The following is a 72,089-nucleotide window of genomic DNA, read 5'->3' as shown; positions in this document are numbered from 1 at the left end:
AAAACCCAGGAACACATCAGCACCACTTACACTGTTTGCCAGGATTTCTGCATCTCTTCTGCTGAACTTGCATAAGATTGTAAGTCCACCCCTATAAAATTACATTTCAAAAATGCTTAATTTTATATATTACCTTTACACGCATATCTTTTATTTGTACCAGTTACTGATACAAAAATCTATAGATTTGTGGCTAAAGCACCAATAACTTCCCAATTAATGTACTTTTAAAATGATCTTCTTGATCGTGTTTGTCGATGATGTCATATTAATGATATTATTTAAATATTTCTTTGTCACTCATATCTAACTTTTATTATATTATTGTACAGTAAAGATTCAACATCCACTTTGTTAGATTCAACGTTAAATGTAATGTGACCATGGTCCCTTTAAGGGCCCCAGCTGAAAACATTTAATTGGGCTGGGTAACGCGCTGGGTGGGTTTAATAGGCCCCATTAAGTTAAGCTCATTTTCAGCAGCGGAATGGAGCCAGCAGCGGGTTCGTGACCTGGCACGGACACTGCCCGCACCGGACCCGTCCAGGTAGGCAAAATACCGGCCATTGTCACCTTCACGCTTAATCAACATGGCCGATGTCTGGGATCTGGGATTATTTGTGTTCCGTACTCAAAAGAATATGGGCCCACTCTAGCTGACTGAAATCCTTGTCAACTGTCTCAAAACTGATGGAGGCCACTCCAAACGATTAGAAGGCAATTCACAGTTCTCTGTATTCAACTTTTAATTCAGTTGAATTACCAGTGCACTCTACGGGACTGATAACATTTCCCCCGCTATCTAATTATGGCCACTGGGAATTTTCTTGTACACAGTTTACTCCTGTTAATTCAGTCATTTTTTGCACAAAATTGTTTTGAATTATCCAATAATTTGAATTAAGCGATGTAAATAACACAGCAAAGTGGGAACTCAGTGCTGGAAAATTAATGATAAGATAATTTAAATCAAGTGACTCTGAATTAAGAGGACTACACTGTACAAAGCAATGAGCTGACAGCACAGAGTCCTCTATTTCAGACGAACTGGGGGGAGCTCTATGGGCTCTGTGTTGAGTTTGCTTGCTCTCGCAGTTACTCAACCTGGTGCAAGAAGTTAAATGAGGGAAACGTTTGCGTGTTATGGTTTCTGAATACATGAAATTATAGCACAAATTGTTCCTTGCTTTTCAAGAATGGGTACTAAATTATTGTTTGTTTCAAGGCTGATTCTTTTATCAGAAATACAGAAGAGCATCTCATTGACTGCCTTATCTGATTATGAATCTATGTCTTAAAAGCAAGCACTGTTTAACAAAATGTAATTAAAGTGAGGCTGAGTTGTACAGTGGGCTGGATACTGGCCTTTCACTTTTATGGTAGCGGTCTTGGCACAGACGTACTCACCTCTGAGTCAGCAGGTCAGGGAATCAAGTCCCACTCGAGAGACTTGAGCCCATAATCCAGATTGACTCTTCAGTGCAGTTGGAGGTGCCGTCTTTCCGATGAAACGTTAAACCTTGGCCGGGTCTGCCTTCTCAGGTGGATGTCCAAGATCCCACGATGCGGTTTGAGGAACAGGGGAGGTGAAAGCAGCTGCAGTTTGTCATGCAGAGTGAGTCGAGTGAGATAGAAAGAGGAATAAAGAGGAAAGGTGTGAAGAAACCCTGCACGACATCTCCTCCAGCATTGTCACTCGCCATGGGCATAGCTCTGCCCCTGCCCGTGATGGCCAACACATTTTCTTCCACGGGGCAGAGGGTGTGGAGGCAGCCTTGGCCTCCTCTGCTGGCAGCCTCTCATCTGGAATTCTGGGCAAACTTCTCCCGCAAGAAAGAGTTAGTGACAGAATTGTGTGGTGTTTAGAGAAAGTGTTGGTATGCAGTGTGAAAGATGTGAGGTGTGGGGAAGTGAGGATTGCAATAGTGGTGTGTGAGTATGGGGATCAGGAGGTTGATTGAAGTGTGGTGCAGTGATTGTCGTAGAGTGAGGCAAAGCGGGGGAGGCAAGTATTGATTAGTGAGGCTGGAGGTGTGAGCAGTGAGTAAGAGAGCAGTATTCTTACCTTGACAACTATTTTCTATTGAACTTTTTTCTACATTGCAGCCATGTCCTGGGAGCTAACTAGTGGGAGGGCAGAAGACTGGGAAGCTTTTAAAAGCTAGCAAGAATGACTAAAAAAATGATTAAGAAAGGAAAGATAGACGAAAGTAAGCTAGCATGAAATATAACAACAGATAGCAAGGGTCTCTATAGGTATATAAAAAGGAAAAGAGTGGCTAAAGTAATTGTTAGTCCCTTAGAGGACGAGACCGGGGAATTAGTAATGGGGAAAATGGAGATGGCAGAAACTCTGAACAAATATTTTGTATCAGTCTTTACGGTAGAGGACACTAAAAATATCCCAACAGTGGTATAGGGGGGGAGGAACTTAACACAATCACAATCACTAAGGAGGTGGTACTCAGTAAGATAATGGGACTAAAAGCGGATAAATCCCTTGGAACTGATGGCTTGCATCCTAGGCTCTTAAGAGAAGTAGCAGCAGGGATAGTGGATGCATTGGTTGTAATTTACCAAAATTCCCTAGATTCTGGGGAGGTCCCAGCAGATTGGAAAACTGCAAATGTAACGCCCCTATTTTAAAAAAGAGGTAGACAAAAAGCAGGAAATTATAGTCCAGTTAGCCTAACATCTGTGGTTGGGAAAATGTTGGAGTCCATTATTAAAGAAGCAGCAGCAGGATATTTGGAAAAACATAATTCAGTCAGGCAGAGTCAGCATGGATTTATGAAGGGAAAGTCATGTTTGACAAAATTGCTGGAATTCTTTGAGGATGTAACGAACAGGGTGGATAAAGGGGAACCAGCGAATGTGGTTTATTTGGACTTCCAGGAGGCATTTGACAAGGTGCTACATGAAAGGTTACTGCACAAGATAAAAGTTCACGGGGTTGGGGGTAATATATTAGCATGGATAGAGGATTGGCTAACTAGCAGAAAACAGAGAGTTGGGATAAATGGTTCATTCTCGGGTTGGCAATCAGTAACTAGTGGGGTGCAACAGGGATCAGTGTTGGGACCTCAACTATTTACAATCTATATTAGTGACTTGGAAGAAGAGATCGAGTGCAACATAACCAAATTTGCTGACAGTGCAAAGATGGGAGGAAAAGCAATGTATGAGGAGGACACAAAAAATCTGCAAAAGGACATAGACAGACTAAATGAATGAGCAAAAATTTGGCAGATGGAGTGCACTTTGGCAGAAAAAAATCAAAGAGCAAGTTATTATTTATATGGAGAAAAATTGCAAAGTGCTGCAGTACAGCGGGACCTGGGGGTACTTGTGCATGAAACACAAAAGGTTAGTATGCAGGTACAGCAAGTGATCAGGAAGGCCAATGGAATCTTAGCCTTTATTGCAAAGGGGATGGAGTATAAAAGCAGGGAAGTGTTGCTACAGTTATACAGGGTATTGGAAAGGCCACACCTGGAATACTGCGTAGTTTTGGTTTCCATATTTAAGAAAGGATATACAGTACTTGCTTTGGAGGCAGTTCATGATTCTGGAGATGTGGGGGTTGACTTATGAGGAAAGGTTGAGTAGGTTGGGCCTCTACTCATTGGAATTGAGAAGAATGAGAGGTGATTTTATCGAAACGTATAAGATTATGAGGGGGCTTGACAAGGTGGATGCAGAGAGGATGTTTCCACTGATGGGGGAGACTAGAACTAGAGGGCACAATCTTAGAATAAGGGGCTGCCCATTTAAAACTGAGATGAGGAGGAATTTCTTTTCTCTGAGGGTTGTAAATCTGTGGAATTCGTTGCCTCAGAGAGCTGTGGAAGCTGGGGCACTGCATAAATTTAAGACAGAGATAGACAGTTTCTTAACCAATAAGGGAATAAGGGGTTATGGGGAGTGGACAGGGAAGTGGACCTGAGTCCATGATCGAATCAACCATGATCGTATTTATTACACTCATAATAAACTGATACAACGGAGTACTGTATGCAATGAGTAAGTGCGACCTTAGCTCCTTTAATTAAACTCCAGAGTGTTGGTACAACGTGGGAGGCCTGCTTATATACAGTGCTCCCAAGGGATGCTGGATTAGGTGAGTGGGCAAATGCATGGCAGATACAGTATAATGTGGATAAATGTGACCCTATCCACTTTGGTGGCAAAATCACGAAGGCAGAATATTATCTGAATGCGGCAGATTAGGAAAAGGGGATGTGCAATGAGACCTGGGTGTCACGGTACATCAGTCATTGAAGATTGGCATGCAGGTGCAGCAGGCGGTGAAGAAGGCAAATGGCATGTTGGCCTTCATAGCTAGGAAATTTGAGCATAGGAGCAGGGAGGTCTTGCTGCAGCTGTACAGGGCTTGGTGAGGCCTCACCTGGAACATTGTATTCAGTTTTGGTCTCCTAATCTGAGGAAGGACGTTCTTGCTATTGAGGGAGTGCAGAGAAGGTTCACCAGACTGATTCCTGGGATGGCAGGACTGACATATGAGGAGAGACTAGATCGACTGGGCCTGTATTCACTGGAGTTTAGAAGAATGAGAGGGGATCTCATAGAAACATATAAAATTCTGATGGGACTGGACAGGTTAGATGCAGGAAGAATGTTCCCGATGCTGGGGGAATCCAGAACCAGAGGTCACACTCTAAGGATAAGGGGTAAGCCATTTAGGACCGAGATGAGGAGAAACTTCTTCACTCAGAGAGTTGTTAACCTGTGGAATTCTCTACCGCAGAGAATTGTTGATGCCAGTTCATTAGATATATTCAAGAGGGAGTTGGATATGGCTCTTATGGCTAAAGGGATCAAGGGGTATGGAGAGAAAGCAGGAAAGGGGGATGGAAGTGAATGATCAGCCATGATCTTATTGAATGGTGGTGAAGGCTTGAAGGGCTGAATGGTCTACTCCTGCACCTATTTTCTATGTTTCTATGATCCCTTGGGACTTCAACAGGTAGGCCCCCTGGTGGTGGTGTGATACAGGTTGCCAAGGGTTACATACATAACATCACTCCCTCCCAAAGTCAATAGTACACTTATTTACAGGGTGAGATGATCTGGGGCTTTTCGCTCCCTTGTCGATCATCTCAGTGGCTTGAGGAGTGGTGCACAAGGGAGGGATTCAAATTCCTGGGACATAGGAACCGGTTCTGGGGGAGATGGGACCAGTACAAACCGGACGGTCTGCACCTGGGCAGAAATGGAACCAATGTCCCAGGGGGAGTGGATGCTAGTGCTGTTGGGGACAATTTAAACTAATAAGGCAGGGGAATGGGAACCTATGCAAGGAGACAGAGGGAAGTAGAATGGGGGCAGAAGCAAAAGATAGAAAGAAGAAAAGTAAAAGTGGAGGGCAGAGAAACCTAAGGCAAAAAGCAAAAAGGGCCACATAACAGCAAAATTCTAAAGGGGCAAAGTGTGTTTTAAAAAAACAAGCCTGAAGGCTCTGTGCCTCAATGCGAGGAGTATCGTAATAAGGTGGACGAATTAACTCTGCAGATAGGAGTTAACGGGTATGATGTAATTGGCAGCACGGAGACATGGCTCCAGGGTGACCAAGGCTGGGAACTCAACATCCAGAGGTATTCAACATTTAGAAAGGATAGACAGAAAGGAAAATGAGGTGGGGTGGCATTGCTGGTTAAAGAGGAAATTAATGCAATAGTAAGACAAGACATTAGCTTGGATGATGTGGAATTGGTATGGGTGGAGCTACGGAATACCAAGGGGCAGAAAACGCTAGTGGGAGTTGTGTACAGACTACCAAACAGTAGTAGTAAGGTTGGGGACAGCATCAAACAAGAAATTAGGGATGTATGCAATAAAGGTACAGCAGTTATCATGGGTGACTTTACTCTACATATTGATTGAGCTAACCAAACTGGTAGCAATATGGTGGAGGAGGATTTCCTGGAGTGTACTAGGGATGGTTTTCTAGATCAATATGTCGAGGAACCAACTAGGGAGCTGGCCATCCTAGACTGGATGATGTGTAATGAGAAAGGACTAATTAGCAATCTTGTTGTGCGAGGCCCCTTGAGCAAGAGTGACCATAACATGGTAGAATTCTTTATTAAGATGGAGAGTGACACAGTTAATTCAGAAACTAGGGTCCTGAACTTAAGGAAAGGTAACTTAGAAACATAGAAACATAGAAAATAGGTGCAGGAGTAGGCCATTCGGCCCTTCTAGCCTGCACCGCCATTCAATGAGTTCATGGCTGAACATGCAACTTCAGTACCCCATTCCTACTTTCTCACCATACCCCTTGATTCCCCTAGTAGTAAGGACTTCATCTAACTCCTTTTTGAATATATTTAGTGAATTCGCCTCAACAACTTTCTGTGGTAGAGAATTCCACAGGTTCACCACTCTCTGGGTGAAGAAATTCCTCCTCATCTCGGTCCTAAATGGCTTCCCCCTTATCCTTAGACTGTGTCCCCTGGTTCTGGACTTCCCCAACATTGGGAACATTCTTCCTGCATCTAACCTGTCTAACCCCGTCAGAATTCTAAACGTTTCTATGAGGTCCCCTCTCATTCTTCTGAACTCCAGTGAATACAAGCCCAGTTGATCCAGTCTTTCTTGATAGGTCAGTCCCGCCATCCCGGGAATCAGTCTGGTGAACCTTCGCTGCACTCCCTCAATAGCAAGAATGTCCTTCCTCAGGTTAGGAGACCAAAACTGTACACAATACTCCAGGTGTGGCCTCACCAAGGCCCTGTACAATTGTAGCAACACCTCCCTGCCCCTGTACTCAAATCCCCTCGCTATGAAGGCCAACATGCCATTTGCTTTCTTAACCGCCTGCTGTACCTGCATGCCAACCTTCAATGACTGATGTACCATGACACCCAGATCTCTTTGCACCTCCCCTTTTCCTAATCTGTCACCATTTAGATAATAGTCTGTCTCTCTGTTTTTACCATCAAAGTGGATAACCTCACATTTATCCACATTATACTTCATCTGCCATGCATTTGCCCACTCACCTAACCTATCCAAGTCGCTCTGCAGCCTCATAGAATCCTCCTTGCAGCTCACACTGCCACCCAACTTAGTGTCATCCGCAAATTTGGAGATACTACATTTAATCCCCTCGTCTAAATCATTAATGTACAGTGTAAACAGCTGGGGCCCCAGCACAGAACCTTGCGGTACCCCACTAGTCACTGCCTGCCATTCTGAAAAGTCCCCATTTACTCCTACTCTTTGCTTCCTGTCTGACAACCAGTTCTCAATCCATGTCAGCACACTACCCCCAATCCCATGTGCTTTAACTTTGCACATTAATCTCTTGTGTGGGACCTTGTCGAAAGCCTTCTGAAAGTCCAAATATACCACATCAACTGGTTCTCCCTTGTCCACTCTACTGGAAACATTCTCAAAAAATTCCAGAAGATTTGTCAAGCATGATTTCCCTTTCACAAATCCATGCTGACTTGGACCTATCATATTACCTCTTTCCAAATGCACTGCTATGACATCCTTAATAATTGATTCCATCATTTTACCCACTACCGATGTCAGGCTGACCGGTCTATAATTCCCTGTTTTCTCTCTCCCTCCTTTTTTAAAAAGTGGGGTTACATTGGCTACCCTCCACTCCATAGGAACTGATCCAGAGTCAATGGAATGTTGGAAAATGACTGTCAATGCATCCACTATTTCCAAGGCCACCTCCTTAAGTACTCTGGGATGCAGTCCATCAGGCCCTGGGGATTTATCGGCCTTCAATCCCATCAATTTCCCCAACACAATTTCCCGACTAATAAGGATTTCCCTCAGTTCCTCCTCCTTACTAGACCCTTCGACCCCTTTTATATCGGAAGGTTGTTTGTGTCCTCCTCAGTGAATATCGAACCAAAGTACTTGTTCAATTGGTCCGCCATTTCTTTGTTCCCCGTTATGACTTCCTCTGATTCTGACTGCAGGGGACCTACGTTTGTCTTTACTAACCTTTTTCTCTTTACATATCTATAGAAACTTTTGCAATCCGTCTTAATGTTCCCTGCAAGCTTCTTCTCGTACTCCATTTTCCCTGCCCTCATCAAACCCTTTGTCCTCCTCTGCTGAGTTCTAAATTTCTCCCAGTCCCCGGGTTCGCTGCTATTTCTGGCCAATTTGTATGCCACTTCCTTGGCTTTAATGCTATCCCTGATTTCCCTTGATAGCCACGGTTGAGCCACCTTCCCTTTTTTATTTTTACGCCAGACAGGAATGTACAATTGTTGTAGTTCATCCATGCGGTCTCGAAATGTCTGCCATTGCCCATCCACAGTCAACCCCTTCAGTATCATTCGCCAATCTATCCTAGCCAATTCACGCCTCATACCTTCAAAGTTACCCTTCTTTAAGTTCTGGTTTGAGGCGTGAATTGGCTAGAATTGACTGGCAAATGATACTTAAAGGGTTGACGGTGGATAGGCAATGGCAAACATTTAAAGATCACATGGATGAACTTCAGCAATTGTACATCCCTGTCTGGAGTAAAAATAAAACGGGGAAGGTGGCTCAACCGTGGCTAACAAGGGAAATTAAGGATAGTGTTAAATCCAAGGAAGAGGCATATAAATTGGCCAGAAAAAGCAACAAACCTGAGGACTGGGAGAAATTTAGAATTCAGCAGAGGAGGACAAAGCGTTTAATTAAGAGTGGGAAAATCGAGTACGAGAAGAAGCTTGCTGGGAACATAAAAACTGACTGCAAAAGCTTCTATAGATATATGAAGAGAAAACAATTAGTGAAGACAAATGTAGGTCCCTTGTAGTCGGATTCAGGTGAATTTATAATGAGCAACAAAGAAATGGCAGACCAATTGAATAAATACTTTAGTTCTGTCTTCATGAAGGAAGACACAAATAACCTTCCAGAAATACTGGAGGACCGAGGGTCTAGTGAGAAGGAGGGACTGAAGGATATCCATATTAGGCAGGAAATTGTGTTAGGGAAATTGATGGGGTTGAAGGCCGATAAATCCCCGGGGCCTGATAGTCTGAATCCCAGAGTACTTAAGGAAGTGGCCCTAGAAATAGTGGATGCGATGATGATCATTTTCCAACAGGCTATCGACTCTGGATCAGTTCCTATGGACTGGAGGGTAGCTAATGTAACACCACTTTTTAAAAAGGAAGGGAGAGAGAAAGCAGGCAATTAGAGACCGGTTAGCCTGACATCAGCAGTGGGTGTCATGGTACATCAGTCATTGAAAGTTGGCATACAGGTACAGCAGATGGTGAAGAAGGCAAATGGTATGTTGGCTTTCATAGCTAGGGGATTTGAGTATAGGAACAGGGAGGTCTTACCGTAGTTGTACAGGGCCTTGGTGAGGCCTCACCTGGAATATTGTGTTCAGTTTGGTCTCCTAAGCTGAGGAAGGACGTTCTTGCTATTGAGAGAGTGCAGCGAATGTTCACCAGACTGATTCCCGGGATGGCAGGACTGACATATGAGGAGGGCCTTTATACATTGGAGTTTAGAAGGATGAGAGGGGATCTCATAGAAACATATAAGATTCTGACGGGACAGGACAACTTAGATGCGGGTAGAATGTTCCCGATGTTGGGGAAGTCCAGAACCAGGGGACACAGTCTTAGGATAAGGTGTAGGCCATTTAGGACTGAGATGAGGAGAAACTTCTTCGCTCAGCGAGTTGTTAACCTGTGGAATTTCCTGCCGCAGAGAGTTGTTGATGCCAGTTCATTGGATATATTCAAGAGAGAGTTAGATATGGCCCTTATGGCTAAGGGGATCAAGGTGTATGGAGAGAAAACAGGAAAGGGGTACTGAGGGAATGATCAGCCATGATCTTATTGAATGGTGGTGTAGGCTCGAAGGGTCGAATGGCCTACTCCTGCACCTATTTTCTTTGTTTCTATGTTTCAGTACAAATTCAGGTGTGGGTGAGTTAGTTGGTTCTTCGCTGGGCTGCTGGGCAGCTGGCTTTGCTGGGCTGCTGGGGATGGTGAGTTCAGCTTCGTGGTGAACCGTGATGTCGGTTGCCACTTGTGTGTGTATGGGAGGGTCGAAGTTGGTGGTGTCCTCTTCAGGTTGCTCCTGGCTCTTTGTAAACCGCAATTTGGTTTGGGCCAAATGCTTTCTGCACGTTAGTCCATTGGCCAATTTGTCCTGAAACACCCTATTCCTTTCTTGGGCTATGACCGTGCCAGCAAGTCATTTGGGACCATGTCCATAATTGAGTACAAATACAGGGTCATTGACTTCAATATCGCGTGACAAATTTGCGCGATCATGGTACATGCTTTATTGATGCCGCCTGCCCTCGACGTGATCATGGAGATCAGAGTGGACAAGTTTTGAGCGCCCTTTTCATGAGCTCAGCTGGGGCAACCCTGGTGAGCGAGTAGGGTCTGGTGTGGTAGTTGACCAGGACTCGGGACAGGCAGGTCTGCAGGGAGCCTTCCGTCACACGTTTTAAGCTTTGTTTGATGGTTTGAACTGCCCGTTTAGCCTGGCCGTTGGATGCGGGCTTGAACAGGGCAGATATGATGTGCTTGATCCCATTGCGCATCATGAATTCCTTGAATTCAGCGCTGGTGAAACATGGCCCATTGTCGCTGACAAGGACATCCAGCAAGCCGTGTGTGGCAAACATGACTCGTAGACTTTCGATGGTGGCAATGGACGTGCTTACAGACATTATTACACATTCAATCTATTTTGAATAAGCATCCACAACAACCAAGAACATTTTGCCTTGAAATGGGCCCGCAAAGTCAACGTGGATCTTAGACCACGGTTTGGAGGGCCATGACCACAAACTTAGCGGTGCCTCTCTGGGTGCATTGCTCATTTGAGAGCAAGTGTTGCATTGGCACACGCATGACTCTAAGTGTGAGTCGATGCCGGGCCACCACACATGGGATCTGGCTATGGCTTTCACCATTACTATGCCTGGGTGGGCACTGTGTAGGTCATGTCTGAACGTTTCCCTGCCTTTCTTTGGCAAAACCACGCGATTACCCCACAAAAGACAGTCCGCCTATGTGGACATTTCGTGTTTGCGCCTCTGGAACGGCTTGATCTCTTCCTGCATCTCCGCTGGGACGCTGAACCAGCTCCCATGGAGGACACAGTTTTTTTTAACCAGGGACAGTAAAGGATCCTGGCTGATCCAGGTCCTGATCTGGAGGGCCGTAACGGGTGATTTTTCGTTTTCGAATGCATCCATCACCAAGAGCAAGTCTGCACGGCTGAGAGTATCAGCGCAGTTCTCTGTGCCTGGTCTGTGGCAGATTACATAGTTGTATGCTGACAACTTTGGATGTGGGCAGAGGCATTGGTGTTAATCCCTTTACTCTCTGAGAATAGCAATATGAGCGACTTATGGTCAGTTTCCAGCTCAAACTTGAGACCAAACGGATACCGGTGCATTTTCTTCACCCGTAATCGCACGCCAGAGCTTCTTTTTCAATCATGCTGTAAACCCTTTCGTCCTTGGACAAACTCCTGGATGCATAGGTGACCGGTTGCAATATTCTCGATTCATTAGACTGTTGTAACACACACCCGACCCCGTATGACGACGCATCGCAAACTAGCACTAATCATTTACATGGGTTATATAGAACAAGCAGTTTGTTGGAACATAATAGATTTCTGGCTTTCTCAAAAGCAGCCTCTTGTGATTTCCCCCATACCCAGTCATCTCCCTTGTGCAGTAGCACATGTAGGGGTTCTAGCAAGGTGCTTAACCCGGGTAGGAAATTACTAAAATAGTTGAGGAGTCCCAGGAACGACCGCAGCTCCGCCACATTCTGTGGTCTCGGCGCATTCTTGATGGCCTCTGTCTTGGCGTCGGTGGGTCCGATGCCGTCTGCCGCGATTCTTCGTCCTAAGGACTCGACTTCTGGTGCCAGGAAAACACACTTCAAGCATTTCAACCTGAGTCCCACGCGATCTAGCTGACTTAGAACCTTTTCCAGACTCTTCAAGTGTTCGATGGTGTCCCGACCTGTGATCAAAATGTTGTCCTGGAAAACCACGGTGCATGGAATTGATTTTAGCAAGCTCTTCATGTTCCGGTGGAAAATAGCTGCAGCCGAATGAATCCCAAAAGGGCTTCTGTTGTAGGTGAACAGATGTTTGTGCGTGTTGATGCACGTGAGGCTTTTCGAAGATTCCTCCAGCTCCTGCGTCATGTAAGCCGAGGTCAGGTCCAACTTGGTGAACGTCTTTCCTCCAGCCAGGGTCACAAATAGGTCGTCTGCCTTGGGTAGCGGGTACTGGTCCTGTAGCGAAAAACGGTTAATCGTTACTTTATAGTCTGCACAAATTCTGACCGTGCCGTCACCTTTGAGAACCGGAACAATCGGACTGGCCCACTCGTTAAACTCCACCGGTGCGATGATGTCTTCTCGCTGCAGCCTGTCCAGCTCAATTTCTACTTTCTCTCGCATCATATAGGGTACCACCCGTGCCTTGTGGTGGATGGGCCGTGTACCGGGAACTAAGTGGATCTGCACCTCCGCTCCTGAGAATCTTCCAATGCCTGGCTCAAACAACGATGGGAATCTGCTCAGAAACTGGCAGATGAGGCGTCGTCGACAGACGAAAGTGCTCGGATGTCGTCCCAGTTCCAGCGGATTTTTCCCAGCCAGCTTCTGCTGAACAGTGTGGGGCCATCCCCTGGCACAATCCATAGTGGGAGTTCGTGCACTGCTCCAGCATAAAGGACATTTACTGCTGCGCTGCCAATAACAGGGATCAGCTCTTTTGTGTAAGTTTTTAGCTTGGTGTGAGTGGGGCTAAGCTTGGGATTGTGTGCCTTGTTGCTCCACAGCCTGTCGAAGGCCTTTTTGCTCATGATAGACTGACTCGCACCCGTGTCCAATTCCATGGATACTGGAATTCCGTTCAGTTCAACTTTTAACATGATCGGTGGACATTTCATGGTGAAGGTGTGTACCCCATACACTTCTGCCTCCTCGGTTCAAGTCTCTAGGTCAGCCTGATCCACCATGGATCGATCTTCCTCTGCAATGTGGTGGTTGCAGCTCATCTGCACATTTGCTGGAGGTGTCCCATTGTTCTACAGCCTTTGCACGCAATGGGCTAGATTTTCCACTTTCAGGCTAAGGCCGAAAAAAATGGGCCTTGTTCCAGCGATGCGGGACCTATCGCCCGTGCTGATCACCGGCTCAAGGCCCATTTATTTTTTTGCGATTTTCCACTCGGCCTTAGCCCAGCGATGTCAAATGGGCGATGTCATTTCTCGGCGAGCTCCTGATCGCCCAAAGAAAACGGAAGTGAATGAAAAAAAAAGCTTCCCTAGTAACACATTACTGCACATGCGAAGGTTGATTTTTTTTTTCAGGTTGATGCTTCTTCCCACATTTTGAGAGGTTAAGGGTCTTCACACATGCTCAGAAGCTCTGGGTGGGTCTGGGAGATAGAGAGAGAGAGAGAGAGAGAGGAGAAAGGAAGCAGGTCAGAAAGTCTTATCCAAATTACAGATAAATTTAAAGAATGAAGGGAGGTGCAGGAAAGTGAAGGGCCAAACCCTTCAGCGAAGAGGCAAATGAGGCTGTAAGGTTCTGCAAAACCAACCATGGAGACATGTGGCAGGGAGAATGGGAAGATGCCATGTTTAAAATGACCAACTGCAGCCAACAGCCTGTAAACCGCGGAGGATGATGGGACTCTGGCCACCCTGTACAGTAACAGACAGTGTTACAGGGGCACGGAACCAGACTGGGAATGAGCCAGCTACCATAAGGGGGAAGAGTGTACATTCGGTTCTTCCAGGAAAATGGATACAAGGCAACTTTATATTTTAAAAGGGCATTTCTCCAGCTTTTCATGTAAAACCCTTACAGAAGAGGCAACATGTCCAGGCAAAATCTCCCCAGTAATACACAAGGCAACACAAAGGGTGTCAGTTTGAATAATTAAACAAAGGCCCACAGGTCTGATGCAATCATTTTGGCCAGCCCAGACAGAGTGGCACCTCTGTCGAGATAGTGAACAATTCAACCCATCAGCGAGCGACAGGATACAGGAGGTGTGGCTAATCTCCCATTCCAGACAGATCGATACACATCGAACTGCCATTCACACCCCATTTTATTCAAGGAAGACCCAAGACAATGGCATGCAGTTTTGGCACGAAGATGAACGGACTATAAGAAAAAGTTGCAAAAACACACAAGGGTGTTGGAAGTTGGAGGGGTTAAAGGTTGGAGTTTGGAGGTTGGAGGTTGGAGTCAGCTTTTGCATTGAGTTGTAGAGTTGAGTTAAGAAGGTGGGAGTCAGTTTTCGTTGTGGTTGAGTTGAGTTAAAGGGGAGTTGAGTCAGCTCTTCACAGGGCCCTCGCTCTGGGAAAGGTGTGCTTAACCCCACCAGCTTTTTATTTAGGAGCCAAACGAGAGGCAAATAGAAGAAACCGACGCAACATCGAGGAGGAAAACCGAACCGACCAACAACGTAAAACCCACCCCAGAGGGACCCCGAGCTGAAATAAGTGCCCCCAGAACCCCGGAGTTGATAGGATTGTAAGTATAGCCCAAACCCCCTCACAGACTCAATTTAGGATAGGAATTGGTAAGAAGGGTGGAAGTGGGAGGTGGGGTTGTGTGAGGATGGAATGTTTCAACCTCTTATCTTCCCCTTTCCTGTTGCGAGAATTTTTCGTGTTGTTGAGTGAGATTGTGCCATTACTGCTATTTACGACCTCTTCCTATGCCCTCTATCTTTGTGTTTGCTATTTTAAATAAACAACATTAGCCATTTTGCACTCTTACCCACTGTGTCTGGTGCCTCGTTACTCATCCATCCTCATAAACCGCACGTACAGAACCTCAGGGGAGTGTGGATTCGAACCCACACCCCAAGCTCCCCTTGCAAGGCCCTCGTGAATGCTGTCAGCTCCAGGTGGGAGGATCTGACACGGGGTGGGCAGGGGAAACCTCCATCCCGTGCATATCGCAGGAATTGGTCCGAAATAGCCGACGTAGTCACATCGGCCTCCAATGAAACGCACACACCGGACCAGTGCCACAAACGGTGAAACAACCTACTGGCAGCTGCAAGAGTAGTTGAAATTTATATTTATGTATTATTTAATGATCTAAATAGTAACTAGAACCTGCAATGTTATTGGGTTACATTTAAACATAACTAAATTTTACGCAACCCAGCATAAAGTTAAATGTTCACTTGTTCACTTGTTATCATTACTTAACTGTTCCCTTTCCATTCTTTCTGAAATGGTCACTTGTTGTCATGACTGAAATGGTCACTTGTTAGCGTGACTGAAATGGTCACTTGTTAGCGTGACTGAAATGGTCACTTGCTGGCGTGAAGCGTGACTGAAATGGTCACTTGTTAGCGTGACTGAAATGATCACTTGTTATCATCACTGTAATGGTCACTTGTTGCCATCACTGAAATGGTCAATTGTTATCATAACTGAAATGGTCACTTGTTAGCGTGACTGAAATGGTCACTTGTTATCATCACTGAAATGGTCACTTGTTGTCAGCACTGAGATGGTCACTTGTTGTCATGACTGAAATGGTCACTTGTTGTTATGATTGAAATGGTCAATTGTTATCATAACTGAAATGGTCTCTTGTTAGCGTGACTGAAATGGTCACTTGTTATCATTATTTAAATGGCCACTTGTTCTGTAAAATGTTAATTTCTTCTTCTTGTAATGTTTTGGGGATTTTGAGGGAAGGGTGGGTTGGTGCGGGGGGTGGGGGTTTGGAGGGAGGGTGTTGTTCATTAGTTCTTTGTTAATAATAAAAAAAATGTTCTACAACTTTTGAACCTTCTCTCTTACTTAAGTTTTACAACGTACAGTTCTTCATGCAGATTTGTTTGTTTATTCTGTTTTCCCACAGAATATCATTAAATAACTTCACTATGTAAAAGCTATTTAATAAATAATTCCAATATATGCATAAAAAAGGTGATAATACCTATTTATATTCCCTGTCCCAAATTTCTGAGTGCAATTTGTATCAATTTTACTCTCTAAATAACTCAGAACAATTCTCCACCCTTCCTCAGAGGCTAAAAATGATGTCTGTAGTGCCCATTTCCCTCTCTAAGGCCTGAAAAAGCAACTATTTTTGAGCACTCTTTTCGGCCTTGCATCGGCCCAGCGAAGTGCATGCTAAGTGCTGAAACTTGGGATGGGCCTTGTGTGGGCGATCATTTGGGCGATCATCTCAGCGATCAAAGTGGAAACTTGGGGGCCTATTTTTCCGGCGATATTTTAGGCCTAGTTTCCACTTTTTGCTCAAAATGGGCGATAGAGGTCCATTTTGGGCCATAGATGGGTGATGTGAAGTGGAAAGTCTAGTCCTTAGTGTTTGAAGTGGCACTGATAGGCCCGATGATCACCTCCACAGCGCCAACAAGGTGTTAACTGCCTCGCATTAACGATTGATGGCGGACTCTAGGTCATCTGAGGTCGTGCAGCTGCTGGCGTTTACGTTCTGCTATATGCATTCCTGCTTGAAAACGACGTTACTTTGTGTACAGTACTAGCCGAAACCTCTTTATGCTGCAAAATTTGTTTGGTGTTATTGCTGGTGGATATAAATGCCAGGGCGCTCGTTATGGCTTTGCTCAGATTCGAGGTATCAACAGTCAATAGTTTGCAAAGGATAACCTCATGGCCATTGCCAAGCACAAAAAAGTCTCTTAGCATTTGTTCAAGGAATCCATTGAATTCGCAATGTCCTGCAAGGCAACTTAGTTCGGTGACGTAGCTCGCCACTTCTTGGCCTTCCGACCGTTGATATGTGTAGAACCAACACGGTCATGTATTCAACCAGCATTGTAACCCATGTATAATCTGACCTAAGTTGTACACTGTGAGAACAATGACCACTAGGTGGTGAACTTGTGGGAGACACTCCCAACCTGGACCTTCAGGTATAAAAGGGGAAGCTCCACCCACTTCCATCACTTGAGTGCTAAGGAATAAAGGACAGGTCACAGACTGACCTTCTCTCAAGCATGGGCCTCGTGTGCATTTATACTGTGTAGTAAGGACGTATCAATGGCGACAAGAAACTGGGATTTAAACCACGCGAGCATGGCCACTAGCAGAACAGACAAGATGTACTGTGTTAAGGAATGGTTGGGACAGAGATTCAACATTGTTAAAGCAGCACACAGTTCTCCAGGCAGACATGGGCAATCGGGCATGCCCCAACATGTAGTCTAACCCAGAGGGGGAGTTCGACAGAGACAATGGCAAGCTGAACGGCGATTCACGCCATTGCAAGGGATAATGCGGCCAGTAACACCTGTTAATGGCGCACTCAAGGATAGTCACAGGGGCAGTCAGGGACGATCGACTGGCAAGGGACCTTTTGTTTCCAACAACAGCTCATGTTGGAGGCGTGGAGGCACACACTCAGCCGGAGTTTGCAGAGATGAGCAAAATTGCAGAAATGAACGCTGGGGGAAATCGCTGGAAGCTGAAGTTCAGCGAGTTCATGTGGAGCACGTATACAGTTCATACACCAGAACGCCACCGATAATGATGAAAGTGCTCCTCAATGGCATCCCAGTATCAATGGAGCTAGACACGGGGGCCAGCCAGTTCCTGATGGGTATCAAACAGTTTGAAAATTTGTGGGTGTCCAAGGCCAGGAGGCCTAAATTATCGCCGGTTGACGCACAGCTATGGACATACACAAAGGAGATCATTCCGGTGCTAGGCAGCGCCACGATAGTCATGACCCACAAAGATTCGGAGAACAGGTTGCCACTCTGGGTCCCGCATTACTGGGGAGGAGTTGGCTTGCTGTCATGAACTGGAAATGGGGCAATGTCAATGCAATTTCTTCTGTGGAGCGAGTATCATGCTTACAGATCCTGGACAAATTTGACTCATTATTTCAACCCGGCATTGGCACTTTCATGGGGGCCAAGGTTGTAATTCACATAAACCCGGATGCCAAGCCAGTACACCACAAGGCCAGAGCGGTGCCGTACGTGATGCGGGAAAAGATAGAATGCAAATTGGACCGCCTGCTGAAGGAAGGCATCATCTCGCCAGTCGAATTCAGTGACTGGGCGAGCCCGATTGTGCCGGTGCTCAAGGCGGATGGGTCGGTCAGGATATGTGGTGATTACAAGGCCACCATCAATCGGGTGTCACTCCAAGACCAGTACCCGCTACCGAGAGCAGAGGACCTCTTTGCGACGCTATCCGGTAGCAAACTTTTTTCAAAATTGGACCTGACCTCAGCTTATATGACCCAGGAGCTGGCAAGTGAGTCGAAGAAGCTGACCACCATCACGACACACAAGAGGTTGTTGGAGTACAACAGATGTCCGTTCGGGATTCGCTCGGCCGCCACGATCTTCCAACGAAATATGGAAAGCCTCCTCAAGTCGATTCCAGGGACGGTGATTTTTCAGAACGACATCCTCATCATGGGTTATGATACTGAAGAACACCTCCACAACCTGGAGGAGGTGCTACGCAGACTGGACCGGGTAGGGCTGCGACTGAAAAAGGCGAAGTGCGTCTTCCAAGCTCCAGAGGTAGAATTCCTGGGGATGAGGGTAGCAGCAGACGGGATCAGACCTACTGCGTCCAAGACGGAAGCGATCCAGAGAGCACCCAGACCCCGTAACACAATGGAGCTGCGTTCGTTCCTGGGGTTCCTGAACTATTTTGGTAACTTTCTTCCCAAATTGAGCACGCTGCTTGAGCTGCTACACGTGCTCCTACGCAAAGGTTGCGAATGGGTCTGGGGGGACAGCCAGGAAAGGGCTTTTAATAAAGCACGCAATTTGTTATGTTCCAACAATCTGTTAACGCTGTATGACCCATGTAAGAAACTTGTGTTAACGTGCGATGTGTCGTCCTATGGTGTCGTGTGTGTGTTGCAACATGTCAATGCCAAGGTTCAGTTACAGCCGGTAGCTTATGCCTCAAGAAGTCTGTCCCAGGCAGAAAGGGGCTCCGGGATAGTAGAAAAGGAGGCGTTCGCATGTGTATATGCGGTAAAGAAAATGCACCAGTACCTGTTTGGCAGGAAATTTGAGCTGGAGACAGATCACAAACCCCTAACGTCCCTTTTGGCCGACAACAAGGCCATAAATGCAAACGCATCGGCCCGCATAGAGAGGTGGGCACTCACGTTAACCGTCTATGACTATACAATTTGGCACAGACCGGGCACCGAAAACTGTGCTGATGCACTCAGCAGGCTCCCACTAGCCACCACTGAGGGCGCTACCGAGCATGCTGCTGAGATGGTCATGGCTGTTGAAGCTTTCGGAAGCGAACGCTCACCCGTGATGGCCCGTTAGATTAAAGTCTGGACAAATAGAGACCCACTATTGTCTCTAGTCAAGAAACGTGTCCTGAATGGGGACTGGGCAGCCACACACAGGGCATGCCCTGAGGAATTTAAACCATTTCACAGGTGCAGGGATGAACTCTCGATTCAGGCCGATTGCCTACTGTGGGGAAACCGCGTAGTCATGCCCCAGATGGGCAGAGAGGTGTTCATCAGAGAACTCCACAATGAGCTCCCGGGCATTGTCATGATGAAGGCAATTGCCAGGTCACACGTTTGGTGGCCAGGGATAGACGCAGATCTGGAACTTTGTGTTCGCAGGTGCAACACATGTGCCCAGCTGGGCAATGCGCCCAGGGAAGCCCCCCTTAGCCCCTGCCCATGGCCCGCCAAGCCTTGGTCACGCATCCATGTGGACTACGCAGGTCCTTTCATGAGAAAAATGTTTTTGGTTGTAGTAGACGCCTACTCCAAATGGATCGAGTGTGACATTTTAAATTCAAGCACATCCTCTGCCACAGTAGAAAGTCTACGGGCAATGTTCGCTGCCCACGGTCTACCAGACATCTTGGTCAGCGACAATGGCCCATGTTTCACAAGCACTGAATTCCAGGACTTCATGGCAGGCAATGGAATTATCCATGTCAGAACGGCACCGCTCAAGCCGGCCACAAACGGCCAGGCAGAACGAGCAGTGCAGATAATCAAACAGGGGATGCTCAGAATCCAAGGGGGTTCCCTACAAAGGCGCTTATCACGCCTCCTGTTGGCCTATAGATCCCGACCACACTCGCTCACAGGGGTTCCACCTGCAGAGCTGCTAATGAAAAGGGCGCTCAAAACCCAGTTATCCCTTATACACCCCACCATGAAAGAAATTGTCGAGAGCAGGCGCCAGTCACAATATGACTACCATAACAGGAATGCGAGGGTGCAATGTATTGATGTAAATGACCCTGTTTTTGTCCTCAACTACGCTGCAGGGCCCAAATGGCTCGCACGCACTGTGATTGCCAAAGAGGGAAATAGGATTCTAGTAGTTAAACTTATCAATGGACAAATCTGCCGCAAACACGTGGATCAAACAAAAAGGAGGTTCAGCAACACGATAGAAGAAGCAGAGGTAGAACACAATATAGAGTTCACTCCACCACAGGTGACCGAACACCGGAACCAAAGGGAGGAGAGCCCAGTCACTGTTGGCAGTCCGGATAGGCCTGAGGCACCGCAAACAGCAGACACTCAGGCCAGCGCCCAACAACCGGAGCCCCAACTCAGGCGCTCTACAAGAGAGCGTAAACCACCAGAGAGACTCAACCTGTGATCCCAATAAGATTTTGGGGGGGAGGTGATGTCATGTATTCAACCAGCATTGTAACCCATGTATAATCTGACCTAAGTTGTACACTGTGAGAACAATGACCACTAGGTGGTGAACTTGTGGGAGACACTCCCAACCTGGACCTTCAGGTATAAAAGGGGAAGCTCCACCCACTTCCATCACTTGAGTGCTAAGGAATAAAGGACAAGTCACAGACTGACCTCTCAAGCATGGGCCTCGTGCGCATTTATACTGTATGCTAAGGACCTATCAGATACCTTGCCATCAAAACGCTTTCCTTCAGATTTAGGTGCTCCCGAATGAGCGTACACAGTTCTTCATAGGATTTGGTTGTTGGTTTCACCGGAGCTAGGAGATTCTTCATGAGGCCATAGGTTGTTGCCCCACCGACGGTAAGGAGGATCACCCTTCGTTAGGCCGCGTTCTCATCCCCTTCCAGCTCGTTGGCCATGAAGTATTGCTCAAGTCGCTCCATGCAGGCCTCCCAATCGTCCCGTTCTGAGAATTTCTCCAGGATACCAACAGTTCTTTGCATTTTCATGTGGTGGCAAAGCTGTTGCCCAGAGGAAGCAGGATCTCCCTGCTCCTATTCACCGCCTGGACCAGGGCCTCCAAGGTAGCATTGGATGCGGGCCTTGCAGCCTTTTTTCTCCTTACAAGCACTCACTGCTGTCTGTAGTCAGAGTGCATCTCGAATTTAAAATGTGCTGGATGATTTTAAATTGCATCAGACACGCCTAATTTCCGGCCCCACATACAGACATGCAGCCAATGAATAGTACCACTGGGTGCCACCTGACTCATGATGAGGTCCCAGCATCAATTTCACACGGTGCCTGGAACCACAACAGATACCTGCGCATGTGCCCACCACTGCGTGTCTGTTTTCAGGCATAAGCAAAATTCTAATCCATTGTTTCTTGGAAAGAATTTCTAATGAGGGCTCAGCAAAAACAGTTTGCCGTATGTCAACAACAACAACTTGAATTTATAAAGCACCTTTAATGCAGCAAAACATCTCAAGGCCCTTCAAGGGACGGTTTTCGACAAAGTTTGACACCAAGCCGCATAAGGAGATATTCGGACAGGTGACTAAAAGCTTGGTTAAAGAGGTAGGTTTTAAGGAGTGTCTTAAAGGAGGGTAGAAAGGCAGAAAGGTTTAGTGGGGGAATTCCAGAGGTTAGGGTCTTGGCAGCTGAAGGCATAGCCACCAATGGTGGGGAGAAGGAAGTCAGGGATGCACAAAAGGCCAGAATCGGAAGAGCGCAGAGATCTCGAGGGCTTGAGGGGGTTACAGAGATAGGGACATTGTGGGCAAGGTCATGTAGAGATTTGAACACAAGGATGAGACTTTTAAATTCGAGTAATTGGTGGACCAGGAGCCATCACCTCTGTCGGTGAGCACAGGGGTGATGGGATAACAGGGGCTAGAAATTGGCCTCCTTTGCGCCGCATGTTAGTGCCAATGTGGGTGATAACGGGGCGTTAATGGTTCTGCGCCCGGCCATGGCCAGAGCACCAACGCCCGCGAAATTCCTGTGGAGGTTTGCGGCAGTGATAACCCCTAACGCCATGATCTCCTGCGCCCGGAGATTGTGATGTCATCCGGCTGTGCGTCGCCACAACCGGCTGCTTGAGGAGTGATATTTAAAGATGATGGCTGCGTCAATAAAAAATTTTTTTGAATCCCTTACGTCAATTTCTCTGCACTTTCTTTGGCTGCCATCGATCAGAGTGCTTGGGGCTGATCGTTGCGGATCGTGGTTGCCGTTGGCGACGAGGGACCTTGTTTCCATGCAGAGCCTACAGCAATGGCCCTTCCCTCGAAGGGAGGGAAGGAGCCTACAGTACTGGCAGCGCTGCCCTCGACATTGGGCAGCGCTGCACCGTTAACTGCCCCTCTTGCCGGCTTTAGCGCTCCAAGGGAAGTGGTAGTGCTTGATTTAGCACTCCACTTCCTTCCTGAGTGCTAAACTAAAAGTTCGTGTCAGAGTCCCTTGCTGAGCGCCCGGTGATACCTTTGCGCTATCACAAAAGCTATCGCCCCAAAGGGGGCGCTACGCAATTTCTCCCCCCCAGGACTTAATCATTATTTAAAGATACTGACCTGTGTTGTTTGGGGCGAATTATTTTTGTGTTGCTGAGCAGACTGATATTTCTGCTGATCCCACTGGAGGATGTTTTCAAGATATTTTGATGCTGACTTCAGACATTGTGATCAGCGTTAGTTGATCAGCTCAGGAGTCCTGGACCACACTAATTGACAACGTGCCCAAGTTTTTGTCAGTGGAGACTGGACAGTGAGGGAAATCTGCCTGTGCAGTGCTAATTGATGCCAGCTCCAGCAAGGACTACGCATCAGGTAAATAAACTGGAAGTAGAGAAAAGGATTTGAGGAGGAACAAACAAAAAGACAAAACAAAAATATTTGCATTTCAAGGAGGTACTGCGGAGATCCATTTCCGCAGAGGGTGTCCCACTCGCTCGCTGTAACTTCGGTGGTTTATCTTGTTTATTCGGGGTATTCATAACTTTTGATGAAGTGAAGGGGTGGGCAGAACCACCTCCCCCGACCCACGCTCCAGAAATTCACCACCTGGTTCTGTCTTCACTAAGGAAGACACAAATAACCTCCCGAAAATACTAGGGGACCGAGTGTCTAGTGAGAAGAGGGAACTGAGGGAAATCTTTATTAGTCAGGAAATGGTGTTAGGGAAATTGAAGGGACTGAAAGCCGATAAATCCACAGGGCCTGATCGTTTGCATCCCAGAGTACTTAAGGAAATGGCCCTAGAAATAGTAGAAGGTGGTCATTGGTGGTCATTTTCCAAGATTCCATGGACTCTGGATCAGTCCCTATGGATTGGAGGGTAGCTAATGTAACCGCACTTTTTAAAAAAGGAGGGAGAGATAAAACAGGGAATTTAGAAGAATGAGAGGGGATCTCATAGAAACGTATAAAATTCTGACGGGACTGGACAGGTTAGATGCAGGAAGAATGTTCCCGATGTTGGGGAAGTCCAGAACCAGGGGACACAGTCTAAGGATAAGGGGTAAACCATATAGGACCGAGATGAGAAGAAACTTTTTCACCCAGAGAGTTGTGAATCTGTGGAATTCTCTACCATAGAAAGTTGTTGGGTCCAGTTCGTTGGACATATTCAAAAGGGAGTTAGATGTGGCCCTTATGGCTAAAGGGATCAGGGGGTATGGAGAGAAGGCTGAAATGGGGTACTGAGGTTGAATGATCAGCCATAATCATGTTGAATGGCAGTGCAGGTTTGAAGGGCCAAATGGCCTGCTCCTGCACCTATTTTCTATGTGTCTATGTAAATCCACCTTGGGAGGTACAGCATAAAAGAATGCAATGTAAATAACTGAGAATAAGAGGTTTTGAGGAGAGAATAAGAGGTTTTGAGGAGAGAACAAAATGACTCGCACCTTAAGCAAGTTTTGTAGAGCGGTTGGTAATATTGAATTCAGCAGCCTCGTGATATTTTATTGGATTAGCAAACCAGTGCTTGTGAGTTCAAATCCCATCAACGTTATAAGATAACCTCAATGAATCTGCTAATCTGTGGGCTGGCACCAGAGAACTGACCATGGATTAGTTCACTTATGTGCTTTCCAGAGGGAACTTGCCATCTTTACCTGGTTTGGCCTACATGTGACCCTGGTCCCATAACCTATGCTTGACTCTTACTGCCCCATGAAGTGGGCCCCACCATCTTCTCACAGCAAACAGGGATTACCATATCCTGAGAATGAATAAATAATTGGATCTGTGAGGTCAGTTTTGATGGGGAATATTTTTATCTCAGGTCGTTCGTGTCATATATGCTTCAGTAAATTTGCCATTCTACAGCGATGGTGAACCTCTGTCACATATATGTTACAGTAAACAGCAGAAACTGCAGTCCCAGTCCACACACACCACGCATACCTGCAGCATCTGACATTCACCCATTTTAAGTTGACAATATTGTCGCAAAAGCAGCAAAGAAGTGTCAACACATCTATGACAGCCAATGAAATTTGAAAAGGTCTAATTTTATTTATTTTACAAACAGCTGCTCAGGCAATAAATAAATCAGAAAGAGGTTCAGAGTGACAAATGAAATGATTTATATATAAAGTATAAAATACCACAACACATTCATATACTGCTTATTGTACATTTTCCTTAAGCAATTTCTGAAATAACATTTACTGCTCCTTATTCATAAATACATAGGACAAATCATGTGCAAATATCAAAACGTTCACTCGTATATTGCATTAGGGTGATTTTCCGATACTCTGAGTCTTGCTATGTGGGAGTGCGGGTTGGAGATAAGGCTATAACAGTAGAGCGTTGATTCTGTGTCCTGATCTCCATTCAAGAGAGGCTCATATTGAGCGCTCCATAACTATTTTATGTAGAAACTTTAAATCAAGTGCCCCCCTTTTGGCACTAGAACCGATAAATTTCCAAATAAAACTTAACGAAAACTTAGATCAAATAAAAATTTGGTTACCGGGGGTGATGATGCACTCCAGTCCCTCCGGTGCCCACCTCTCGCAGAAGGCCGCAAGCGTACCAGTGGACACCGCGTGCTCCATCTCCAGGGACACCCTGGCTCGTCAAGTGCCCCACAAGTAGATTTTTAAACAATCTACTCAATGGCTCATAAAAACTCTGAACAATGATTTTTATTGGCTCCGAATATATCGGAGCTGGATATAGAAACATAGAAAATAGGTGCAGGAGCAGGCCATTTGGCCCTTCGAGCCTGCACCGCCATTCAATATGATCATGGCTGATCATGCAATTTCAGTACCCCACTCCCGCCTTCTCTCCATACCCCCTGACCTCCTTACCCATAAGGGCCACATCTAACTCCCTTTTGAATATATCCAACGAACTGGACTCAACAACTTTGTGGTAGAGAATTCCACAGGTTCACAATTCTCTGGGCGAAAAAGTTTCTCCTCATTTCAGTCCTATATGGCTTACCCCTTAGCCTTGGACTATGACTCCTGGTAATGGACTTCCCAACATCAGGAACATTCATCCTGCATCTTACCTTTCCAGTCCTGTCATAATTTTATATGCTTCTATGAGATCCCCTCTCACCCCTCTCATTCTTCTAAATTCCACTGAGTATAAGCCTAGTCGATCCAGTCTTTCTTCATATGTCAGTCCTGCCACCCCGGGAATTAGTCTGGTGAACCTTCGCTGCACTCCCTCAATCGCAAGCAGGTCCTTCCTCAGATTAGGAGAACAAAACTGCACACAATACTCAAGGTGTGGCCTCACCAAGGCCCTGCACAACTGCAGTAAAACCTCCCTGCTCCTATACTCATATCCTCTCGCTATGAAAGCCAGCATGCCATTTGCTTTCTTTACTGCCTTTCTTTACTGCCTGCCTACCTTCAGTGACTGATATAGTTCCATGACACCCAGGTCTCGTTGCACCTCCCCTTTTACTAATTTGTCACCATTCAGATAATAATCTGCCTTCCTGTTTTTGCCACCAAAGTGGATAACGTCACATTTATCCACATTATACTGCATCTGCCATGCATTTACTCATCCACCTAACCTAGCCAAGTCACCCTGCAGCCTCTTAGCATCCCCCTCACAGCTCACATAGCCACCCAGCTTAGTGTCACCTGCAATCTTGGAGATATTACATTCAATTCCTTCGTCCAAATCATTAATGTATATTGTAAATAGCTGATGTCCCAGCACTGAACCTTGCAGCACCCCACAAGTCACTGCCTGCCATTCTGAAAAGGACTCGTTTATTCCCACTCTTTGCATCCTGTCTGCCAACCAGTTCTCTATCCACGTCAATACATTACCCCCAATACCATGTGCCTTAATTTTGTACACTAATCTCTTGTGTGGGACCATGTATAAAGCCTTTTGAAAGTCCAAATATACAACATCCACTGGTTCTTCCTTATCTCCACTCTGCTAGTTACATCCTCAAAAAACTCTAGAAGATTTGTCAAGCATGATTTCCCTTTCATAAATTTGTGCTGACTTGGACCGATCCTGTCACTGCTTTCCAAATGCGCTGCTATTACATCTTTACTAATTGATTCCAGCATTTTCCCCACCTCCGATGTCAGGCTAACCGGACTATAATTCCCTGTTTTCTCTCTCATTGGAAAATGATCACCAATGCATCTACTACTTCTAGGGCCACTTCCTAAGTACTTTGGGATGCAGCCCTGGGGATTTATCGGCCTACAGTCCCATCAGTTTCTCTAACACCATTTCCTGACTAATAAGGATTTTCCTCAGTTCCTCCTTCCCGCTAGACCCTCGGTCGGCTTGTATTTTCGAGAGGTTATTCGTGTCTTCCTTAGTGAAGACAGAACCAAAGTATTTGTTCAATTGGTCTGCCATTTCCTTGTTCCCCATTATGAATTCACCTGATTCTGACTGCAAGGGACCTACATTAGTCTTCACTAATCTTTTTTTCTTCACATATCTATAGAAGATTTGCAGTCAGTTTTTATGTTCCCTGCAAGCTTACTCTCATACTCTATTTTCCCCCTCCTAATTAAAACCTTAGTCCTTCTCTGCTGAATTCTAAATTTCTCCCAGTCCTCAGCCGTCAGATGGAATTTTTTCCTCACCCTTCAGCTCCAGTTATTTTTGTGCCGCAGGTTGTTGGAAGTATGAAATGATAATGGTCAAAGGGACATCTGAGACCTTGGTGAACAGCGAAACCAAGAGTCTAGATGCTTTAGCCATTTAAATTTAAAAATAGAGAAAGAAACAAAGGGCTGACGGGGAATGGAGTAGGCCGAATTAGAGTAAAATTAGATATAGAAAGAGAAATAAAGAGGGGGCGGAAAGATGGGATTAAGAGAGAGAGATAAATGAGACAGAAAGGAACAGTCAGAATTTTTTTTTAAGTCTCTCGGAACAATTTACTACCTGCAAGAGTGAGACTCCAGTTTCAATTGTTCCTTTTCTGGGCATCCGAAGTTCAGTAGCCTCAAGTCCATAAATCACCCATTAACAGAAATTAGCAGCCCCAACTTTTTGCGGCGAGTTTAATTCCTATTTATGGCGCAAATCAGCAATTTCTTGACCCTCACGAGGAGGTTGAGGGCGAACTCCTGTTTTAAAGAGACTAACAGCGCAAATCGTCCAGCAACTTGGGGTAATTCGCAACTCATGCCGTATCTCTCACTCGCCACAAATTGCTGTATTTTTTACACATCAATAACGGCATGCGCATTAAACTCGGCATTATTTCCCCATCAGATTCTGGGCCATTATATTGGCAAGCAGAAAAAGTATTGAGTTTGAATGGGCGCACCTGGGACATTCGGTCAATCTTCTAAGCGTGTGCCACAGTCGGGGAGCCTCGCCCTCCACATAAACCTGGACAGTGTCATCGCACACTCACAAAATAACCCCTCCTGACCGCAGCACTCCCTCTGATGCTTTAAAAAAGACTGAAGTCAGAAATATATACAAGGCCAAAGCTGTGTCTTTAAGAGGATTCTGTACCAGCCGGTATGTACTGCGTAGGAATCGCAATAACAACTGGCTTTGGAAAAGAGGTTTAAAAGATAATCACTGAGCATCAGAGAATCTACAGGGTATTGTTTAATGAAGGTGGACTAGTCAATAGAAGGCTCATTTCTGATCTTCAAACCAACCAACCAGAAATAGCTTCCAAAAAGGCCTGGAGTAAATTGCTGTTGGTAGGGAGTTTGATTTCAAAGCAAATTACAGCTTAAAAAGATCTGTGACCTGTACAGAACTAAACAGTAATGGCCACACCACAGTGTTGCAGATTGATGGTCAAACTCATTCATTGTTCAGCATGTCTTCAGTGTGGCTGCACAGTGCAATAAAGTTCAATCATTCTCTTGAATCACTTTTTTTTTGTTAAATTGTGCTTTCAACTCTACGCTGTTTTTGCATTTTAAAAGGTACAATATTTCTCTGACATGATAGCTCACCCCTGACCTCTCTCCGTACCTGTGGCTGACTCTGTGCAATTCCGCATGTTGTTAGGGGAACCTACAGGTGAGCTCCCTTCACTCTGCCGCAGGCGACATCTCTCAACCAATTAGCTTTCACCTTTCAACTGAGTTGCGATTGGCTGATGGTTTTCTGACTGAGTCCCGCACCCAAAACACTACAATCAGTCAGGCTTTTCCAAATGGCGCAGGATTGTCTGGATACTGCAGAGCTGTGGATCCATTCATGAAATCTCCCAAACTCCCATTTGGCCAGACTGTCTCTGCAGACTACAGCACATCCATTGACAAGGGTAACCTGACTTGCAGATGAGGATTTATTTTCTGTGTAAGTGGGAAATCCAAGCTGTTCCTAACTGTGAGTAGGGCTGTTGGGTCTCACGCGGGAAGAGATGGTTTTCTGGTCTTACATGGGTTACAATATTGTTGGGGATCATTTTTCCATGAACAGATCATCAAGTACAGAAGTGTTTGTCGTTTGTATTTTGATGTTTTCTTTTCTCATTTATCCCTGCTCGTTTCCAACCCCCTTCCGGTTCAGAAAGCTGAAAAACAAACTCCTTTGGGTAAACCAGCCGACAGCCCACGTCAAGATGCAGCGAGAGAGAGGCGAGGATTCCCTAAATATCCCAACCAGTCAGGCATGTGGCAGGGAATGAACAAAGTTTTGTGCTCCTTATATTAATTTTGTCCATTTTAGATTCTGGCACTGATGGGAACGCCAGAAGAAAGTTCCAGTACAATTTACACATGGGCAAAGAGATATTAACTTGGTGCCTACTGGACATTTAAGATGGGAACCCACACTGGTAGCTTGCTCATCGAGAAGGAATCTTGCATTAATCTGTAGTCGCAATATAAATACTGAGGCAAATGCATTTAATTAATAAGTCAAAGAAAACTTCATGTTTATTCAAAAGTGAGTTGTGACTTATTGCAAAATGAAGCTTCCTGTCTTGGCACTTAAGAAATGAGGTGTAAAACTAACCATTTTTTTTTTCTAAGTTAATTATTGTCAAACTGAATGCCAAGCTACTTCTGCTCCTTTACAATGAGAGGTTCAGATTGTTTATTTGACTGGATGCACTATTAGACATATTTTAATAAATGTATATTGTGGAGTTTACTAACTCTCGTCAATTAGTAAGTTGGTGATGTTGTGATGGGGTTTGGTAAGTAACTGAGACCACTTGGGGTTGAATGAACGCTGACGGACACGGGGAAGCTGAAGACAAACTGAGAGGTCGGGGTCGATGAAGATTTGCTCTGCTCCCTGAGGGCCCCCGAAGGACTGGCAGCTTTCACAGAGCATGAAGACGCCAGGATCTGAGTTTCGAACTGCAGCAGCTGTCCCATGAAGCTAAAGTTGGGAGAGATAATGCTCCGTCTCTGCTTGACAAACTCGAAGGCCTCCTCCAGCCGCACGCGCTTAGTCATCATTAAATAAGCAAGGCAGATGGTGGCAGATCGCGAGATGCCAGCTTGGCAGTGAACCAGTATTCGGCCATCAACATTTTTGACAGAATCTGGAAAGAAAAAGAATAGCAGACGTGTGTGAGGAAGAGTGGATTCAAAACAAGCAGTGGTGCAGCAAGAGAGAGTGAACACAATCAAAATGAGAAAGGAATATATACAAAAATCCAACCGTGCAGACACAATAGGCCAAACTGGCCTCCTTCCATGCTGTACATTTCTATGATTCTATGAATCTAGATCCTAATGGAGTCACATTCCGATTTAATATCCAGAAGTGCGGTAAATAAAAGTTAGCCCAGCACAACCCACCCCCACTCCAGCGCAACCCATCCCCACCCCAACATATCCCGCCCCCACTCCCACCCCAGCACAACTCACCCCATCACAACCCACTCCAGCACAACTCACCCCACCCCCACCCCAGCACAACTCACCCCACTCCCACCCCATCACAACTCACCCCACCCCCACCCCATTACAACCCAACCCCACCCCAGCACAACCCACCCTAAATTGAACCCAGCCCCATTTCCACTCCTAGCACAGATGTAACCCTCACCCCAGCTCAAACTCTCCCACCCCTGGAGCACACACACAAACCTCAAGCAATCAATCTCTTTAATAATTTGATATCACCTTTCTTTTTCTAAAAAAAACCCTTATAATCCCTTTAGAAAAGTACGTGAAATGTAAAATATCTCTAATCATTCACCGTTTTGTACAGGAGGCACTTATTACCCTATCCTTTGCAGTCGCTCGGGTCTGCAGATGAATCCCAATAAACTTGGCTCCTTCAAACTGTTTATTTAATCTGTATTCCTTTCTTGGGCCTCAAACTGTCCAATGGATGGTGTTGAGATGACACCATCTTTATATTCCATTCAGAATGTTTACAGCAAGGACTCCTTCCCGTTCTCAAGTCATTTCTATTTATTGGCATGTGTCATGCAGAAGCTTGAAGGATTAAATGTCAATAAGCTTCCTGAGCCAGATGGGTTACATCTAGCACTCTCGGGGAGGTGTGAAAGGAAATCAGTGATGCTCTGTTAGATATTTTGGGATCTCCGTAGTTACTGGAGTGATAGTCCAAGATTAATGATGTGGACCGTGTATATAATTCCAATTTACCGAAAGGGAATAAGGGACAAACCAGATTTTTGTTTGGTGAGCCGAATGGGGAAGATGTTTAAAGGAATTGTATAAAATGTTGTCAATGATTATCTATAGTCCACGAGTATCACACGCAGCAGTTAACTTTAGTAGTTTTAGGCTATGTGTAAGAACCTACTGGAACTCACCGCGTATAAGTTACTTAAACACAGAACTAAGGTCAGACGTCGACGAGGTGTCTCTTGTCACGGAGGTGCATAGACCTGTGAAATAAGATTTCTGTTGGATACAAGGGATATGGAGAAAAACCGAGTAAATGGAGTTGAAGTGCAGAACAGCTGTGATCGAATTGAATGGCAGAGCAGGCCCGAGGGGCTGAGTGGCTGACTCCGCCCTGCTCCTATAGTCAGTTTTTCAGCTTCAAATTCATGTTTCACAATTTCTACACAAATATTTTGATTGGCAGACATTTTTTAAAAACTGGTCAGTAAATTGTTCCCATTAAAAGGAGCAGGAAGTAGTGAATGGTTTTCAAGTGAAATATCACAACACTAAAGATGCAGTAGGGATGTGAAAGGGCAACTTGAAAATCCCGAGGAAATAGATAAAAGAAAGCGCTGCTGTACAACATTGTCAGTGATGTATTTGGTCAGTAGCTATTTGGGTTTAAATTCAAATCACTCCAGAATATTGGAAAGACCAAAACCATTGTCTTCAGTCTGCCACAAACTCCCTTCCCTACCAACCAACTCCATCGCCCTCCCTGGCCACTGAGACTGTTCACAACCGTGACGTCCAATTTGACCCCAAGCTTCCAACCCATTCTCTCCAGCACCAAGACCACCTATTTCCAACTCCGTAACACCTCCCGTCTACACCCCTGCCTCAGCTCATCTACTACTGAAACCCTCATCCATACCTTTGTTACCTCCAGACTCGAGTATTCCAATGCTCTCCTGGCCGGCCTCCCACCTTGTATCCTTTGTAAATGAGCTCATCCGGTTTAGCGCTCCAGGAGGGAAGTGGAGCACTAAATCAAGCACTACCATTTCCCTTGGAGCGCTAAAGGGAGCAAGAGGGGCGGTAGCAGCAGAGCACTGCACAATGTCCCGTGCAGCGCTGCTGGAATCGCAGGCTCCTTCTCTCCCTTAAAGGGAATGGCCAATGCTGAGGTCATTTCAAGGCAAGCCTGGGAATGGTCGGCGACGGGACCTGCGATCTGTGAAGAGCAGCCCCAAGCACTCTGAGGGAGTGCAGGGCTGATGAATCGCAGGATGGAAAAAAATTCAAAAAACAGCACACTGGGGTAATAACAACATTTTTGGCATACCTGACCACCACGGCCTTTAATTGCCACTCCCCAAGCGGCCAGTCGAGGTCACAAAGCCTGCTGCAACTGCCGTTGTTGACGCCCAGCGATGCTACGGAGGGCGGAAGAGAATTTAAGATCCAGGGCGATAATAGGGCGCTGCGCACCGGATGACATCATGATCTCCGGGGCGCAGGAGATCGAGGCGGCAAGTTTTAGCGCCAGTGCAAACCCGCCATGCAAGTTCACATGCGTCGGTAATTTTGCCGCACCCCGTCGGTAAGCCGTTAGCTAACGAAGGTGCTAACAGAAGGCACAAAGGAGGCCAATTTCTCCCCCTAAGAAACCAGGCAACAAACAGTGAGGAATATGAAGTTAGAGATATATGTCCTACCAATGTACTCTATTGCTTCCATGAACCAGAAACTAATGTCCGTTTTCTGGTTGTCCTCCACCGGAATGCATTTATATTGATAATGATCCTCAAAATGGTTCGGACAGTTGGAGGAGACATTTAAGAGAGCTGTAATCCCCATGGCATCAAGTGTGTCCTTTTTAGATGCATGATACGCACTTCCAAGGTAGAGAAAAGGGAGAATTTCTACTGGACCGCCCTATAATCAAACACATGAGTCAGTATATATAACAGTAGTTTATGCCACAACAATGACAGTGATAGTGACAAACACATTGTCTACAGGGCTGAATTTTTAAGCACATACTGTCAGAAGTGAGCCTTGATTTCCTGTTATGCACGGCTAACAAGCAAGTCTCCCACTGCAAGTGGATACTCAGGAAATTGGCCCTGTCGAGTTATCGTATCGTAGCACAACAGATAGCGTTAACATAACACCATGGAACAACAGAGAACAGGCAGCAGTCATTCCGTGTATAATAAAGAATAATTTGGCTTGACCTGACTTCATAATCCATGGGCCTCAAACAGGCCTAGATAATGAGGTGACAAGCAGAATGTTTTCTGTATGTAATGTTTCATCACAACAAGCTCTTTGGACATAATGTAAGGTCCAACCATCAAAACATCAGCACTGGAATTACTCCCCATTGTTTAGACCATTTCTAAACCTTATCTGGAATTATCTTCCCCCAAAAGACTGTGGGCACTGGGTCAATTGAAGCTTTCAAGCAGAGATCCATAGATTTTTGGGTAAGGGCATCAAGGGATATGGAGCAAAGGTGGGTAACTGAGGTTGAGGCCATGATCTAATTGAGTAACAGAACAGGCTCATGGGACTGAATGGCCTATACCTGTTCCTATATTCTTAAGCTGTATTCCTTCCTGAACCCAGTAAACACATAAAACTTGTTCAGCTCTTCTACACATGCTTCAAAATAAAATGAGAATGGCTTTGCCTCACCCTTGATTCTCTGATGTCTCTTCCTTCTGCTTAGTGATTTGTTCCTCTAGAAGATCAATGAGATCAGATCTCACAGAGGGAGCAGGATTGCACCAAAATCCCCAATCCTCTATATTATAATGCAAAACTAGAACACTCAACCAACATTTTAAAAATCAAGAACTTCTGTATTAATTTTGCAAAATTTGCAGGACTTTGGGGAAAGGGTGGGGGAGTGGGACTAGCTGAAGTGCTCTTGCAGAGGGCCGGCACAGGCTCGATGGGCCGAATGGCCTCCTTCTGTACTGTAATCATTCTGTGATTCGATGATCACATTTGGTCAGGCACATGCCTTGCTCAGAGTTTTATATCTGGTAAGAGATCAGTGGGTGGCTGGTGAAACTTGTTAATGCTAACCGTTCAGTCTCAATCATGTGCTATATTGGGACACTGCAAGACCTGGTCTCTCTAGGACTCTGTGCACTACATATAAACAGAAAATTGGAGGAGGTAACTGGGGAACTGGTTTTCAGGTTGTGATAGCTGCCTTCATCCTGCTCCTTTACCCTGCCACATTTCTGAATGCTGAATGAATGATTTATGACATCAATACTCTATGAAATCTATAAAAGAGCTGGCCCTCCGACCTGCGAGAGAACAGCTCCATAGGTCGAGCTATAAAAGCGCTAGAGTGGCGTACCACTTCAACCTCCAGTGCAAGCTGCTCCAAGTGTGCGCCGATTTTGAGATGGGCAACTGGGTGATGTCATCAAAGCCCTTGTCGCCATTTTGGAGCGTGGGCAGGAACATCGGCACGGTCCAGGTACAGAGGAGTGGGCAGGTCAGATGACTGGTGAGAGATCGTGACGGAGGTGTGACAGGTGAGGGTACGGGGCCCAGAAGAGCCAAGGGCCCATGGGCAGCACGGGCCAACCCACACTGCGATGTGTGCGCGCTAGGTCTGTGCAGCAGAGCAGGTCTCCAGTTGTCTTGGTTAATCCTTGCCACTGGACCAAGACCTAGCTCTGTCAAGCCGGTGTGGTGGCTGATGTGCAACGGTCACCACACGGTAAAAAAAAATTCACGTACAGGCATCTTCCACCCCTTCAATTGGAGTTCAGGACTGGAACATCGGGTCCTTCATCGAACCACCTGTGAACTCGTGGAAGCAAGTCATCCTTTAGAGGGACCGCCTATGATGATGATGGTGACATCACTACTCTATGACATCACTATTCTATGACATCAGGGTTTATAGCAGCTTCAGACTCTGAAACATTATGCAGCTTGGTTCCCAATTGGCACCTTACAGTTCATGAGAAGGTTTGGGGAAATGTGATTAGAGAAATGTTTCAACTAATAATCATTAGTGAGAGCTCCAGGCATACTCTGGTTCTGCTTTTAATTATGTGCTTCATTTATCATCTTCTCACCAGTGCAGTATAATCTTCACTGAATCACTGACAGATACAGTTGAGTATTGTCATACAAGACACATGGGAGCACTTCACCCCTCCACGCATCTACACCAGTTAGGCCTCTCCACGCTCCAAAACAAATGTGTTAAAAGTAAAGGTAATAAACAGGAGGAGACCAGTAGACTCTGGCAAAACCATCTTCTTCCACATCCTCTTGTGTCTACATTAACCATTGGTCCCTGTCTTATTATACTGCATCAACTTAACGGACAACTCATGCCACATCCTCCTAGACATGACCCTGCTCAGCACCTTCTGGCTACCACCTGACTACCTGTGAATTCTTTGCATTATATTGGTTTATTGGTGCTCTCTTAATTAGAAAAAAATAGATTAAAACACTTACGGTGTCCATGGCCACCACTACAAAGGCTTGCGAGAATGCAGAGCAAAGCTCTCCCCTCATTATCATTTAGCAAAAATCTCTTAACATTTACATGTACTATTTCCACAGAATGCATACCAAATCTGTAGGGAAGAATTCCTTTGGTCATCATGCGCAGCAACATTGTACACAATGTATTGGAATGCATTTACACCTAGGGGTAAAACTTCCACTGTGCTGACTCCTAATACACTCCCAGCCCAGGACTCGGGTGTCAACTTAGGCTCAGTGGCAGTGCTCTTGCCTCTCAGTCAGAAGGCTGTGGGTTCAAGTCCCACTCCAGAGACTGCAGCACATAATCTTGGTTTGACACTCCAGTGCAGTGCTGAGGGAGTGCTGCACTGTCAGAGCAAAGGAATGAAGTGAAAAACAATTGGTAGAGAGAGGCTGGTGCTACCTGGTCATGGAGTGGAGTCCCACAGGCACTCGAGCTTGTTTCAGGTGACTCAATGTTGGATGGTAACAAGATTCCGGATGGACTTTTTGTCCTCACACAGAACTCAGGATACTCTGAAGAAAATCTCTCGTATCCTCCTGCATCAGTGAAGAAGCACAGTCTTATTACATACACAGTCAGTTTTTTGAGGCCAATGTACTTTACAGGAGTGAAGGTAACAGTACTCAATACAAAGCCAAAAACCTAAACCTAAAAAATAGGACTTGAGTACAAGATCAAAATGAGTGGTAACGAGTCAGCAGCCTGCTTACTCTGTGCCCAATTTTCCATTCTTTTGATTTTAATGGAAAGGACAATTGAGAGAGGTGTAAAAGAGGCTGCCGATTTACTGACCCCCACAGTGTGCAATTTCACCCCCAACATGCTTGAACAAGGAATAGGAAATAATTATTTGGTCCATGAAGTGCGATCCTCCCATAGGCCTTGTACATTCCACCCACTTAATCGCTTCAGGGCAAGTTCTGCATAAGTGTCTATTAATATTTATCTGAAACTTCAGACCACCTCTCCATTCTCACATCTCCACCTGGCCTGTTGACCTCAAAACAACCTGTCCCAGCAAGAGAGAAGCCAAGGAGGTTGAAATTGGTTTTTGGCAGTCGTATAAAATGAGCGACAGCCCATTTTACAACTCGGAATTTTTTTTTTCTTCTGCATTCAATGGAAAATGAAATTGAGTGAGGTGTAAAACAGGCTGCCGATTCACTATCACCCATGCTGCTGCAGAAGATCAATTTCACCCCATTGTATCTTAAGCATTTGATTTTCTCAGGATATATCGACCAACTTAACTTCCAATCTTATTTGTTATGTTCATAATAAAGTAATGTAACTGTGTACTGTGGACATGAGTGTGAACTTAGCTCCTTTATTCAAACTCCAGAGTGCTGGTACAGCATGGGTGGCCTGCTTATATACAGTGCTCCCAAGGGATGCTATGATCCCTTGGGACTCCAACAGGTAGGCCCTCTGGTGGTGGTATGAAACAGGTTGTCTAGGGTTACATACATAAAATCAATCCCTCCCAAAGTCAAAAGTACACTTATTTACAGGGTGAGACGATCTGGAGCTTTTCGCTCCCTTGTCGATCGTCTCGGTACAAATGCAGGTGTGGGTGAGTTGGTTGGTTCTTCGCTGGGCTGCTGGGCAGCTGGGGATGGTGAGTTCAGCTTTGTCGTCAACTGTGATGTCGGTTGCCAATTGTGTGTGTGTTGGAGGGTCGAAGTTGGTGGTGTCCTCTTCGGGTTGCTCGTGGCTGTCTGTGAATCGTAGTTTGGTTTGGTCCAAATGCTTTCTGCAAGTTAGTCCATAGGCAAATTTGACCTGAAACACCCTACTCTCTTCTTTGGCTATGACAGTGCCAGCAAGCCATTTGGGACTAGTCTATAGGTGAATACCAATACAGGGTCATTGACTTCAATATCACGTGACAAGTTTGCGCGATCATGGTACATGCTTTGTTGATGCCGCCTGTACTTGACGTGATCATGGAGATCAGGGTGGACAAGAGAGAGCCTTGTTTTGAGCGCCCTTTTCATGAACAGCTCGGCTGGGGGAACCCCGGTGAGCGAGTGGGGTCTGGTACGGTAACTGAGCAGGACTCGGGACAGGCGGGTCTGCAGGGAGCCTTCCGACACAAGTTTCAAGCTTTGCTTGATGGTTTGAACTGCTCGTTCTGCCTGGCTGTTAGATGCGGGCTTGAACGGGGCAGATGTGACGTTGCGGGTCATGAATTCCTTGAATTCTGCACTGGTGAAGCACGGCCCATTGTCGCTGACAAGGACATCAGGCAGGCCGTGTGTGGCGAACATGGCTCGTAGGCTTTCGATGGTGGCAGTGGACATGCTTACAAACATTATTACACACTCAATCCATTTTGAATAAGCATCCACAACAACGAAAAATATTTTGCCCAGAAACGGGCCCGCAAAGTCAATGTGGATCCTAAAGCACGGTTTGGAGGGCCACGACCACAAACTTAGTGGTGCCTGTCTGGGTGCATTGCCCAGTTGAGAGCAAGTGTTGCATTGGCACACGCATGACTCCAAATCTGAGTTGATGCCGGGCCACCACATATGGGATCTGGCTATAGCTTTCATCATTACTATGCCTGGATGGGTGCTGTGTAGATCACGTATGAACTTTTCCCTGCCTTTCTTAGGCAAAACCACGCGATTGCCCCACAAAAGATAATCCGCCTGTATGGACATTTCATCTATGCGCCGCTGGAACAGCTTGATCTCTTCATGCATCTCCGCTGGGACGCTGGACCAGCTCCCATGGAGGACACCGTTTTTTTTACAAGGAACAGCAAAGGATCCTGGCTGGTCCAGGTCCTGATCTGGCGGGCCGTAACGGTGACTTTTCATTTTCAAATGCATCCATCACCAAGAGTAAGTCTGTGCCATTTCCACCCCAGTGGTGGGTAATGATAGCCGACTGAGAGCATCAGCGCAGTTCTCTGTGCCTGGCCTGTGGCGAATTACATAGTTATATGCAGACAGCGTAAGCGCCCATCTTTGGATGCGGCTAGAGGCATTGGTATTAATCCCTTTGCTCTGAGAATAGCGATATGAGCGGATTATGGTCAGTTTCTAACTCAAACTTGAGACCAAACAGATACTGGTGCATTTTTTTCACCCCGTAAAGATATGCCAGAGCTTCTTTTCAATCATGCTGTAGGCCCTTTCAGCCTTGAACAAACTCCTGGATGCATAAGCGACTGGTTGCAATGTTCCCGATTCATTTGCTTGTTGTAACACACACTCGACCCCATACGAAGAGGCATCGCAAGCTAGCACGAAACGTTTACATGGGTCATACAGAACAAGCAATTTGTTGGAACATAACAGATTTCTGGCTTTCTCAAAAGCAGCCTCTTGTGATTTCCCCCATACCCAGTCATCTCCCTTGCGCAGTAGCCCATGTAGGGGTTCTAGCAAGGTGCTTAACCCGGGTAGGAAATTACCAAAATAGTTGAGGAGTCCCAGGAACGACCGCAGCTCCGTCACGTTGTGTGGTCTCGGCAGGTTCTTGATGGCCTCCCTCTTGGCGTCGGTGGGTCTGAGGCCGTCTGCCGCGATTCTTCTCCCTAAGAACTTGACCTCTGGCGCCAGGAAAACACATTTCGAGCATTTCAACCGGAGTCCCACGCGATCTAGCTGACTTAGAACCTCTTCCAGGTTCTTCAAGTGTTCGATGGTGTCCCGACCTGTGACCAGTATGTTGTCCTGGAAAACCACGGTGCGCGGAACCGACTTTAGCAGGCTCTCCATGTTCCTTTGAAAAATTACGACGGCCAATCGAATCCTAAATGGGCATCTATTGTAGATGAACAGATGTTTGTACGTGTTGATGCAGGTGAGGCCTTTCGAAGATTCCGCCAGCTCCTGCGTCATGTAGGCCGAGATCAGGTCCAACTTGATGAATTTTTTTCCTCCAAGGTCGCAAATAGGTCGTCTGCCTTGGGTAGAGGGTACTGGTCCTGTAGCGAAAAACAATTAGTTGTTACTTTATAGTCCCCACAAATTCTGACCGTGCCATCGCCTTTGAGAACCGGAACAATCGGGCTGGCCCACCCATTGAACTCCACCGGCACGATGATGCCTTCTCGCTGCAGCTCAATTTCCACTTTCTCTCGCATCATATATGGCACCACCCGTGCCTTGTACCGGGAACCAAGTGGATCTGCATCTTCACCCCCGAGAAACTTCCGATGCCTGGCTCAAACAGCGACAGTAATTTGCTCAGAACCTGGGCACATGAGGCATCGTCGACGGATGAGAGCGCTCGGATGTCATCCCAGTTCCAGCGGATTTTTCCCAGCCAGCTTCTGCCGAACAGTGTGGGGTCATCTCCTGGTACAATTCATAGTGGGAGTTCGTGCACTGCTCCATCATAGGAGACTTTTACTGCTGCGTTGCCAATTACTGGGATCAGCTCTTTAGTGTTCTCAGCTTGGTATGAATGTGACTAAGCTTGGGCCTGTGTGCCTTGTTGCGCCACAGCCCGTCGAAGGTCTTTTTGCTCATGATAGACTGACTCGCAGCCGTGTCTAGTTCCATGGATACTGGAATTCCATCCAGTTCAACTTTTAGCATGATCGGTGGACATTTCGTGGTGAAGGTGTGTACCCAGTACACTTCTGCCTCCTCAGTTCGAGTCTCTAGTTCAGCCTGATCTGCCATGGATCGATCCTCCTCTGCAATGTGGTGGTTTGCAGGGTTTGCAGCTCGTCTGCACATTCACTGGAGGTGTCCCATTGTTCCACAGCCTTTGCACATAGTGTTTGAAGCGGCATTGATGGGCTCGATGATCACCTCAGCAGTGCCAACTAGGTGTTAACTGCCTCGCATTAACATTTGATGGCGGACTCTGGGTCATCTGAGGTTGTACAGCTGCAGGTGTGTACGTTCTGCCATATGTATTCCTGCCTGAAAACGATGTTACTTTGTGTACAGTACTTGCCAAAACCTCTTTATGCTGCGAAATTTGTTTGGTGTTATCGCTGGTGGACATAAATGCCTGGGCTATCGTTATGACTTTGCTCAGGTTCGGTGTTTCAACAGTCATTAGTTTGCGAAGGATAACCTCATGGCCAAAGCCAAGCATAAAGAAGTCTCTTAGCATTTGCTCAAGGAATCCATTGAATTCGCAATGTCCTGCAAGGCTCCTTAGTTCAGCGACGTAGTATGCCACTTCCTGGTCTTCCGACTGTTGACATGTGTAAAATCGATACCTTGCCATCAGAATGCTTTCCTTCGGATTTAGTGCTCCCGGACCAGCGTACACAGTTCTTCATACAATTTGGTTGTTGGTTTCACCGGAGCTAGAAGATTCTTCACGAGGCCATAGGTTGTTGCCCCACAGACGGTGAGGAGGATCGCTTTTCGTTTGGCAGCGTTCTCGTCCCCTTCCAGCTCGTTGGCCACGAAGTATTGGTCGAGTCGCTCCACAAAAGCCTCCCAATCATCCCCTTCTGAGAATTTCTCCAGGATACCAACAGTTCTCTGCATTTTCGTGTGATTGTTCGTTATCTCGTCGCCAGTTGTTATGTTCATAATAAAGTAATGTAACTGAGTACTGTAGACACGAGTACTTGTGACCTAAGCTCCTTTATTCAAACTCCAGAGTGCTGGTACAGCATGGGAGGCCTGTTTATATACCGTGCTCCCAAGGGATGCTGGGATCCCTTGGGACTCCAACAGGTATGCCCTCTGGTGGCAGTATGATACAGGTTGTCTAGGGTTGCATACACAACACTATTCCTAACAGATACTTAGGGAGCAACTTTTTCACACATTGGTTGCTGTTGTTGGGAGTTGGTTAACATATCCATTTGCCCCATGGGGAAAAATGTTCTTCTCATCCCTGGTCTCGCTTGTGCCCATGTGCTCTAATTCGGTGCTCACAGACCAAATCAAGTCGACTGCTTCCATCAACATAACCAATGCCTCTCAGCATCTTTAAGATCTGGATCATGTCTCCCCTCAGTCTTCTCTACTCCAGCACAAACAAGTTGAGTTCTGTGAATCTCTCCTCGTAACTTGGAGTTTCAGAATCATCTTTGTTGTTCCATATGGAGCCCATGCAATATATGAATGTCATTTGACAGATAGGGTTTGCAAAACTGTACCCATTTTTCTATGTGGTCCAATCGGTGATCTACATAAGAACATAATAAATAGGGGCAGAAGTAGGCCATTTGGCCCATCGAGCCTTCTCTGCCATTCAATAAGATCATTGCTGATCTGATCATGGACTCAGCTCCACTTCCCTGCCTACTCCCCATACTTTACTCCCTTATCGCTCAAAAATCTGTTCATCTCCACCTTAAATATATTCAATGACTCAGCCTCCACAGCTCTCTGGGGCAGAGAATTCCATAGATTTACAACACTCAGAAGAAATTCCTCCTCATCTCAGTTTCTGAGACTAGGGGCTATAACCTCCAATCTATTTGCTTGCTTAACGCCCTTTTTGCCGCTGAAATGACGTATAACGCCCATTTATCGCCCATTTTGACACAAAATGGAAACTGACGGGCATTTTTATGAAACTTAGTGGCAAGCATTACTTTTCCCATGTGCTTAATGTCAGGAAAAAATATTACCGCCTGCCCACTTTTTTTGGGTGGAATCTGCAAAATGGGCGAAATCAACACCCATAATATGGCCCAGTGTTATTTTCCGCATGGAATTAACGCCGAGATTCAATATTAATGCCCGCCCACTGTCTTTTGTCGTAAAGAGCATATTTACCCAAACTAGCAGCCATGGAGATCACTCATCGTCAATTTCATCATCTTGCACACATATCGCCCACAATATTGCTCGCTCAAAAAAATGCCCATAAGTGGAAGTAACCAGAACAAACGCCACCGGTGTGGCTGGCATTTGTTAAATCCCACTCTTGAGCAGCTGATATCTGAAAGATTTGCCTGAAAGAGCGCTGATGTGAGTGACAACGCTGACACACTGCTGTGTGTGTGTAGCTCAGACATCAATGGTGCCCATCATCTTGGTGCCAGTTAAAGTTTACGTTGATTGATGTTAAGTTGTATTGAATCACCAGTGTGCAACGGTCCAGCTATCTGATATAATGCACAACAAGATTATGTTTAATAACAAAAATGTAATACCAACATTGGTCTGAAATCATAAGTATCATGGCCAATAACACCCAACTCTGCCCACACCCTACTTTTTCCACCAGTGACATAAATCACATGTTCAACATGTCCAGCAAAACAGAATACAAAGGCAAAGCAGGAGCATGGTCCCCAGCCCCCATACATTGCAACAAATTGCATACACACAGATGGAGATATAACACAGCCATCGCCTGCACACATGCACCTCACTTTCCTTGCCCCCCTCTCCTCCTTCTCCTCCTTCTCCCGACCTCTAGCCCTTCCCCTCCTCGCTCCATGGCGTCTGGCCGAGGAGCTCCTCAGGCGGTGCCTCACTGAGAGGGATGAAGGTAGATGCATTGGTTGCACGGGTACGGGAACAGGGGGTGCCGAAGGGGCAGCATTCTCTGATGCAGCAGCAGGATCTTGGTCCTTGCTCTCATCTGTTGTTGGTGGTGCGGAACCTAGGGATGGAGTGCTGCGCTCGGGGACCACTGGGAGGCCTGTGGCAGCAGTGTTCCTGGCTATCGCATCCAGGAACTCCGCCATACATGGATTGTACTCGGACATGGTGGCCAGCTGTCGGGATATGCCCCCCAATGTTTCGATGAGCTGGTCACCAATGTCTACAGTCCTCCTGGACAACTGTACCATCTCTCCGCTGTTATGTCGCGCTCGTGGAACAGACCTGCCGCATCCATGAGGCCTCTGAGGGGTCGGCGCCGTCCTGGGGACAAATGGGGTGCCCTGTGGTGAGGTGCTTGTGGCTGGTACCTCCAGAGTGGAGTCGGGAATGACCGGAGGACCACTAGATGGCCTTGGGGTGGAATGGCTTCTGGAGCGTGGCAATGCAGGTTCTTCGAAGCCCGTGCTCTCATCTGTGAAGAGCAGACCCAGCGGATTGACGGGCGACGATTGGAGCTCCTCAGCACCAGATGTAGTAGGATGTTCCGCCGACTCCTGCCCAGCGCCCCCACCTTCTGGCCTCTGTGGTCTTGCCTGGGGCCCGCTGCTGGCTGAGCTGCAAAACACAAATGAGGTTATTAGGGGAGAAGGGAGTGCTAGGGTGACAAGGTGAGTCCTGTGCTACACACAGCATATGCAAGCATCACATTTCATGAACATCAACACATTGTGCATTTCAATGATTTTTATTAGGCCAGCATTATTTCTATGAAACTTTTAGAAATCATCTATCATATATGATTGTTCGGATGAGTGGGTGTGGCATCTATAGACTTTACATGACGCAATGGTGTAAGCTTTACTCACGTGACATCACGTCAGGGTCTGCAGATGCGTCCGTGGCTGTCCAGGGGTGCTTCCGCACAAGTGCGAGCACCCGCTCCTCCATGTCAGTGATGCCACTGGGGACTGGTGGCCCCCCCCACCCATTCACCTCTGCACGGACCTCATCGTCGATAGCTTTCTGTAAAAGGTGACAGGACGACATGGTATGTGATCATTGCATGATATCATTGCTAGGTACTGTCACAGACACTGATACAACACATAACTGACAGATGTAATCATGATTATTATGATTATTATCATTCTTTACCTAAAGACTTACACCGTGATGGCAGGCTTTGAGTAAAACATTCCCGGTAAAAGTGCAAGACCTCACATCTGCAGATAGTCACTCATGACTTACAAATCTAATTATATAAATATATCAGTACATTTAAAGCAATGTAATACTTACTCTTGCGGATTCCAGAAGCTCGTTCCATCGATTGCGGCATTGGTTTCCCTCACGCACCTCGTTGGTCGCCGACAAGACCACCTCTGTTATCTTGGTCCATATCCTCTGGTAGGCATTTAGGGTGGGCTTCTCACGCCCTCCCGGTGTCAAATTACCCCAGCGTAACTCGACCTCCTGCAGGAGGGAGGCATTTGCCTCGTCCAAGAACCTCCTGGCTCTATTGCGCCCCCCCAATGTGCTCCTCTCCCAGCTCACTGCTCTCTCCAGCATCAGTCTCCACAGCGTGCTGTGATGCCTCCTCCTCTCTCTCCATTATAGGCCAAATTCGGGCAAATATATGGCTGGTAACACCTACTTTTTGTTTGCCTACTTGCTGTGAAGCTCTAAAGTCTCTCCCTCCTTCCTCCCAATGCAGCCACACCACACCCAGCCACACCTTCAGTCCCTCTCAGCTCCCTCTCTCTCTCTCCATCTCCTCTTCTGCACATGTCATGGTGATGCTTGACCTCCAGAATTGCGGGGATCGAACGTTGCCATGCCGTTGCTAAGGACGGCCACACTTTATGGCAGAAGGTCAAAAGAATTTAACGCTACTGCCCATTTTATATCGCTCGTGGTAATGCCCATTTTCAAAAATGGAGACTAGGTAGTTTGAGAATCGGCGAGAAGCCGGCGATCTGAAAATCCTTTCTTACCGTCCACGCCGGAAACGATAACCACAAAAGTGGAAGTTCTAACCCCATGTCCCCTAGTTTTAGTTTCCCCTATGAGTGGAAATATCCTCTGCATCCATCTTGTCGAGCTCCCTCATTATCTTATATGTTTTGATAAGATCACCTCTCATTCTTCTGAATTCCAATGTGCATAGGCCCAACCTACTCAACCTATCTTCAAAAGTCAACCCCCTCATCTCCAGAATCAACTGAGTGAACCCTCTCTGAACAGCCTCCAGTACAAGTATATCCTTCCTTAAATACGGAGACCAAAACTGTACGCAGTACTCTAGGTGTGGCCTCACCAATACCCTGTACAGTTGTAGCAGGACTACTCTGCTTTTATACTCTATCCCCCTTGCAATAAAGACCAACATTCAATTTGCTTTCCTGATCTATAGAAGATTAGAATAACTTGTTTCAACCGAAATTCAAATATCTCAAGGTGTACCCTAGTATTTGATAAGCATCATTGATATCAGCTTCACACTGCCTGAAACATTCAATGAATGATTAATAATCCCATCTTTATTGATAAATGCCTTTCATTGTACACCTCTGTACTGTTTCCTGCTTCAATGTGCATTACCTTGCATTTATTTACACTAAACTTCATCTGCCACTGAAGTGGCGTAAGCTTCAAAATTAAGAACGAATGACACCGTGGGCATAAAGCACTCATTAGACACATGAGAGTACTAGTTCACCTTTAGTGGCCCGATGCAGTTTTCCATGCTGGAAGTACATAATGGCAATTTGGGAACAGGTCTGTGAGTTTTAATTAAATTAATATAGAACGGCCACACAATGCATAGAATGTAGAATGGGTAGGACAGGTTGGGGGGAGGGGGAGCTTTATTATTCCGGGAGGATCGGATGATTAATCAAAAGCCAAATATATCCTCAAGGGTATATTCCTTCAGTATCAATATGGGTGGAAATCTGTGACAGGAAATGTAGAAAATTAATACCAAGGAACTGCAAAAATTGATTAAATTGATGTGAAATTGCTTGAATAAATTCAGAGGGCTTCTCAGAAAGAAAATCTAATCATGGATGACTAATTACTTTGAATTAAAGCAGGCAGAAAGAGGAAACGCTGCAAAAGGAGGATGTAAGTGCAAGTCAGGAAAGCCTGAGAGGTGCATGGCACTTAGGAATAAGAGTGATCGGAATAGCATGAGAAAACATCAGGGCAGACGGGTAGAAATTGGTCCCCGTTTTAAGGGTGTAAAACGGGACTAAAAAAAGACCAATTTTGGGGCAAAAGGTCACGCCCCCTGATTTGCTCCAGGGCTACAGGTGTCACCATATTGGCATTGGCAGTTGCCCGGGTAACCATGATGCCTGCCTGAAATAGACGTTCGGCCCCTTGCATATATAAAATGAGGAATCTGACACCTGTTGCAGGACCCCTGCAGAAAATTGGACAGAGCTGAGCGGAGCAGGTGCTGGGGCCGGTCCGCTCAGGTTTCCCCAGCAGGAGTGCTCCTCCCAGCTTCACAGCGCTCCTGAGGACTACTGCCGACCTGCAAACTCCCCCCTCCCGTTCTCCTCCCCCCCATCCACCCCGGAAATTACAGATGTGCAATTGGGCCAGCTACCTCTGGAGGTGCCGGCAGCTCTCCCCTATTATTATAAATGGCCCATGGCTCAATTTATGGCAATCCTTGGGTTTGAGCACCGATGGAAGTGCACCATTAGTTGTGCACCTGAATATAGGCCAGAACGAATTTCTACCCCAGAGAATCTAAGATACCCTAACAGCAATCTAACAAGGTGACTGGCAAGTAACAGAGTCAGCTTGACAGAAGCAAAAACAACAACTTGCATTTCTATAGTGCCTTCAACGTAGTAAAATGTTCCAAAACGCTTCACAGGAACGTTATCAAACAAAATTTAATATCGAGCCACAGAAGGAGATATTAGGACAGGTGACCATAAGCTTGGTAAAAGAGACAGATTTTAAGGAGCAATTTAAAGAAGGAGATCGAGCTAGAGAGGTGGAGAGTTTTAGGGAGAGAATTCCAGAGCTTAGAGCCAAGGCAGCTGAAGGCAAAGCCACCAATAGTGCAGTGATGAAAATCGGGGATGCACAACAGGCCAGAATTAAAGGAGCAGAGACATCGTGGAGGGTTGTAGGGCTGGAGGCAGTTACAAAAATAGGGAGGGGCAAGGCCATGGAAGGATTTGAAAACAAGGATGAAAATGTTTAAATTGAGCCGTAGTCGGACCAGATGCCGATGTAAGCACAGAGCACAGAGGTAATGGGTGAACGGGACTTGGTGCAAGTTAGGACACAGGCAGCAGAGTTTTGGATGAGCTGAAGTTTACAGAGGATTCAAGGTGGGAGGCCGGCCAGGAGAGCGTTGGAATAGTCAAGTCTCTAGGTAACAAAGGCATGGGTGAGAGGTTCAGCAGCAGGTGAGCTGAGGCAGGGGGAAAGGGTGAATGAATGAAAGAACGAAGGAGATATGGTCACAGAGAAACAGATGAGGGAAGGAGAGACTATGACATACCAAGACAAGGAGAGGAACACTGATACAACTTGAGAGAAACTGACCAGGAGTGGGGGCGGGCAAGAGAGGGTGGGTCAACTTGAATGAAACTTGATAAGGAAGGGAAAGGACAGGGTTCTCTGGGAGAAGTTAGGTGAGTGAGAGGAAAGCTTCAGAGAAGCAAAGCAATTGAAAGGCCAAGTAGAAAAACATTTAAGAAAACAGAAGGTTGAAATTAGACTTTTGTGGCAATGCAAGCTGGGCACTAGTGAATGGGGAGCCCGGTTTACACTCTGCCCGATTTATCTTTCCATTGACTTCAATGGTGGGGTGTAAAAAAGCCTGCCAATCCGCTATCAGCCAGTTTGCGCTAGTCAAAGACCAATTTCACAACCATCCAGCAATGGGAATATTACGTTTCTCATTATGGAAGTGAGGTTTGTCCATGCTCCAATATTTGCTGAAATGATATTGGTACTCTCTACAGTAGCAGGAAGAGCACAATTGTAGTATGAGTTCTGATGAAAGGTTATCGACCTGAAATGTTCTCTCGGTTTCTCTCTCCACAGATGTTGCCTCACTTGCTTAGTACTTCCAGCATTTTCTATTTTTATTTCAGATTTCTGTGGCTAAATACTGTGCTACAAGAACAGGTCAGAGGCTGGGTATTCTGCAGCGAGTGTCTCACCCGCTGACTCCCCAAAACCCTTCCACCATCTATAAGCCACAAGTCAGGAGTGTGATGGATAAGTGCAGGTCCAACAACACTCGAAGCTCGACACCATCCAGGACAAAGCAGCCCGTTTGATTGGCACCCCATCCACCACCTTAAACATTCACTCTCTCCACCACCGACGCACTGCAGCTGCAGTGGGTACCATCTACAAGAAGCACTGCAGTAACTCGCCAAAGCTTCTTCGATAGCACCTCCCAAACCCGCGACTTCTAGAATGACATGGGAACACCATCACCTCCAAGTTACACACCATCCTGACTTGGAAGTATATCGCCATTCGTTCATCGTCGCTGGGTCAAGATCCTGGAACTCCCTCCCTAAAAGCATTGTGGGAGTACCTTCACCATACGGACTGCAGCGGTTCAAGAAGGAGGCTCCCACCACCTTCTCAAGGGCAATTAGGGATGAGCAATAAAAGGTGGCCTTGCCAGTGACACCCACATTCCAGAACAAATTTTTAAAAATTTCAAACATCTGCATTTTGCTTTTGTAGTTGTAGTATTTAGTTTAGTTTTGCCTATTGGAAATGTTGGTCATTTTCATCCCTTCTATTCCTAACAGTACGAGACAACGGCTGCAATCCTTGTGGTGATGGTGCTCCCACAATGATGTTAGGGAATTTTTTTTCCATTCCCAGGATGTGGGCATTGCTGGCAAGGCTAGGATTTATTTCCCATATCTAGTTGCACCTGAGAAGGTGGTAGTGGGCCATCTTCATGAACTGCTAATGGTTTGATACAATGGGAGTGGCTTGCTAGACCACTTTAGAGGTTAGTTAAGCTTGAAACACATTCCAGTATTTTGACCAGCGGTGATGAAGGAATGGCAGTAAATGTCCCAGGCAGGATGATGTGTGACTTGGAGGACAAGTTAGAGGTGATGGTGTTCCTACAACATTGCTGTCCTTGTTTATCTTAGTGGTAAAGGTCACAGGGAGGGAGGTGCTGTTGGTGAGCTGCTGCAATACATCCTGCAGATTGTACATATTACTGCCACAGTGTGCCTTGTGGATACTGATTCAGTTCAGGTCACAGCTGACATAATTTATTTTTGGATAATGCCACGGGGAGGAGATTACAATGGCTTTAGCCAAGGCACTGTGTACAGTTGTTTCAGGAAATGACAGATGCTCCATACCGGAGAGCTGGCAGATTCATTAAGAACATAAGAATTAGGAGCAGGAGTAGGCCATATGGCCCCTCAAGCCTGCTCCACCATTCAATAAGATCATAGTTGATCTTCGACCTCAACCCCACTTTCCCGCCTGATCCCCATATACCTTGATTCCCTTCCCTTAGAGTCCAAAAATCTATCGATCTCAGCCTTGAATATACTCAACGACTCAGCATCCACAGCCCTCTATGGTAGAGACTTCTGAAGATTTACAACCCTCTGAGTGAAGGAATTGCTTCTCATTTCAGTTCTAAATGGCTGACCCCTAATCCTGACCCCTTGTTCTAGACTCTCCAGCCAGGGGGAAAACAGCTTCTCAGCGTCTATCCTGTTAATCCCTCTCAGAATCTTATATGTTTCAGTTAGCTCACCTCTCATTCTTTTAAACTCCAGAGAGTAAAGGTTTAATCTACTCAATCTCTCCTCAGGAATCAATCTAGCAAACCTTTGTTGCACTGCCTCTAAGGCAAGCATGTCCTTCCTTAGGCATGGAGACCAAAACTGTGCACAGTATTCCAGGTGTGGTCACACCAAAGCTCCTGTACAATCGTGACCATCTTTAAAAAAGGGGACAAGTCCTACTGCGGCAACTACAGAGGAATCTCTTTGTTGTCAGCCATTGGGAAAGTCATCGCTAGAATCCTCCTCAACCGTCTTCTCCTTGTGGCTAAGGAGCTCCTCCGGACTCACAGTGCGGATTCTGTCCACTATGGGGTACAACGGACACGATCTTTACGGCGCAACAACTGCAAGAAAAATGCAGGGAACAGCACCCTTGTACATGGCCTTCTTTGACCTTACAAAGGCCTTTGACACTGTAACCATGAGGGACTATGATGCGCCCTCCTCCATTTCGGCTGCCCCCAAAGGTTTGTCGCCATCCTCCGACTGCTCCACGACGACATGCAAGCCGTGATCCTGACCAATGGATCCACCACAGACCCAATCCACGTCCGGACCGGGGTCAAACAGGGCTGCGTCATTGTGCCAACCCTCTTCTCGATCTTCCTCGCTGCAATGCTCCACCTCACACTCAACAAGTTCCCCGCTGGAGTGCAACTAAACTATAGAACCAGTGGGGACCTGTTCAACCTTCATTGCCTCCAGGCTAGATCCAAGACCGTCCCATCCTCTGTTGTCGAACTACAGTAGGTGGACGATGCTTGCGTCTGCGCACATTCAGAGGCTGAACTCCAAGTCATCGTCAACATCTTCACTGAGGCATATGAAAGCATAGGCTGACATTAAACATCCGTAAGACAAAGTTCCTCCACCAACCTGACCCCACCACACAGCACTGCCCCCCGCCATTATCAGCAAGGGCAAACATCGACGCCGAGGTTCAATACCGCCTCCAGTGCGCCAGCGCAGCCTTCAGCTGCCTGAGGAAGAGAGTGTTCAAAGATCAGGTCCTCAAATCTGGCACCAAGCTTATTGTCTGCAGGGCTGTCGTGATACCCGCCCTCCTGTATGGCACAGAGACGTGGATCGTATACGGTAGACACCTCAAATCACTGGAGAAATACCACCAACGATGCCTCCGCAAGATCCTGCAAATCCCCTGGGAGAACAGATGCACCAAAGTCAGTGTTCTCAATCAGGCCAACATCCCCAGTATCGAAGCATTGACCACACTCGACCAGCTCCATTGGGCGTGCCACATTGTATGCATGCCTGACACAAGACTCCCAAAGCAAGCACTCTACTCGGAACTCCTACACGGCAAGTGAGCCCCAAGTGGGGAGAGGAAACGTTTCAAGGACACCCTTAAAGCCTCCTTGATAAAGTGCAACATCCCCACTGACACCTGGGAGTCCCTGGCCAAAGACCGCCCTATGTGGAGGAAGAGCATCTGGGAGGGTGCTGAGCACCTCAAGTCTCGTCGCTGAGAGCATGCAGAAAACAAGTGCAGGCAGCGGAAGGAGCATGTGGCAAACCAGATTCCCCACCCACACTTTCCTCCAACGACTGTCTGTGCAACCTGTGACAGAGACTGTAATTCCCGTATTGACTGTTCAGTCACCTGAGAACTCACTTTTGGAGCGGAAGCAAGTCTTCCTCGATTTCAAGGGACTGCCTATGATGTACAATTGTCGCAAGATTTCCTTACTCTTGCACTCCAACCCACTTGCAATAAAGGCCAACATGCCATTTGCCTTCCTAATTACTTGCTGTATCTGCATACTAACTGTGTTTCCTGTACATGGACACCTAAATTACCTTTGAACACTATCATTTAGTAGCTTCTCACCATTTGTTCCAGTAGTGACATGAATGTTGCCACCGGGGCCAAGACTTCCCATTGTAAAAATTTCTAGTGTGAATGTTTACAATATCATCATTCTAGCAGCAGTTTGTGTAAAATGTTTAATTTCCGGCCAAACAATAGTTTTAAAGCATAGAACATGAAATATCCCCGATGGTATGTAAAAGCAGTGCCTGCTGTGATACTTGGACAGAATACCAGAAAGGTCCCAAATGTAATTCCTGGCTTATACTGATTTAGTTGATCTCAATGGGCCTCAGCACGCCTGGGCTAAGAAGGGGGAAATAATCAGCCTGGGTTTACACTCCTAATCACTATTTACTAATGCCTTCTTGTGTGCTTTTGGACAGAACTGGGCTTAATTGTGTGGAATAGTATGCTGACATTTGCTATCTAGGCTGACACGAGTGGTGTTCCAAATGGCTGCTGCTGGCCATGTCCCAACATATCTTCCTGGCCTGGCTTTAGGTGAGGTGAAAAGGATGAGGGGTGGGGGGGGATTTGGAGATGGGGCATGCAGAATATAATGAAAAGGTCCAACTAAAAAATGGTGGTAATTATGCACAGTAGATTAATGAACTACTGTTATGATCAACTAATGCCAAATTGAAAATAAGCTGTTTCTGGGAAACATGCTATACAGTTTTGGGGATTACATAACAATTAATAAAATTTGCTCCAAATGTTCATGTAAATTGTATTATTTCCTGCTTGATGTTATCAAAAAATATTTTTTAAATATTCTGTTTTTTTTATTCTTCCAACCAAAGTGAATAACCTTACATTTCCCCACATTATACTCGATCTTACTTAACCTGCATATATCCCTTTGCAAACTCTGTGTCCTCCTCACAGATTACTTTCCCACCTAGCTTTGTATCATCAGCAGACTTGGATATGTTACACCATCATTCAGTTCCCCAAGAGTTCAGTCTCAGAACCATTCATTTCCATCACTGCTGCCTTTCCCAGGTGCATGACCAGCTTGGTGAATTTTGGCTGTTTGGATGCTCCCTCCAGTCACTATTTTCTGGCCACCTCTATTGGTGGTATGGGCACAGAAACATAGAAACATAGAAAATAGATGCAGGAGTAGGCCATTCGGCCCTTCGAGCCTGCACCACCATTCAATAAGATCATGGCTGATCATTCACCTCAGTACCCCTTTCCCGCTTTCTCTCCATACCCTTTGATCACTTTAGCCGTAAGGGCCATATATAACTCCCTCTTGAATATATCCAGTGAACTGGCATCAACAACACTCTGCGGTAGAGAATTCCACAGGTTAACAACTCTGAGTGAAGAAGTTTCTCCTCATCTCAATCCTAAATGGCTTACCCCTTATCCTTAGACTGTGACCCCTGGTTCTGGACTTCCCCAACATCGGGAACATTCTTCCTGCATCTAACCTGTCCAGTCCCGTCAGAATTTTATATGTTTCTATGAGATCCTCTCTCATCATTCTAAACTCCAGTGAATACAGGCCCAGTCGTTCCAGTCTCTCCTCATATGTCAGTCCTGCCATCCCGGGAATCAGTCTGGTGAATCTTCGCTGCACTCCCTCAATAGCAAGAACGTCCTTCCTCAGATTAGGAGACCAAAACTGAACACAATATTCCAGGTGAGGCCCCACCAAGGCCCTGTACAACTGCAGTAACACCTCACTGCTCCTATACTAAAATCCCCTAGCTATGAAGGCCAACATGCCATTTGCCTTCTTCACCACCTGCTGTACCTGCATGCCAACTTTCAATGACTGATGTACCATGACACCCAGGTCTCGTTGCACCTCCCCTTTTCCTAATCTGCCGCCATTCAGATAATATTCTACCTTCGTGTTTTTGCCACCAAAATGGATAACCTCACATTTATCCACATTATATGGCATTTGCCATGCATTTGCCCACTCAGCTAACATGTCCAAGTCACCCTGTAGCCTCTTAGCATCCTCCTCACAGCTCACACCACCACCCAGCTTAGTGTCACCTGCAAACTTGGGGATATTACATTCAATTCCTTCATCTAAATCATTAATGTATATTGCAAATAGCTGAGGTCCCAGCACTGAGCCCTGCGGCACTCCACTAGTTACTGCCTGCTATTCTGAAAAGGACCCATTTATCCCGACTCTCTGCTTCCTGTCTGCCAATCAGTTCTCTATCCACGTCAGTACATTACCCCCAATACCATGTGCTTTGATTTTACACACCAATCTCTTGTGTGGGACCTTGTCAAAAGCCTTTTGAAAGTCCAAATACACCACATCCATTGGTTCTCCCTTGTCCACTCTACTAGTTACATCCTCAAAAAATTCCAGATTTGTCAAGCAGGATTTCCCTTTCATAAATCCATGCTGACCTGGACCGATCCTGTCACTGCTTTCCAAATGCGCTGCTATTTCATCTTTAATAATTGATTCCAACATTTTCCTCATTACTGATGTCAGGCTAACCGGTCTATAATTATCCATTTTCTCTCTCCCTCCTTTTTTAAAAAGTGGTGTTATATTGGCTACCCTCCAGTCCATAGGAACTGATCCAGAGTCGATAGACTGTTGGAAAATGATCACCAATGCATCCACTATTTCTAGGGCCACTTCCTTAGGTACTCTGGGATGACATGAGAGGTCATTCCACCATCCAGTGCTCCCAGCAGGGAGTGTACCTTGGCACTTATGGAATTGCTAAATCATTAAAATATGGGAGCCAGGATTGATTTTCAATGTGTTCATTGATTAATTGTGATATTGCTACTCTCTAGTACTTGGAAGTCTTGATTAACTGTTGGTAGTAAGTTAAGACACCCTTCGCAGAGTGGTCAAGAACTAGGGGGCATAGATTTAAAGTAATTTGTTGAAGGTTTAGAGGGGATTTCAGGGGAAATGTTTTCACCCAGAGAGTGGTGGGGGTCTGGAACTTACTGCCTCAAAGGGTGCAGAGGCAGAAACCCTCACCACATTTAAAAAGTGCTTAGATGTGCACTTGAAGTGCTGTAACCTACAAGGTTACGGACCAAGAACTGGAAAGTGGGATTAGGCTAGATAGTTTTGTCAGCCGGTGTAGACACGATGGGCCGAATGGCCTCCTTCCGTGCTGTAAATTTCTATGATTCTATGATGCACTCATCACAATAATCAGCATCAGTGATATTAATAAATATTGTATATGCTCAGTGTCCATTTTCTGTCTGATTTCACTTTTGAGAAGCGCCTTGGGATGCTTTACTACATAGGCGGTGCTATATGAATGCAAGTTGTTCGATATCATTAATATTGTAAAGCTTGAACTGCCCTTATACCCAGCACTTTGAATATTTGAGTCCAAATGTCCAAACTGGGATAAGAACGAGTATAAAAAAGGTGGACAGGATGATTCTAGTGTTTAGATAATTGAGCTACTCGAAGAAGCTCAGAAGCATTTGTTTACTCTGGCAGAAAAGACAAGTTGGGGGAGGATGATTGGCGAATCTGGATATAAAGATTTTGGATAAAGACAAATTGGGAAGAACTTCATTTAAAAAAAATCTAATTTAATGACGAGTTAAAATTGTGAGGACACCCTCAAAGCCTCCCTGATAAAGTGCGACACTGACATCTGGGAGTCCCTGGCCCAAGACCGCCCTAAGTGAAGGAAGTGCATCCGAGAGGGCGCTGAGCACCTCGAGTCTCAACACCGAGAGCATGCAGAAATCAAGCGCAGGCAGCGGAAAGAGCGTGCAGCAAACCAGTCCCACCCACCCCTTCCCTCAACAACTATCTGTCCCACCTGTGACAGGGTCTGTGGCTCTCATATTAGACTGTTCAGCCACCAAAGAATTCACTTCAGGAGTGGAAGCAAGTCTTCCTCGATTCCGAGGGACTGCCTATGATGATGATAATACAATTAGAATGTAAGGATCCTGAAAAAAATCTGGAGTCGTGACTCTTCCCATCTCAGGGGAAAGGGAGGGTGAAGTTGGGTATTTAAGAAAAAGTGCAGAATGTTCTGGGGAAAGAGAGCAGGCATGGTGAAAGGCTGTTGTGATACTGATCTACATTGCAGCCCTGACTATTACAACACACTGGAGTAGACATTCTGTACTAGCTGGGTGCAAAGCATCATATGGGTGGAGCGCAGAGAGGAAAATCAGACGGAAAGAATTGGACACTAGTAACGGAGTCCGCCTTGGAAGGAAATGGACTGGGCTCCATTACGAACACGCAATCTTCCCTGCCCAAGTGTGCTCTCTGCCCTCCACCCAGGCAATAATTTATATGAGAATGTGGAAATAGTTGCCACATGGAACGGCGGAAGCAGATAGTATTGATGTACTTAAGGGAAAGCTTGATGCATACAGGGAGGGAGAAGGAAATAGATACAAGAGCAAGGTGGTAAGATGTAATTAGAGTGGATAGAGTATGGTGTGGGATATAAACACGGGCATAGACCAGTTGGGTCGAATGGCCTGCTTCTGTGCTACAAATGATTGTAGTATTTGGGATCTAATTATAAACGGTGAAGTGAGCCAACTGCCAATACACAAACACAGCAGTGCCTTGGGCTGCCGACCTGTCAGTTTTAGGAGGGCCATCAGCAGGGTTGATTGACATTCCGGGCAGAATTGTAGCGTTCTGGGCACATTTCACACATGGGCAGATGAAAGTGATCCTCCACCCTATACACTCATACAAACACACATATACAAACTCGCATACACATTTCTGGGCCGATTAATTAACAGGGGTGGGACGCGGCTACAGATCTGGATGGCAAACATCTGAATGAACAGCCAGCAACCAAATAGAATTTGGAACAAGCCGAAAATAAACGGCGCCACTGTTATGTTCAATAAAAGCCACAGACAGGGCTCACCAGAAGATACATTCTCAACATGTAGTTAATTAACAACATAATGTCACTGCACTTTTTCCCATCAACCATTTGGTTGCAAGTAGTTGTAAGTTTAGTGCACAAATGGGAGATGTAACAGCAGCACCAGTCAGGGATACATGGGGAAACCTTGGGCGTATTAAACACACAGTTAAGCTGTATGTACGTTTCATTCATAAATAGCACGGGGCGATGAATTAAACGTGCAATGCGGCTAAGTTTCGCCACCCAGGCTGACACATCTCCTGCAGGTTTGGTGTGCCGCAGCAATCGTTTCCTTTCACAACCTGTATGTGTTGCTTTTTTTTGTAGAATAATTGTTTTGTTTCAACGCATTTTCGCGCCCGTTGTTGCGACGTGATCGAAATCCCATCTGGCAGAGCTGGATGTGAAGCCGGCGGGACAGCGGGAGCCGAGGAGAGGAGGAGGGGTGGGTGGGATATTTCTTACAATTGTGAATGGAGAATGAGACCCCACAGAGACTAAAGCGTCCAGCTGTGAGAGCCGCTGTTTATGCTTCGGCCATTCAGCTTAGTTCCAAACACAGCAGCAGTCCCAATGCATCCATCCCCGTACAACATCCCTCACAACTCCTCACACCCACACCTGGCATCTTCCCGTGCACTTTTGTCCTCCACGAGCTGTATTCCGTAGAAAAAGATGACACAAGTCCTAACGATTGCCCTGTGCCCGTCCACAGTAGATTCTGGATGCCAACACCGAGCCCTCTCTCACCCAGTGCCGTTTGCTTTCCCATTTTCTCCCAACAGATTAAAATAACATGCCTGCGGGTTCAGTGTAATAGTATATGGGAAATTCATTAACACCGTTGTTCCTAACTTGGCCGGCTACAGAATCCCTTACACAATCTTACTTTGTCTGATTTCAATCAGCAAGCAGAGAAATATATGAAGGGAATTAGAGCAAGTTTCAATGAAAATGCAGCAGTTATCGGTGTGAACAGCGTTACAGAATGTTACAATCCCAACAATATCACCAGTAAATGCTAACATTACCATGAAACCATTGGATATTGTTGCCAGCAAATACTAGTATCAGTGAATACTATTACCAATGATTACTATTACCATTAGCTGTAATTACTATTACCAATAAATTCTGCTATTAACAATTGGCACCAATGTTACCTGTGAGTACTAATATTACCAATGCACACACATTATTAACAGTAGCATATCATGGATCAATCTCATCAGTAAGCACTAATATTACGTCGAGTATTCAGATGTAGATCTAGTGCCCACACACACTAATAACAACTGGGATGTGGCCACTCGCGAGTACTATAATGCCAATATCTAAAATTCTAATGTCAAATATCGCAACTCGAAAAAATGTTACTTTAGGGCCGTGCTGTCCTTTAGCGAAAGATTGAGCAATTTCAGGTCAATTTCCTCCATTCAAATCCAGCTGAGCAGTGGATCCGACCACACTGGGGCTGACTGCAAGACAAAGCGCGAGGAATGGGGAAGTTGGCGGTGAATGAATGGGGAACTGGATGATGCCCTTACCCTTGAGGAAGTAGACCGGAGTTGGGTAGGAGGCTCCCAACAGTGCGGTGAGCACCGTGTTGACGGTGCTGTCGTGTCTGACCAGGTCGAATCCTTGGCTCCTCTCGTCATACAGGACGAGGGCGGAGTAGAAGCCAGCTTGAAGCCGGCTGCGCGGCTCCTCGGCCGGGATGATGTGTTGCAGACTGACGGAGCCTTTGGCTCTGCGTTTGACGATGGTGTTGCAGCGGACGTTGAGTGAACCGCTGATGTGACAGGCACTGTAAGCCAGGAACGACCTGCAGTCCAAAATCAGGCATTTGCGCCCGTCCTGCCTCACGAACCGCTTCACCTGGCTGCACTCAACGTCCGATACCTCCATCCTCACTAGACCCCCGCGATCCGCATCTGGCTGCTGGCTTTGGTTTGTAAAGAAACAAAGCACAACCAGCGCCCGTAGCACGGACTCCAGCACTGCTGTGAATTCCCAGGAGAGCACTGGCCCCTCCTTCCCTTTTTATGCACTCATCTTATGAATGGAGCACGGCTCCATAGCCATGTATGGACAATGACGTTTCATCACGGGGTAGCTTCGTACTGGGGATAGGGTCAACTGTTACTCTAACACAGCTCTGTATAAACACAAATAGACACTCAGGTATATACACAGATCTACACAGATACACTCAGGTATACACACACACAGAGATACATGCACAGGAGACAGGATTAATAAACAATCTCCTAGTAAAAAATCCCCTTGGAATGAGTGATCATAGCATGATTGAGTTTCAAATTCAGATGGAGGGTGAGAAAGTTGGATCTCTAACCAGCATACTAAGCTTAAATAAAGGAGACTATGAAGGTATGAAGGCAGAGTTGGCTAAAGTGGATTGGGAAAACACATTGAAATATGGGACGGTTGATGAACAGTGGTGTACATTTAAAGAGATATTTTACAACTCTCAAGAAAAATATATTCCAGTGAGGAGGAAAGGGTGCAAGAGAAAATAAAGCCATCTGTGGCTAACTAAAGAAATAAAGGACGGTATCCGATTAAAAACAAGGGCATACAAAGTGGCCAAAACTAGTGGGAGGACAGAAGATTGGGAAGCTTTTAAAAGCCAGCAAAGAATGACTAAAAAAATGATTAAGAAAGGGATGATAGACTATGAAAGTAAACTAGCACAACATTTTAAAATAGATAGTAAGAGTTTCTATAGATATATAAAAAGGAAAAGGGTGGCTAAAGTAAATATTCGTCCCTTAGAGGACGAAACCGGGGAATTAGTAATGGGAAACATGGAGATGGCAGAAACTCTAAACAAGTATTTTGTATCAGTTTTATGGTAGAGGACACTAACAATATCCCAACAGTGGATAGTCAAGGGGCTATGGGGGGGAGGAACTTAACACAATCACAATCAGTAAGATAATGGGACTAAAGGCAGATAAATCCCCTGGGACCTGATGGCTTGCATCCTAAGGTCTTAAAAGAAGTAGCAGCAGGGATTGTGGATGCATTGGTTATAATTTACCAAAATTCCCTGGATTCTGGGGAGGTCCCAGCAGATTGGAAAACTGCAAATGTAATGCCCCTATTCAAAAAAGGAGGCAGACAAAAAGCAGGAAACTATCGACCAGTTAGCCTAACATCTGTGGTTGGGAAAATGTTGGATTCCATTATTAAAGAAGCAGTAGCAGGACATTTGGAAAAGCAAAATTTGGTCAGGCAGAGTCAGCATGGATTTATGAAGGGGAAGTCATGTTTGACAAAGTTGCTGGAATTCTTTGAGGATGTAACAAACAGGGTGGATAAAGGGGAACCAGTGGATGTGGTGTATTTGGACATCCAGAAGACATTTGACAAGGTGCCACACAAAAGATTACTGCACAAGATAAAAGTTCACGGAATTGGGGTAACACATTAGTATGGATAGAAGATTGGCCGACAAACAGAAAAGAGAGAGTCGGGATAAATGGTTCATTCTCTGGTTGGCAATCAGTAACGAGTGGGGTGCCGCAGGGATCGGTGCTGGGATCCCCAACTATTTACAATCTATATTAACAACTTGGAAGAGTGGACTGAGTGTAACATAGCGAAGTTTGCTGACGATACAAAGATGGGAGGAAGAGTAATGTGTAAGGAGGACATAAAGAGACTGCAGAATGACATAGACAGGCTAAGTGAGTGGGCAAGAATTTGGCAGATGAAGTATAATGTTGGAAAGTGTGTGGTCATACACTTTGGCAGAAACTATCAAAAAGCAAGTTATTATTTAAATGGAGAAAGATTGCAAAGTGCTGCAGTACAACGGGACCTGGGGGTACTTGTGCATGAAACATAAAAGGATAGTATGCAGGGACAGCAAGTGATCAGGAAGGCCAATGGAATTTTGGCCTTTATTGCGAAGGGGATGGAGTATAAAAGCAGGGAAGCCTTGTTACAGCTATACAGGGTATTGGTGAGGCCACACTTGAAATACTGCATGCAGTTTTGGTTTCCATATTTACAAAAGGATATACTTGCTTTGGAGGCAGTTCAGAGAAGGTTCACTAGGTTGATCCCGGGGATGAGTGGGTTGACTTATGAGGAAAGGTTGAGTAGGTTGGGCCTCTACTCATTGGAATTCAGAAGAATGAGAGGTGATCTTATTGAAACGTATAAGATTATGAGGGGGCTTGACAAGGTGGATGCAGAGAGGATGCTTCCACTGAAGGGGGAGACTAGAACGAGACAGAATGATCTTAGGATAAGGGGCCGCCCATTTTAAACAGAGATGAGGAAGAATTTCTTCTCTCAGAGGGTTGTGAATCTGTGGAATTCGCTGTCTTAGAGAGCTGTGGAAGCTGGGACATTAAATAAATTTAAGACAGAAATAGACAGTTTCTTAAATGATAAGGGGATAAGGGGTTATGGGGAACGGGCAGGGAAGTGGACCTGAGTCCACGATCAGATCAGCCATGATCTTATTGACTGAGGCAGCAGGCTTGAGGGGCCTTATGGCCTACTCCTGCTCCTATTTCTTATGTTCTTATTATGTAGATACACACTCAGGTATATATACACATAGAGATACACAAATGCTCAGAGATATGTGCATTAGGGTCGGTAACCAGAGGACACAGATTTAAGGTAATTGGCAAACGAACCAGAGACGAGATGAGGAGAATTTTTCTTTCACAGCCAGTTGCTATGATCTGGAATGCACCGCCTGAAAGGGTAGTGGAAGCAGATTCAATAGTAACTTTCAAAAAGGAATTGGATAAATACTTGAAGGGGATATATTTGCAGGATTATGGGGAAAGAGTAATGAAGTGGGACTAATTAGTTAATTCTACCAAAGAGCCGGCACAGGCACATTAATTCGAATGGCCTCCTTCTATGCTTTATCATTCTATGACTTTATGATTCTATGATATGCACACAGAGAGGTACAAACTCAGAGGAAAACAATTGCAAGGCAATGACCATCTCCAACAAGCGAGAGTCTAACCACTGCCTCTTGTCATTCAATGGCATTACCTTCGTCGAATCCCCCACCATCATCATCCTGGGGGCTCACCATTGACCAGAAACTTAGCTGAACCAACCACATAAATACTGTGGCAACAAGAGCAGGTCAGAGACTGGGTATTCTGTGGCGCGTGTTTCACCTCCTGACCAATGTTCTCTCTAAATTTTCTTTGACCCACACTGTTGTGTATGTATGCCTGTTTACTGTGTGATGTCTGTAACACTGTTATGCCACATTGAATGTAACCTTATACTGTATACACCTTACCGGTCGGTACACCAGAGGGTGCTGCTGCTGGAGACCTAGGGGTTGCCTGCACATGGCAGGTAACCCAGTATAAAAGGGAACTCACAGCTTGTTGTCGTCACTCAGGAGCTGCAAATAAAGAACTACAGGTCTACACAGTTTAAGTATCGTACCCTGCCTCGTGGATTTGTTATTAAAGGTGCCTACATACACTATAACTGGCAACGGGAATACGAGGTCACAAACTACATGCTCAACATGTCCAACCTCAGCAACTTTCAGCAATTTACAGAGGGGAAAGATTGGGATGCTTTTGTGGAAAGATTGGAACACTTCTTTTTAGCCAACGACCTGGACGGGGACACACCGGCTACACTACCGAACAAACACAGGGCCATCCTGCTTAACAGTTGTGGGCCCACCATCTACGGTTTCGTCAGGGACTTACTAGCCCCGGAGAAGACAACCACCAAGAGCTATGAGCAACTTGTAACAATCATACAGGAACAACTAAAACCGAAAGAAAGCATCTTCACAGTCAGGCACCGGTTCTACACTTACCGGCGACCTGAGGGCCAAGAAATTGCCAAGTATGCTGCACACTTAAGAAGACTAGCTGCACCGTGTGATTTTGGCAACCACCTTAATGAAGTACTAAGGGACATATTTGTCATTGGAATCAGCCACGAAGGCCTCCTACACAAATTGCTCTCGGCTGACATCACGGTCACCCTGCAGAAAGCAATTCAAGTGAGCCAGGCCAGCGACTCCAGGCGAATACTGACCCAGGACTCTAAACTGGCGAGCGCAGTGCACCGCATGGATACTTCTAAAGGCAGAAATACTGCCCCGAGTCCTGCAACCCTGAGTCCGCCACATGGGGCGGACCAGATGGCCCTGTGCTGGCGCTGTGGAGGAAACCACAGGGCCCACCAGTGTCGCTACAAAGACTATGCATGCAAAGGCTGCAAAGAGAAAGGGCACCTTCAGAGAATGTGCAGAAAAGGCTGTTCTCACTGTGTCTCTGATGAGTTGGCTGATCACCAGAGCTCCGACACAGATGAAGATGAAGCTGCTCAAACCCTGGAAGAAGAGTATGGAATCTTTACCTGCTCCACCGGAAGTTCTCCGTGGATGATGGAAGTGGACATCGATGGGGTCCCAGTCTCCATGGAGATCGACACAGGGGCGAGCCAGTCTGTGATGAACCAAAAGTCCTTTGAAAAAATTTGGATGAATCCTGCCACTCGACCAAAACTGTCTCCTGTCCAGGCAAAGCTGCTCACCTATACCAAAGGTAAAATCCAAATCATTGGCAGTGTAGACGTCGAGGTCTCCCAGGGCGGCGTGTTGAACAAACTCCCCCTGTGGATTGTAGCCGACGACGGTCCCACGCTGTTGGGCAGGAATTGGATGAGCCGGGTCCACATCAGGCGAAGTGGCTCTGTGGAACAAAAGACCACCACAGCCCTCCTGCAGGAAAGCCAGGAAATGGCTGCAGCACCAGCAGCACAAGGAGAAACACTTGTAATCAAAATGGCCACCACCATGCCACCAGTGAGCATGGAGGAGCATCACATGACACCAAGCGGCCAATCGGATTTGAAGGCTCCCTTAAAGGAGACCGGTAACCAAAAAAATTTAAAGGGGAAGTTTCAACTATTTGAGTACATGGACTTTAAAGCTAAAGATGCGATTAAAGGGTGCAAGTATGAAAATGTATGCAATATAACAATGAATTGTGATGCTGGTTTAACTAATGTGACTAATGATATGAATGCAGGTGTCAGTAAGGTTAAGAACAAGTTTATTATGCTTAACAGTAATGATAGAGATTGTGAAATGCCTAATGTAACCATGTCTGTTGAAACCAGGACACCCAAAAGTGATGCAAATGCTAGAATGTATAATGCAGGTTCGACTATGTGTGATCAGAGCCACGGTGTCATGTATACCGGTAGGACACTGCCAAAGGACATTGGGTCCGACAGGAATCATGCTGATGCCAATGGAATCCCCCTGTGGGAGACCAGCAGGCTACCTGACCATGTAGCCTGGACCTTTGGAACGAATGTGATGCCCCTTGCAGGACACACACACAGGCAGTGGGAGCAGACCCACTACAGGGACAGTGGTCAATGGGCAGCCCAACCACCACCAATGGCAACCTGCACCAGACCAGCCCTACAGCCCCTGGCCACCAGGGCGAACACCAGGAGCATGAGACCAATACCCTCCAGCTTCCCTGGCAAACCCTGGGATGACCTGACTCTCATCCCCATTGGTGGACAAGGAGCTCACCCAATCTTGTGGCCCGGTCCACCACCCCACAACTACCCACACCACAGTGTATACACACCACACACTGCTGCCATGGCTACCTCCCCGAGGGATCCCACAATAGTGACACCCACTTGGTTTGTGTGTGAGGGAGGGGAAATGTACGAGGCCAGCCTCAAGCACAGGGGTCACACCTGGCAACCACACAACCTTCACCACAACCTCCCATAGCCCACCACTGATCACCTCCTCTGGTCATGACAATAAGTTATTAAAAATGCTCAGGGGGGAGTATTGTTGTGCATGCATGCCTGTTTACTATGTGATGTCTGTAACACTGTTATGCCACATTGAATGTATCCTTATACTGTACACACCTTACCGTACACCAGATGATGCTGCTGCTGGAGACCTAGGGGTTGCCTGCACACGGCAGGTAATCCAGTATAAAAGGAAACTCACAGCTTGTTGTCGTCACTCAGGAGCTGCAAATAAAGTGCTACAAGTCTACACAGTTTAAGTATCATACCCTGCCTCGTCAATTTGTTACTAAAGGTGCCTACATACACTATACACACAACCCCTTTAACGGGCTGTGCGGCCCATTCAAAAATCCATGCATGCACAGTTTTTGCATTTAAAAGCAGCTGAGTCAGCTGTACAGGAGCTCCAGACTGATCCGTTGAACCACACAACTTAAAAGAAACATTGCTGCTGACTCCCCAAAGCCTTTTCACCATCTACAAGGCTCATGTCAGGAATGTGATGGAATACAGGAGCAGGAGTTCAGAGAGTCGAGCAGCCTATAAAGGCCCAAGAGTCGGAGGAGGCAGCCACAGAAGCGAGAGTTTGGGGAGTCGAGCAGCCTAGAAAGGCCCGAGAGTTGGAGGAGGTGGCCACAGGAGCGGGAGTTCGGGGAGTCGAGTGGCCTATGAAGGCCCGAGAGTCGGAGGAGACGGCCACAGGAGTGGCAGTTCGGGGAGTCGAGCGGCCTATAAAGGCACGAGAGTCAGAGGAGGCGGCCACAGGAGCGGGAGATCAGGGAGTCGAGCAGCCTATAAAGGCCCGAGAGTCGGAGGAGGCCAGCTGGTGCAGGAGCAGGGGCAGAAGGCAAACAAAGAAGTAGGAAGAAATCGAAGGGTGATGCCACAGCTAAGGGGGTAAGTGATTGGCTGGTGGATTGGTGAGTATTTAATCTTTTTTTCTTCTTTTATTTCCTTATCAGTAGGTAACCTTTGACATTGTTGCCAAATTAAGTTAATCTAAGGGTTAAGTCATGGCAGGAGAGACCAGATATGTGTTATGGTCCTCCTGTGCAATGTGGGATCTCAGGGACGCTTCCAGTGTCCCTGACGACTACATGTGCAGGAAGTGTATCCTGCTGCAGCACGTGACAGACTGCTTTGTGGTACTGGAGCTGCATATGGGTTCACTCTGGAGCATGCACAATGCTGAGGATGTCATGAATAGCACGTTTAGTGAGTTGGTCACATCACAGGCAAAGGTTACTCAGGCAGATAAGGAATGGGTGACCATCAGGCAGAACAGTGGAAGGAAGGTTGTGCAGGGGTCCCCTGCAGTCATCCCCCTCCAAAACAGATACACCATTTTGGGTACTGTTGGGTGGGATGACTCATCAGGAGAAGGCAGCAGCAGCCAAGTTCATGGCACAATGGGTGGCTCTGCTGCACAGGAGCGCAGGAAGAAGAGTGGGAGAGCTAAACTGGTGAGGGATTCTATTGTAAGGGAAATAGATAGGCGTTTCTGTGGCCACAATCGAGACTCCAGGATGGTATGTTGCCTCCCTGGTGCAAGGGTCAAGGATGTCTCGGAACGGCTGCAGGACATTTTGGAGGGGGAGGGTGAACAGCCAGTTGTCGTTGTGCATATAGGTACCAACGATATAGGTAAAAAATGGATGAGGTCCTACAAGCTGAATTTAGGGAGCTAGGAGTTAAATTAAAAAGTAGGACCTCAACGGTAGTAATTTCAGGATTGCTACCAGTGCCATGTAGGAATTGCAGGAGAGCTCAGATGAATACGTAGTTTGAGGAGTGATGCAGGAGGGAGGGATTCAAATTCCTGGGACATTGGAACCGGTTCTGGGGGAGGTGGGACCAGTGCAAACCGGACGGTCTGACCTGGGCAGGACTGGAACCAATATCCTAGGGGGAATGTTTGCTAGTGCTGTTGGGGAGAGGTTAAACTAATATGGCAGAGGGATGGTAACCTCTGCAGGGAGACAGAGGGAAGTAAAATGGGGGCAGAAGCAAAAGATAGAAAGAAGAAAAGTAAAAGTGGAGGGATGAGAAACCCAAAGCAAAAATCAAAAATGGCCACATTACAGCAAAAGTCTAAAGGGAAAAAGTGTGTTAAAAAGATAAGCCTGAAGGCTCTGTGCCTCAATGCGAGGAGTATTCATAATAAGGTGGACGAATTAACTGCGCAGGCAGCTATTAATGAACATGATATAATTGGGATTGCGGAGACATGGCTCCAGGGTGACCAAGGCTGGGAACTCAACATCCAGGGGTATTCAACATTCAGGAAGGATAGACAGAAAGGAAAAGGAGTTGAGGTGGCGTTGCTGGTTAAAGAGGAAATTAATGCAATAGTAAGGAAGGACATTAGCTTGGATGATGTGGAATCGGGATGGGTGGAGCTGCGGAATACCAAAGGGCAGAAAACGCTAGTGGGAGTTGTGTACAGACCACCAAACGGAGTAGTGAGGTTGGGGACAGCATCAAACAAGAAATTAGAGATGTGTGCAATAAAGGTACAGCAGTTATCATGGGTGACTTTAATCTACATATAGATTGGGCTAACCAAACTGGTATCAGTACGGTGGATGAGGATTTCCTGGAGTGTATTAGGGATGGTTTTCTAGACCAATATGTCAAGGAACCAACAAGAGGGCTGGCCATTCTAGACAGCGTGATGTGTAATGAGAAAGGACTAATCAGCAATCTTGTTGTGAGAGACCCCTTGGGGATGAGTGACCATAATATGGTAGAATTCTTTATTAAGATGGAGAGTGACACAGTTAATTTAGAGACTAGGGTCCTGAACTTAAGGAAAGGTAACTTCGATGGTATGAGACGTAAATTGGCTAGAATAGATCAGCAAAAGATACTTAAGGGGTTGACGGTGAATAGGCAATGGCAGACATTTAAAGATCACATTGGATGAACTTCAACAATTGTACATCCCTATCTGGCAGTAAAAATAAAACGGGGAAGGTGGCTCAACCATGGCTAACAAGGGAAATTAGGGATAGTGTTAAATCCAAGGAAGAGGCATATAAATTGGCCAGAAAAAGCAGCAAACCTGAGGACAGGGAGAAATTTAGAATTCAGCAGAGGAGGACAAAGTGTTTAATTAGGAGGGGGAAAATAGAGTATGAGAGGAAGCTTGCTGGGAACATAAAAACTGACTGCAAAAGCTTCTATAGATATATGAAGAGGAAAATATTAGTGAAGACAAACATAGGTCCTTTGCAGTCAGAATCAGGTGAATTTATAATGGGGAACAAAGAAATGGCAGACCAATTGAACAAATACTTTGGTTCTGTCTTCACGAAAGAAGACACAAATAACGTACCGGAAATACTAGGGGACCGAAGATCTAACGAGTAGGAGGAACTGAAGGAAATCCTTATTAGCCAGGAAATTTTGTTAGAGAAATTGATGGGATTGAAGGCCAATAAATCCCCAGGGACTGATAGTCTGCATCCCAGAGTACTTAAGGAAGTGGCCCTAGAAATAGTGGATGCACTGATGATCATTTTCCAACAGTCTATCGACTCCTAGGGACTGGAGGGTAGCTAATGTAACATCACTTTTTAAAAAAGGAGGGAGAGAGAAAATGGGTAATTATAGACCGGTTAGTCTGACATCAGCAGTGGGGAAAATGTTGAAATCAATTATTAAAGGTGAAATAGCAGCGCATTTGGAAAGCAGTGACAGGATCGGTCCAAGTCAGCATGGATTTATCAAAGGGAAATCATGCTTGGCAAATCTTCTAGAATTTTTTGAGGATGTAACTAGTAGAGTGGACAAGGGAGAACCAGTGGATGTGATGTATTTGAACTTTCAAAAAGCTTTTGACAAGGTCCCACACAAGAATGCAAAATTAAAGCACATAGTATTGGGGGTAATGTATTGACGTGGATAGAGAATTGGTTGGCAGACAGGAAGCAGAGAGTCGGGATAAACGGGTCCTTTTCAGAATGGCAGGCAGTGACTCGTGAGGTGCCGCGGGGCTCAGTGCTGGGACCCCAGCTATTTACAATATACATTAATGATTTAGATGAAGGAATTGAATGTAATATCTCCAAGTTTGCAGATGACTCTAAGCTGGGTGGTGGTGTGAGCCATGAGGAGGACACGAAGAGGCTGCAGGGTGACTTGGATAGGTTAGATGAGTGGGCAAATGCATGGCAGATGCAGTATAATATAGATAAATGTGAGGTTATCCACTTTGGTGGCAAAAACATGAAGGCAGAATATTATCTGAATGGCGGCAGATTAGGAAAAGGGGAGGTGCCATGAGACCTGGGTGTCATGGTACATCAGTCATTGAAAGTTGGCATGCAGGTGCAGCAGGCGGTGAAGAAGGCAAATGGCATGTTGGCCTTCATAGCTAGGGGATTTGAGTATAGGAGCAGGGAGGTCTTACTGCAGCTGTGCAGGGCCTTGGTGAGGTCTCACCTGGAATATTGTGTTCAGTTTTGGTCTCCTAATCTGAGGAAGGACGTTCTTGCTATTGAGGGAGTGCAGCCAAGGTTCACCAAACTGATGCCCGGGATGGCAGGACTGACATATGAAGAGAGACTGGATCGACTGAGCCTGTATTCACTGGAGTTTAGAAGAATGAGGGGGGATCTCATAGAAACATATAACATTCTGACGGGACTGGGCAGGTTGGATGCAGGAAGAATGTTCCCGATGTTGGGGGAGTCCAGAACCAGGGGTCACAGTCTAAGGATAAGGGGTAAGCTATTTAGGACTGAGATGAGGAGAAACTTCTTCACTCAGAGTTATTAACCTGTGGAATTCTCTTCCACAGAGAGTTGTTGATGCCAGTTCGTTAGATATATTCAAAAGGGAATTAGATATGGCCCTTACGGCTAAAGGGATCAAGGGGTATGGAGAAAAGGCAGGAAAGGGGTACTGAGGTGCATGATCAGCCATGATCATATTGAATGGTGGTGCAGGCTCGAAGGGCCAAATGGCCTACTCCTGCACCTATTTTCTATGTTTCTATGTTTACTCTCCACTTGCCTGGATGAGTGCAGCTCCAACAGCACTCAAGAAGCTCGACACTATTCAGGACAAAGCAGTCCATTTGATTGGCACCCCATTCACTCCCTCCACCACCGGCGCACTGTGGCTGCAGTGTACACCATCTACAAGATGCACTGCAGCAACTCACCAAGGCTTCTTCTGCAGCACCTCCCATGACCTCTACCAGCTAGGACAAGAGCACATGAAAACACCACCACCTGTAAGGTCTCCTCCAGGTCACACCCCATCCTGATTTGGAAATATATCACCATTCCTTCATCGTTGCTTGGTCAAAATCCTGGAACTCCTTACCTAAGATCACTGTGGGAATACCTTCACCACACAGACTGCAGCGGTTCAAGAAAGCAGCTCACCACCACCTTCACAAGGGCAATTAGGGATGGACGATAAATGCTGGCCTTGCCAGCGACGCCCATATCCCAGGAATGAATAAAAAAAGATATATGCACAGAGATACACACTCAGATATACACACACAGATATATAGATTCATATAAATATATATATATACACACACACATCATCATCAGCATAGGCGGTCCCTCGACTTGCTTCCATTCTAAAAGTGAGTTCTCAGATGACTGTACAGTCCAATATGGGAATTACAGTCTCTGTCACAGGTGGGGCAGACAGTCATTGAGCGAAAGGATGGATGGGGAATCTGGTTTGCCGCACGCTACTTCCGCTGCCTGCGTTTGTTTTCTGCATGCTCTTGGCGACAAGACTCGAGGTGCTCAGCGCCCTCCCAGATGCTCTTCCTCCACTTTGGGCGGTCTTTGGCCAGGGATTCCCAGGTGTCAGTGAGGATGTTGCACTTCATCAAGGAGGCTTTGACGGTGTCCTTGAAATGTTTCCTCTGCCCACCTGGGGTTCACTTGCTGTATACACACACACAGAGGTACACACATAGAAATGTACAGAGATACACACTCAGAGATACAGACAGAGAGGTGGACACACGCAGATGTACAGAGTGATACACATACAGAGGCACACACACCAGAGATATAAACACAACAACAATAAATTACATTTATATAGCGAATTTAACATGGTAAAACGCCCCAAGGCACTTGACAGGAATGTTATCAAACAGAATCTGACACCAAGCCAGATATCAGCTCAGATGATGAAAAGGTAGATTTTAAGGAGCATCTTATCGTAGGAAGGAGAAGCAAGGCAGAGAGGTGGTGAGGTTTCGGGAGGGAATTCCAGAACTTAGGACCTAGATGACTGAAGGCACGGCCATCAAAGGTGGAGCGATTAAAATCAAGGATGCTCAAGAGGTCAATACACACTCAATGATATACATTCAGATATATACACACACAGAGGTTCGCACAAAGATATACACAGTGATAAACATTCAGATATACACACAGAAATACACATAGAAAGATACACACAACTATGTACATACAGAGATATATACTGATAAATATATACCTAGAGACATACACACAGATGGAGGCACACATACAGCTATAGGCACACACACACTCATTATATGTATATAAAAAAAATATATAACACCGATACACAAAACGCAGAAACACAGGGTGCAGGCATATACAAACACACACATGTAGGGAAACACATACACACATGTAGGGATACACACACACATGTAGGGATACACATACACACATGTAGGAATACACACACATGTAGGGACACACACATGTAGGGATGCACACACATGTAGGGATACACACAGACATATATATACACAGATTCACATATAGGCAGAGGAAGAGATACATATACACAGATAGTCATGCATAAGCGTAGAGATAGATTCACCGATAGGATGTAAACAGCTACGGTTATAAACTTATTTAGAGACACGCGCCCACTCAACCTTACACCCCAGCCTGGGGCAACTGGCCAAGCCAGGAAGATGAGCTATTCTGAAGGTATGGTCCTTTTATCGTTTACTACCGATCATTGCTGGAGGTTTTTGTACGGTGTGTAGTTCTTTTTGGGGCGGGAGAGCCTAGTCCGGTTACATCTGTTAATAGTTCCCGTGGGATCTGACTGCATAAGTAACTGTTCTGAACTGCACCTCCCGCTCCTTTATATCTGCGCGAATTCTGACAAAAAAAGTCATCGCCAAGTGTCCTAGATTCCGTTCACACATTCCCCCTGCCGTTTGCTATAGTTTTGGTCTTTACAAAGCCTGGTTCCGACCCTCGGGCTTCATTGCCTGAAATGGTCTGAGCACCAGGTAGCAGCAAATCACTCCTGCTGATTTTTAACCTCTTCTCTTTGTGTGTGCTCACAGCAGCGTGAGATCGCCAAGATTAAAAAGCAACACACAAAGCATTGCATGTGGTGCAATACAATGTGTGGGGTGAGGCATGAATACTGGACACCGAGGCTGCATTCAACCTG

At 46.1% G+C, this 72,089-nt stretch overlaps 1 protein-coding gene across 1 annotated transcript; it reads right to left on the bottom strand.

Annotated features, from left to right (window-relative positions):
- Positions 1–24,727: 24,727 nt before the first annotated feature.
- dusp4 (dual specificity phosphatase 4) lies at positions 24,728–58,819 on the bottom strand. The gene is made up of 4 exons (XM_070880216.1): positions 58,367–58,819; positions 36,185–36,321; positions 32,961–33,180; positions 24,728–30,197 (listed from the first exon to the last, which is right to left on the bottom strand). Exons 1-4 carry the CDS (start codon positions 58,725–58,727, stop codon positions 29,812–29,814), a joined length of 1,104 nt encoding a protein of 367 aa, XP_070736317.1. The 5' UTR covers positions 58,728–58,819; the 3' UTR covers positions 24,728–29,811.
- Positions 58,820–72,089: the final 13,270 nt, after the last annotated feature.

The sequence above is a fragment of the Pristiophorus japonicus genome, chromosome 1 (genome assembly GCF_044704955.1).
Source record: "Pristiophorus japonicus isolate sPriJap1 chromosome 1, sPriJap1.hap1, whole genome shotgun sequence".
Lineage (NCBI taxonomy): Eukaryota > Metazoa > Chordata > Chondrichthyes > Pristiophoridae > Pristiophorus > Pristiophorus japonicus.
This window is presented reverse-complemented; position numbering and strand designations above follow the sequence as displayed.

Coding starts and splice junctions, on each gene's coding strand:
- dusp4 (XM_070880216.1), bottom strand. CDS start 58,727: ATGGAGGTATCGGACGTTGAGTGCAGCCAGGTGAAGCGGTTCGTGAGG. Junction 36,322..58,366: donor TCCGGTCTACTTCCTCAAGG/GTAAGGGCATCA, acceptor TCACTGATGCAG/GAGGATACGAGAGATTTTCT. Junction 33,181..36,184: donor GGACTCCACTCCATGACCAG/GTAGCACCAGCC, acceptor GTTTGATTATAG/GGCGGTCCAGTAGAAATTCT.